We start from the raw sequence: 72089 nt of genomic DNA on the forward strand, positions 1-72089 counted from the left end.
GAGCAAGAAAAGAGAATCAACTTTACACTTATCATTCTTATAGCCCATCGAAGTATATGGGCCATGAAGTTCGTCGCCGGTAACCGGAAGTTGCCCTGCAAGAAGAAGTTCTCAAAGAGGGTAATATATCCCGTCAGTGCATCGGCGGCCGTCTGATTCTGGTCGGGATAACAAGCATCCCACTCCGGTGGAAACTGGAATCCCCTCGTGATCTGCTCAAACAAGCCTAGATCCCACTTCAGGACACGAAGGGGACCTTCTTCACCTGGGTTTTCTTCTTGAGGATTCTCTTCAGCCATGGATATTCAAATAGGAATTTGAAGTATTTCCTGAAAAACTTGAAGATCTTCGAAGATCTGCTAGTGTGCTCTTCAAAAGTTGAAGATTCAAAGAAAATTTGAGAGCAAATAGAAGGAAAAGATAGCAACAGAAGAAGAAAGGTTATCTTCTCTCACCCCTCATCGGATATATATACCCATCGCATTTAATGCGATAGGTAAACGTGCCGAGATCACCGCGCACGTGACCAATCAGAAGACGCCACGTAAGGCGGGATTCTCGGAGTGACAGTTACCACGCGCGCGTGGGCCTCACTCGCCTGACGGAAAGCCGAACCGTCAGGAACAACATCATCATAACCGTGTCAGCAGTCAACTCAACCGTCGCCTTCAACGACATTTTCACCAACCTGTCAGAGTTCGAAATTCGAAGGTTTTCCCGCCCAAAATTACTACAAACTTCATGCAGAAGTTACTCAGGCTGCGCAATATACGTAGTTATCCAATGAACCTGCGTGTCTACACCCAAAAAGCAGTGAATCATCATCAACCAAGTCCGGTAGTCTCGCCGTAGTAACTGATAAACAGTTACACGCGCGCCGTCTACCAAAACCAAGCAAGCATTTTTACATAACTAGTAACTTTCTTTTCTCTAAGTCCAGAGCTCCAACCACTTACTTCGCGCATGGTGCAGCACTGGACTGGGGGACTTGAAGGGGTATGGTCCCAAAAAGCCGCGTGAACCTTCCTACAGGTCGCCCGCGAGACCATACTCATTACTCATCAAGACGTTCAATCCCAGGCTCGCGCGGATTACTTAAAGAAGGATTAACCTCGCACGAGGTCTGAGCAAGAAAAGAGCATCAACTTTACACTTATCATTCTGAATAAGAGCCTTCAACCACCCATACCCTGCGCGGGCTAGTTACGTGTTCAGCAAGGGTCGCGCAGGGCTGTGGCGCAGGGCCACTTCAGAAAGTACACAAGGTACAAGTGGTAGGAGAAAACGGCCAATCCGCGTCCTCCAGGCTCTGCTCAATCGTGCTCCACGATCGTCTGACGTGCAGGAGACAGAAAGTACTTAAGGACGCATACGTGGCACCAATCAGGGGGCGGCGACACCTGCCTCACGATCTCCACTTACCTGCTGATGGCTGAGGGACAACAAGGCCGACAACAGTGAAACGTGGCTCCAATCATGGTGCGCCAGCACCAGAGAACTTCTAGAAGCCACTAACGGTCGACACCAGTGAGACAAAGAGCATATCCTCTAAATTGTCGCCTTCCGGCCAAGGCCCATCAGCCCATCTCCTCTTACACCTCTCCGGCTATAAATAGGACCCTTCATTCACAGGTTAAACCATTCTATTCTCTCTACTCTCACTCTTAACCCACTATTATCTCCTCAAAACAGTTATTTATTCTCATACCGGAGTCTGGTTAAGAGGGAAACCCCCATATTCCCCTCTTAACGAGCTAACGGTGTTCTGTTTTGCAGGATTATTGGACCATTAAGGAGCTCAGAAAGTTATAAGAAGATTAACCCTTATGGTAGAAACATAAATCAAACCAATTAACTCCAAAATTAGTTCCGTGCTTCTTTAAAAACCAAACTTTGTATTAATATATTATTTATTTTTATTTTCATTATTAAAAAAATATTATATCGATTTTATTACATAATATTTAACAAATTGTATATAACTTTCAATATTACTTTATATATAAAATTGGATTTATTACGGGTAAATATCCATGTTTTACTTGTAATTTTTAGATCGGGTAAATACCCATGTTTTACTTGTAATTTTTTAGTGCTTGGGGTTTATGTTTACATCTTCATGACGTAATGGAGATTTGATTCTTGATGATGATGATGAGTGTTTTGATATAATATACATTTTAGTGATTTCTTTTTGTTTTCACGGCGATCAAAACTTATATAGCATCTATCTTAATGCTCTTTCATTTATTCTCTTTATTTGCGACTTATTTTATAACTTTCTTTAATAATACAATTTGAGACGCAACAAATGATAAAAGGCATGTTAGTGATTTATGACTTATTTTAAAACTTTTCTGGTAATTCATTTTGAGACGCATCCAGTGATAAAAGGCAACTTGGGGTTAGTTACTTGTTAGCCCTCATTTTAATTCCCACCTTTGTTGCATTTATCTTTATGTTCCTAAATACCAATAGATCAAACCTTGATGCATGAAGGGTTAATTGCTATGAAGTATGTTATATCCTTCGTTTGGACTAAAATACTTATTATGGTTTATTCTAGTATAAATTAGGGATGAGCAAATGGTACCGGGTACCTGGTACCGGTACCGAATTTACTGAACCGGGTACATTTTCGGTACCGATTCGGTACCGACTTTTGACATTTTCAGTACCGGTTTGGTACCAGTTTTTACACTAAAATAACGGTACCGTACCGTACCAAACCGTACCGTACCATACCGGGTGTATTCGGTACCGGTACTCACTTTTGGGGATTTTCGATACCTATACTTTTGGTACCTGTACCAGTTCGGTACCAAACGGGTACCATACTCACCCCTAGTATAAATACTTATGTTTGATAATGTGACTCAATTAGCCTCAATCATTAATGCTTGTATATCTCCATTTCCATGAGTGAGTGATCGCGGTTTATTTAATGTACACACACACACACATATTAGATGTGTGAGGTTTATTAGGGAACACTAAAAAAGTGAGGAACAATGGGAAACCGACTTAAACGAACTCCGATTGGACTCATTCCAGCAGCGTTGGAACTAGCTCGTTGAACCCTAACTAAGATCTCTTAACCCTAAACCCTAAATCATAACCCCTAAACCTTAAATATATCAGGGTTTGACTTTTAGGGTTTAACTTTAGGGTTTAGCCTTAGGGGTTAGCTTTAGGGTTTAGGGTTTAGCTTTAGGGTTTAGCTTTAGGTTTAGCCTTTAGGGTTTAGCTTTTAGGGTTTATAGTTTAGATTTTACGGTTTAGCTCAGGTTTTAGCCTTATTTTTTAGCTTTAGGGTTTAGAGTTTAGGAGTTAGGATATAAGGTTTAGGGTTAAGATATCTTAGTTAGGGTTCGACGAGCTGGTTCCAACGCCGCTGGAATGAGTCCAATCGGAGCTCATTTGAGTCGATTCCTCGCTGTTACCCACTTTTTTAGTGTTTCCCAATGAACATTCCCCTATATAAGATAATCACAAACACATATGACATATCTTGTTCCTACTTTTTATATATATCGAGAAACTGAATAAAAACCGTAAATATTGTCTTATGAGCCCGGAGTGATCAATATTAGTAGTTGTTCATTTGCTTCATGACGAATGCTCAAGTAAGTATACGTGTTTAACTTGCTCAAGTAAGTATGCATGGGAGTAGGGTTGTAAACGAGTCGAACGTTCAGTGACAAGTGCTCAAGTAAGTATATGTGTTTAGCTTGTAATGTCTTAATGCCTGGGGGTAGGGCTGCAAGCCTGCAAAAGAACTGAACGTTCGGCGAACAGTTCATGAACCGTTCGGTGGAAAGTTCGTTTACGTTCGTTCGTTTAATTAATGAACAAACATGAACAAGAAATTTCGTTTGATTAGTTATATGAACAAACATGAAAAGAGGTTAAGAAAAGGCTAAGAAAGTGGTTTTGTTTTAGACTTGTTAGTGGTTTGGTCATGATGATAACTAAGCATCTTATCCGAAAACAACCCTAAATAAGTCGAGTCATGACCATGACTTGCCAAATTCCAAATTCATGTTGTAAATAAGCCAAATTCATGTAGTTACCTATGGAATTTCTGGTTGTATTTACATATTGGTCCTTGTAGTTAGGAATAATTTAGAGAACAAAACAATAAATTCACAATTGCAATAATGGAAATCAATTTACTAATGGTTAATATTAACATTAATTAATAGTCCCAAGCTTTTATATATAGGAAAGTCAATGGAGGCAAGAGTAGGCCATTGTTTTCTCCTCAATGAGCTCTCTTTCTACAGCATCCATCTTCTCTCTTGAAAACTCATCAATCTTTAGCCCTACACACAATTATAAAATTTCCAAAATAATTCTTCAATTTACTCTATAACGGGTTGAATAGGTTGGGTGGGTCAAGCGGGTCAAAAGTCATCCTATGTGTATCCAACTATCCGTATTGCATAAAACCTCCTAAATTGTTTTATTTCAAAAATCAGACTGTCGTTATATTAAAAAAGATGTTTGACGGAACCATACCTTGAACTATTGACCATTCGCCTTTCTTGCAAGTGACAGGAAAAGAATAAATCAAGCCCGGTTGAATACCATATGACCCGTCAGAATAAACTCCCATAGACACCCATGTTCCCTGTCTCTCAAAAATGGGAAAATGAGATTAAGGAAATGACAAAAAAAATAAAAAAAAAAATAAAAAATAAAAAGATAAAAAACATAAATAAGAAGATGAAACCAGACCTTTGGTATACCAAGAATCCAGTCGCGCATATGATCACATGCAGCGCTTGCAGTAGAAAATGCACTAGACAACCTTCTAGCGTTAATTATAGCTTGACCTCTTTGTTCCACATTTGTGATGAACTCAGTTTTCAACCTGAAAGATAATCAATATCATCAACAACACTTCAAATATTGGAGTTATATTAGAAGAGCTACCATTGATCATCAGCAATAAGTTCTTTCACAGGTTTATGTCCAGCCCCAATGTCAACAGTAGCGTGATTAGCATCTGGATATAGATTCGACGAGTGATTTCCCCATATTATAGCATTTCTTACATCACCAACATGGACTTTAAGATTCTCCGATATCTGGCTTAATGCACGGTTATGATCTAGTCTTGTGAGGGATGTGATGTTCTCTTCCGGGATCGAAGGTGCATATTCTTTCAAGATAAGTGCATTTGTATTTGCGGGATTAGCAACCACAAGTACCTGTGTAATTCATTTGATTTTGCAATTTTTAGCTTATATAAATTATCACATACTTTTTTCCTCTCAAATGGAAGAGGTGGCAAATACAACCAATTTACGTATGAATGGCTCAATTCGGCTTTTATCTCTAACAGGTCACACGGGTAAAACAAAAATTACCTAAAAAGTTTCCCAGGTTGTAATTTTTTTTATACATATTACATTTGATATAAAAACACTTATTATTAAATCATATATTTTTTATATTGAGTAAAATGTCATTTTCGTCCTCTAAGGTTTGGCTACTTTCGTCCAAAGGTTTGTTTTTCCATATCTGGATCCAAAAGGTTTGAAATCTTGCCATTTTCATCCGGCTCCATCCATTTTCTCCGTTAAGTTGGGGGTATTTTTGTCTTTTTTGTTAACTTAAAGGCCAATTCGTTCTAAAAACTACCACACATTATACTATATGCTTGTACATAAAGTGAAAAAGACCGAATTGCCCTTTAAGTTAACAAAAAAGACGAAAACACTCCTGACTTAACAGAGATAAATAGATGGAGTTAACGAGCTAGATGAAAATGGAAAGATTTCAAACCTTTTGGATCCAGATGCGGAAAAACAAACCTTTGGACGAAAGTCGCAAAACTGGCCAAACCTCGGGGGACGAAAATGGCATTTTACAATCTAATTGTTTACAGAAAACCTTGAAAATTTGGGCAAAAAGTGCTATTTAGATGACTTGACCCATACAAAACCTTACCCGTCTAGCCAGTGGTGGATCCATAAATTTTTTTCAGTGGGTTCGTTTTGATATATTCTCACTAAGTTTTTCTAAATCATACAAGGTTTTCACTAATTTTTTCCAGTTTTTCCAAACCGAGTGGGTTCATATGAACCCACAAAATAGGGCTGGATCCGCCACTGCGTCTAGCCGTTTTGCACAAACTCATTGTGACCCACTTTCCAACCTACCCAATATTACCACCAATAGCTTTAGCTTGACTGAACAATAGCCACAAACCTTGCAATTTGGATCAGCATACTGGTCCAAAGCCGAGGCTTGAGCCTTGTATATACCTACGTTCTTAAATATAAGATCTTTGCCATCCCCTTTCCTACGAGGGAATCCACCGAGCATGATTGCGATATCAACGCCTCGACAGGCTTCAGTAACATCGGTTGTGGCAATAACATCTACAAGATACAGAAAAAAAATCCCAAAAAGCATAACAAATTTAAGACTTTATATAAACAATGGCGCATGAATATTAATGTGTTTTGAAAAATAACCTTTAAGAAGAGGAAATGCTCCATCCATAAGTTCCATTTTTACCCCTTTCAAGATTTCGGAAGCAGGCTCAATATCAAGCAAATGTAGAATTACCGGTTGATTTGGACCCAACATTGCCCCTTCTGCGATCATTGGAACTAGAGCGTAGCCGATTTGGCCTGAGAAAGATGTTGATCATAAAATGTTCAAAAAACGAATCAAGAAACGAGAACGCATGATGACTTACAAGGTAGACACTACTAGTTAATATTATACTAATTTTGTCAGAAGGCTATGAACTTTGTTGCAAAAGATTTCGTAAGCGGAACAAACTGGAAACAAAGTAAGATTCATGTCCAAAAGATACCGAATTTATCTTGCTTATAACAAGATTACATTGAAAGAAATTCCAAATGTGATGGCTTAAGACCAAAGTGATCAACTTCAGACATTTAAAATACAATTATACGATTGTAGTTTACTCATCTGGAATCTAATGGTGAGCAGAATACCGATGAACCGAAAACGAATTAACCGACAAACTCGCATCGAAATAACCAACCCAAACTAATAACCAATGGTTCGATTTTATTCTTTTTTTAACTTTTTTTTATTCAAACCAAAAATTACGATTGGATTTTGGTTATACCTCACCCCAAAACCGAACCTGAGAACCAACCACCCAAACTTGTTATTGAATTTTAGACCAAAAGTTTTTGTTTTTTTGCCTCAATTCATTATTTTGGCTGCTTTTTCAAGCCCAAACGTAAAACCGAAACGACCCATAACTGAACCAAACCCATACGTAAAACTGAAAAACCAAAACCGATCGGTTCCTTAAACCCGAAATCTAGGTTTTGGTTCAGTATGAGGCAAAAACTGACCCACGAACATAATTGACCATTTTATATAATGAAAAATGAATCATTTTCTCTCTTCATATACGATGAAAAGTTGATCAAGGACATGCCTGCAGCCCCAGTAACAAGCACAATAAGCGGGTCTTTTTCAACATCCGCAAAGCTCCATATATATCTAATGATCCTCCATGACAAAGACAAACAAATCAAAAGAACCACAACTTTCTGAACTAACTCCAAAGTCTCCATATTTTCCAACTAAAACAATCAAGACACACGATGCAAATATGCAATCTCCTTAACAAAACCAACATTTATTTATAGAAAATAAGCAAAACTCTTCACTGGGGCAATTTATCGAACACCTGGTGTGCAAGGTAAAGAAAGTGAAAACCACAATTGTGGAATACCAATACAAAACCCATAAGCCATGCAACACAGTTAATGGAGTGTAACTTCATGATAAAGAAAAGCATAAGATCATGATGAGCATTTGGTATGTGTTGGATGGGGATAAAGAAAAGTTACCGTGACAGAACCCGGATTGGATTCATGAGCATGATTATGATTATATAAGTGGAAATCTTGATCAAATTTAGAACTGATTGATGGTTTTAGTTACGCCTGTGGCTGTGGGGGTGGGGGTATGAAGTGGAAAGTGGGTTGGTCACACGGACACGGGTTTCAATTTTCAAGTACGAAGATGCAGCGGCGGATCTAGAAAATCCGCCAAGCCGTAACGTTTTATAAATAAGCCGTAACGAAATCGAAAAAATCTCAATTTTTTCCAAAATTTACACTAATTTTTCCAAATTTTTCGGCGCCAAGCCGTAGCGGGCGTTGCCCCCCGGCCTAAGGTATATCCGCCACTGCGAAGATGGACTCCATTGATCTGTCTGCATCATCGTCTTCGATGTTGGTTTATTTCAGCTGTTTGAGAGGGGATCGAAGGCACGTCGATATACTTGTTGGGCATTAGACTGTAGTGTAGGGGAGTGGGGCTTGGGTTGGGGCCGGCCATATGGCATGGGTTCCACGACTCAAGCCCCCAAAAAAGGCAGAGTAGCTTGAGTTTGGGACTTAATCGACAAGGTGCGGGTTTCACCCCTAACTTGAAGATTTCGTACCCTAATGTGGTTGGTACTCGTTGGGTCAAAATATAATTTCGACACTATGACGAGGGTCCACTAGAGTTTGAATTGGAAATTTACCATTTAGATGTGGATTTCACTCCTAGCTAAATGATGAAATTTCGTGCAAAAATAAGAATAAGCGGAATGAGAGTCGTTCACCAAATTGTGGGTTTCACGCCTATTTTGGTAAACTCATCTCTTTTGTATAAAGAGTGTCTTCAAGTCTTCAAGTGTATTGTGTAAAATGTCTTAGGAAAGACATCATGTAAGTATTAAGAACAAAAGAAGAGAAAGGAGCAAGGAAGGAAGCATGTCATTTTAAGCATGAAACAAGAATGGTCAAAAATATGGTTCCTACTATAGATTAGGTTGAACATGGCAATTCTACCTAATTTCCTATAGTTATGGCTCTGATACCAATCTGTCACACCCCAACCAATGGCAGAATTATCGGAGTGGGACTAGTTCGAGATTGTAAGAGACTTCATAACACTATTTGTGACAATATTTAATTCAACCGATTTCATTTCGTAATCAAATTGTCAAACATTACAAGGAAATTCAAATAACAACATTGTTCATAACATAAACATAACAAAATTGATACAACACTTTAAACCTAAACGTCTAAGTGAGTATCTAGGCATCATTGCTAATCCAGTTCATAGCATCATCAATCATCAACCTGTAACATGTTTAAAATACAATTCAATGCAAAAGCAAATGCGAGTATATAAGTTTAAGAATAAGTATAAGTATAAGTTTAAAAGTTAAAAACGAATCCACATGGCAACTTAATTTATACAAGATCAACATAACATGGCTTGCAATATTTCTAGTCAACCCCCTGTTTACGCAAAATGATATAATTTAACATGACCACTAGTCTACGGGCGGTGCGTTACTCCTATAGCGCTATACATGTCAAATGGAGGCTCGTATAAAGCTAATGACTATAGTACATCACATAAGTATGGTCCACGTATAAGCATCAAGGATCACAACATAGCATTCATGTATAAGGGTTGTTTTCGTGCGTTGCATAAATAATAAGTTTAAGTGTGGTTTTATAAATTAACATGTTACACCCCAAAAGTGGTAAACATAAAAAGGGGGTTGTGAGTATACTCACGATTTTGCAAGTCTTCACTTGTGAATCCGCGAGTTAGTTGTTGTTGGAGGTAGGAGCATCAAGTCCTTCTACGCGAAGAAACAAAGTGTATGAGTAACGAAGATTAACGGTAGATTAAGGATTTAGGAAATTAAAACACAAGAACATACGTATACGAAAGTAATCATCCTTTAGCACAGGTACTTGTATTTGACACTATGAAACCTCAAGGGTTAATGTTTTCATGAGTAGTATACTCATTAGAATCGTAGCAAGTTTTATGCCATAGATGATGTTATTTTAATATTTTGACGAATGAACACAAGTTCACCATCAAGGGTTCGAATATTGGATAGTATATATATATATATATATATATATATATATATATATATAAGTATTATATGTATTGTTATGTCCAATAGTCAAGCATGAGGTAGAAGATTAAATCTTCATTTAGGTACCTCTAGTATCATGGAAATCATGTAGGAGGTAGGAAGAACAAGATTCCATTTAGGTACCTCTTATGGTTCACCACTACACTTGATGTAAAAACATACAAGGAGGGTCATGAACTATGAATAATACAAGAATACAAACAACTACACTATGAGAAATCATCAAGTAATGTGGGGATTTTATGTTGGACAACCCAAGTTAGTCCATAATCACACCTACATTAAGTCTTGGACTTAAACATTACTTGTGGGTTAAAAACCCTAAACAAAACAGAATGTATATGAGGTTTAACCTCTGATTTTGAATGTCTCAACCTTGTTTTTAAGCCTAACTAACCATAGAAGTGGTTATAAGCATAAGGACATAGGTTTGAGATGAGTTAGACTCAAGTTGAACAAGTTTAGATGAAATCAGAAATGAATAGTGAATTTTGGAGCCTTTTTGCCGGATTTCCAGGGACTTATTTGTGACAACTTGAACTTTAGACCTATCATTGTGTAACACATGTGAACTTGATTGACTAAGTGAACGATTATTAAATGTTATGTGATATGTGTTTTAATGATTGTGTACATGATACGTTATGTGTTGTATGTATATAAGTTACACGAAACCCGAACCGCACAACACTAGCTCAACCGCACAAGCCAATTGGGCTTTACACTTGCATGCGGACCATTAGAGGCAGCCGAGTTGGGCTCGGCCCACTCCACTTTCACGTAAACAAACACCCGTAAGGTGGGGTTGTTCTCTCATTTGTTACAAATTACCTTATACACACAAAACCCTAGCTCTTCTCACTCTCTCTCTCTCTCTACTCGACGGCAACAATCCAAGGCAATCGAAGATCTCTCTCTCTCTCTTTGATTCTAACCGGTTAGTGTGTTGTTAATTATTTATGTGTTTGATGATTGATGTTATGATGCTTTAACCTTGTGCGATAGTCTAAGGTTTTTGATGGCATGTTGATCATGATGCTAATTGATGTTGCTTTGTTAATCGGCTATGATATGAATTGGTTAGATTTAGATATCGATCCACTGTTTGTTTGAAGGATTGGTATTGTTAAGTTGTTATCGTGCTAGTGATTCGGGTTATAATGGGGTAATCGGTTGCATGTTCACATGAATTGATAGATATTGTTCATAAGCATGGTACTAGGGTTCATATGGATTAGGTGTTGATTTCTTTGTTTGATCGATAATAGTTTTGGTTTAGAAACTGTTACTGTTGATTGATTCAAATATGGGAACTTTGGAATTGATTTGCAAATGATAATTGTAACCGATTGGCAAGAAATCAGGAACAATTAACTAACCGCACAAGGTCTGATCGCATAAGGATCAGATCGCACAAGTACAAATCACACAAGATCTTCTGATCGTACATGAGGTCCGAACGCACAAGCAGGTCAGTCGCACAAGCTGACCTGGTCGCACAAGAGGATCAGACCGCACAAGAGGTCCTCAGCCGCACAAAGACCTCTGAATCGCACAAGATGTTTGTTCGGTTGTGATTCGGGCCGTATATTGATTATTGGGCTGTAGACATGGGCTGGGTAATAGAGCTGATCGCACAAGTCTTATGCTTTGTTTAACTGTTTGGGCCGGATGGTAATTTTGGGTTGGGCTCGTCCGATCGTACAAGACAAGTTGGATCGCACAAGGCTTTTATATGGGCCGAGTATGTTATGTTTTGGACTTCTCTTCTGTTGGGCTTATGTATAGTTGGGCCGGGGGTTTGTTGAATCGCACAACATGATGTCCTTCGCACAGCATGTTGGGCCAAATTTCATATGGGCTTATATTGAGAACGCACAAGTATGAATGTAATGTTTTGACTGTTTACGTGCTACGTGTTTGCTATGATTCATACGTGCATTGCTTGAACCAAACCTGACTTGTGTGGTAACCCTGTTAGGACGTGGTTGACCACTTTAGTTCAAGAACCCTCTCCTTTGTGTATCTGCCGAGCAACCCAAGGTGAGTTCACACAGCCAAGGCATGGGGTTCCCAGGGTGGGAATGGGATTGGATGATTTATTTGCACATACTCAGTTGATAGATGTTTATGGTCCTCAGGGTGAGGATGGTAAATGATAAGATACAGCTAGACTAGTATACCTACTTGAACTGATCTTCGCACACACGCCAAGGGTTGGCTGCGATATTATGACTAATCTTCGCACACATGCCTTAGGGAGGCTGCGAACTATACATACTAAACTTCGCACACATGCCAGGGTGGCCAGCGATACAAATATACATAGTCTAGAATACTTGAGAACTTTCCCTAATCTTCGCATACATGCCTAGAGGGCTGCGATACGAACCAATACGATACATGATTAAATGAACGAACGCAATGCTTACTATACCATTACTATTACTGAACTTACTTTCTGTGAACTCGCTCAACTAGTTGTTGACTCTCTGCTGCATGCCTTGCAGGACCTTAGGTGCATTATGGAGCTTGCACAGAGAGGAGCAGGTCGTTGTGGGATACGGATCGTGAACGATATTAGAACTTATAACTTATTTTGGGTTTTCATTATTATGCTTCCGCTACTTAAACAAAGTTTGGTTTTGAACATCAATCATGTCGTGATGATTTACTTTATCTACTTTTATTATTAAATGCTATGTTTGATATGATTGATGGCTTGATCCTGGTCAGTCACGCTCCCAAGCGGTGATACTCCGCAGGTGGATTTTGGGGGTGTGACAGATTGGTATAAGAGCCATTGGTTATAGAGAACTAGGTTTTAATATGGGAAAACGTTTTATTAAAACCAGACTATAACCAGAACAGTGCTCTCAACGATCCACAACGACGCTTCGCTCCACGTGCAAGACTCGACATCCTAGGTAATAAGGTTATGTTTATTGCCTGTTAGCTACAACTGCTTAGAACTTTGCTCGCATTACGCTTAGATACACATGACTTTATTACATGAGAACACCTACGTGCTTACGCTTTTCTGTCATCGCCCTATTCGCGAACCACTCTCACTTACGTTACTTTTACTATGAAGATCATGTCTGGACGAATTAACATGACTCAAGCCCAGCTAGAGGCTCTCGTTCAAGCTCAAGTTGCTGCGGCACTTGCAGCTGCTCAAGCAGGTAGTATATCCTGTAGTCATAACTTACACTAGGATCTTTAGATCCTACACTCCTAAACTAGCCCTTGTATTTAAACTTTGCCCTATTCGTACACAATAGGTCAACACGCGCAGCAACCTGTCTGCACTTTCAAGAACTTCATGGACTGTCGTCCAAGTACTTTCAGCGGCACAGAGGGGGCAGTGGGACTCCTCCACTGGTTTGAAAAGCTCGAGTCAGTGTTCAAAATGTGTGAATGCCCTGAGGCTCGCAGGGTGAAATACGCCACTGGCACGCTAGAAGGAATAGCACTAACTTGGTGGAACGCCCAAGTTCAGATCTTAGGGTTGGCAGCTGCTAACGCCACCCCATGGAACGAATTCAAGGAACTTATCAAACGTGAGTACTGCACAAGGGATGATATCCACAAGTTGGAGAATGAGTTTTATCACTTGAAAATGACGGGGTCAGAGATTGAAGCCTATACGAAACGGTCAAACGAACTGGCCATTCTGTGTCCAACTATGGTGGACCCTCCAGTGAAGCGCATTGAGTTGTATCTCAAGGGACTTGCGCCAGAGATCCAGAGCCATGTTACATCGGCGAACCTCGACAACATCCAAGACATCCAGCGTCTTGCCCATCGACTCACAGATCAGGCAGTAGAACAGAACAAGCTGCTCAAACGCGTCAGTGCAACCACTACTCCAGCTGCTACTTCTGCTACACCCAACGACCACAAACGGAAATGGGATGGGGATTCCAGCAGGGGATCAGTTTCCGTTCAGTCTCAAGCACAGCAGCGCAGGACGAATGACTACCAGAATTCGAGTCAGCAATCATCTGGCAGTCAGGGGCAGGGTGGATACCGGGGAGTTCACCCACTATGCAACAAGTGTAACAGGCACCACAGTGGAAGGTGTCGCAAAGAACGTTGTCAGAGATGTCTCAAGCTAGGGCATGAAGCCAAAGATTGCAGGAGCTCACGACCTGCGAACCAGAATCAGCAACTTCCGCCACCGGTTCCTCAAAACCCACAACAGCAGCAACCACAGCGTGGAAACCGGGGATGTTTCCAGTGTGGGGCAGAAGGTCATTACAAACGCGATTGTCCTCAGTTGAACCAGAACCAAAACCGCAACAACAACAATCAGGGCAATGGGAACAACAACAACGGGGGAAACAACAACAATGGCAACGAAGCTAGGGGACGCGCTTTTGTGCTAGGTCGAGGTGACGCAGTGAACGATCCCAACGTAGTTATGGGTAAGTTTCTCCTCGACAATATTTATGTTACTGTTTTATTTGATTCGGGCGCGGATACAAGTTATATTTCTGTGAAAGCCAGTAAATTGTTAAAACGTACATCAACTCCCCTAAACACCAAACACGTCGTAGAACTAGCTAATGGTAAGAGTTTAGAAGCCACGCAAATAGTCAGGGGTTGTAGTATTGTCTTAGCCGGTCGAGCTTTCTCCATCGACCTCATTCCCATAGTCTTAGGAAGCTTCGATATCGTTATTGGGATGGATTGGTTATCCCAACATCAGGCAGAGATCTTGTGCAGCGAGAAGATTATTCGCATTCCACGTTCTGGTCAAGAACCTCTCGAAGTTCAAGGTGAAAAGAGTGGTGCAGTGGTAGGCATCATCTCTTTCTTGAAGGCTCAGAAGTGTCTGCGAAAGGGTCACACCACAATCTTGGCACTCGTTTCAGACGCATCAGCAAAGGAAAAGAAACTGGAGGATATTCCAGTTGTACGCGACTACCCTCAGGTGTTTCCTGAAGACTTACCTGGCTTACCGCCTCATCGTCAGGTCGAATTCCAGATCGAGCTCGCTCCAGGAGCAGCACCCATAGCTCGCGCACCGTATCGTCTAGCTCCATCAGAATTGGAGGAACTGTCAAAGCAGCTACAAGAGCTCTTGGAAAAGGGCTTCATTCGTCCAAGCTCTTCGCCATGGGGAGCTCCAGTACTATTTGTGAAAAAGAAAGACGGTACGTTCAGAATGTGCATCGACTACCGTGAATTGAACAAGGTAACGGTGAAGAACCGTTATCCTCTTCCACGCATTGACGACTTATTCGACCAGTTGCAAGGGTCGTGTTACTACTCCAAGATAGACCTACGGTCAGGGTATCATCAGCTGAGAGTCCGGGATGAGGATGTCTCCAAAACAGCATTCAGAACTCGTTATGGCCACTACGAGTTTCTTGTCATGCCGTTCGGGTTAACGAACGCGCCTGCCGTATTTATGGACCTTATGAACAGGGTGTGCAAAGCCTATCTTGACAAGTTCGTCATTGTCTTCATCGACGACATTCTGATCTACTCCAAGAGTCAGGAGGAACACGAGCAGCACCTACGCCTTATTTTGGAACTTCTTCGAAAGGAACAGCTGTACGCTAAGTTTTCGAAATGTGACTTCTGGCTTCGTGAAGTCCACTTCTTAGGCCACGTAGTGAACAGGGATGGGATCCATGTCGATCCATCCAAGGTAGACTCGATCAGAAACTGGCCTGCACCACGTACGCCAACGGAAATACGCCAATTCTTGGGTTTGGCGGGTTACTACAGACGATTTATCAAGGATTTCTCAAAGATAGCTCAGCCACTTACGCTACTGACACAGAAGGGTGTCACCTATCGCTGGGGAGAGCCCCAGGAGACTGCTTTTCAGCACCTAAAGGATAGACTTTGCAGTGCACCTATCCTCTCCTTGCCAGAGGGCACAGATGACTTCGTGGTTTATTGTGATGCATCCATTCAGGGTCTTGGATGTGTGTTGATGCAGCGCGACAAGGTCATTGCTTACGCCTCGCGCCAACTTAAGATTCACGAACGGAACTACACGATGCACGACTTAGAGCTGGGAGCTGTTGTTTTCGCGCTTAAGATATGGCGACACTACCTGTACGGTACCAGGTGCACGATTTACACCGATCACAGGAGTCTCGAGCATATTCTTAAGCAAAAGGATTTGAACATGCGTCAACGAAGATGGGTTGAACTACTTAACGACTACGAATGCGCCATCAAGTACCATCCAGGCAAAGCCAATGTGGTGGCTGATGCCCTCAGTCGGAAAGACACTTTACCTCGGCGCGTGCGAGCGCTACAGCTTACGATTCAGTCTAGCCTTCCTGCACAGATACGAGATGCTCAGGTAGAAGCATTGAAACCAGAAAACGTCAGGGCTGAAGCCCTACGCGGCTCACGACAGCGGTTAGAACAGAAGGCAGACGGTGCCTACTATGTAACGGGGCGTATTTGGGTCCCACTTTACGGCGGTCTACGCGAACTTGTAATGGATGAAGCTCACAAGTCTCGCTATTCGGTACATCCAGGATCGGATAAGATGTACCATGACATCAGAACTACATACTGGTGGCCTAGCATGAAGGCCCACATCGCTACTTATGTCGGCAAGTGCTTAACCTGTGCGAGAGTCAAGGTTGAATACCAGAAACCAGCGGGTCTACTTCAGCAACCCAAGATACCGCAATGGAAATGGGAAGAAATTTCCATGGATTTCGTTACAGGCCTACCTAGATCCCAGCGTGGGAATGATACCATATGGGTGATCGTGGATCGACTCACCAAGTCTGCACACTTTCTAGCTATAAAGGAAACGGATAAGTTCTCCACTCTCGCAGACATCTACCTCAAAGAAGTTGTTTCGAGGCACGGGGTGCCCACCTCCATCATTTCGGATCGGGATGCACGATTCACGTCAGAACTATGGCAAGCGATGCATAAATCTTTCGGCTCACGGTTAGACATGAGCACAGCATATCATCCTCAGACGGATGGACAGTCTGAGCGAACGATTCAAACTCTTGAAGACATGCTTCGGGTATGCGTTATTGATTTCGGCAACGGCTGGGAAAAACATCTCCCTTTGGTGGAGTTCTCATACAATAATAGTTATCACACCAGCATTCAAGCCGCTCCATTCGAGGCATTGTACGGACGTAAATGCCGGTCACCTCTCTGTTGGGCAGAGGTGGGGGATAGCCAGATCACGGGTCCAGAGATTGTAGTGGACGCCACAGAAAAGATAGCACAGATACGACAACGCATGGCGGCAGCACGCGACCGTCAGAAAGCCTACGCGGATAAGCGTAGAAAGCCATTGGAATTTCAGGTCGGGGACCGGGTTTTACTAAAAGTCTCACCCTGGAAGGGTGTGGTTCGTTTTGGCAAACGGGGCAAACTAAATCCGCGGTATGTCGGACCATTCGAGATCGTTGAGAAAATCAGCAAGGTAGCCTACAGATTGAATCTACCAGCTGAACTCGGGGCAGTTCACAATGTCTTTCACGTGTCGAATCTGAAGAAGTGCTTATCATTCCTTTCAAGGAACTCACTATCGACGAGCGGTTGCAGTTCGTCGAGGAACCAGTTGAAATCACGGACCGGGATGTGAAGGTCCTCAAAAACAAGAGAATCCCTCTTGTTCGAGTACGTTGGAACTCCAAACGTGGCCCAGAGTACACCTGGGAACGCGAAGACAGGATGACAGAAAAGTAACCCCAGTTATTCGGAACCAATGCGACCACTACTGAGGCTGAAGCTACTACTGCGGAATTTCGGGACGAAATTCCAGATCAACGGGGGGAGGATGTGACACCCCGGGAAAAACCAGTGAACGATTGAACTTACCTAGCTTCCTCAGTGAGTGCGTACCAAATTTCGGGACGAAATTTCTTTTTAGTTGGGGATAATGTGACAACTTGAACTTTAGACCTATCATTGTGTAACACATGTGAACTTGATTGACTAAGTGAACGATTATTAAATGTTATGTGATATGTGTTTTAATGATTGTGTACATGATACGTTATGTGTTGTATGTATATAAGTTACACGAAACCCGAACCGCACAACACTAGCTCAACCGCACAAGCCAATTGGGCTTTACACTTGCATGCGGACCATTAGAGGCAGCCGAGTTGGGCTCGGCCCACTCCACTTTCACGCAAACAAACACCCGTAAGGTGGGGTTGTTCTCTCATTTGTTACAAATTACCTTATACACACAAAACCCTAGCTCTTCTCACTCTCTCTCTCTCTACTCGACGGCAACAATCCAAGGCAATCGAAGATCTCTCTCTCTCTCTCTTTGATTCTAACCGGTTAGTGTGTTGTTAATTATTTATGTGTTTGATGATTGATGTTATGATGCTTTAACCTTGTGCGATAGTCTAAGGTTTTTGATGGCATGTTGATCATGATGCTAATTGATGTTGCTTTGTTAATCGGCTATGATATGAATTGGTTAGATTTAGATATCGATCCACTGTTTGTTTGAAGGATTGGTATTGTTAAGTTGTTATCGTGCTAGTGATTCGGGTTATAATGGGGTAATCGGTTGCATGTTCACATGAATTGATAGATATTGTTCATAAGCATGGTACTAGGGTTCATATGGATTAGGTGTTGATTTCTTTGTTTGATCGATAATAGTTTTGGTTTAGAAACTGTTACTGTTGATTGATTCAAATATGGGAACTTTGGAATTGATTTGCAAATGATAATTGTAACCGATTGGCAAGAAATCAGGAACATTTAACTAACCGCACAAGGTTTGATCGCATAAGGATCAGATCGCACAAGTACTAATCACACAAGATCTTCTGATCGTACATGAGGTCCGAACGCACAAGCAGGTCATCGCACAAGCTGACCTGGTCGCACAAGAGGATCAGACCGCACAAGAGGTCCTCAGCCGCACAAAGATCTCTGAATCGCACAAGATGTTTGTTCGGTTGTGATTCGGGCCGTATGTTGATTATTGGGCTGTAGACATGGGCTGGGTAATAGAGCTGATCGCACAAGTCTTATGCTTTGTTTAACTGTTTGGGCCGGATGGTAATTTTGGGTTGGGCTCGTCCGATCGTACAAGACAAGTTGGATCGCACAAGGCTTTTATATGGGCCGAGTATGTTATGTTTTGGACTTCTCTTCTGTTGGGCTTATGTATAGTTGGGCCGAGGGTTTGTTGAATCGCACAACATGATGTCCTTCGCACAACATGTTGGGCCAAATTTCATATGGGCTTATATTGAGAACGCACAAGTATGAATGTAATGTTTTGACTGTTTACGTGCTACGTGTTTGCTATGATTCATACGTGCATTGCTTGAACCAAACCTGACTTGTGTGGTAACCCTGTTAGGACGTGGTTGACCACTTTAGTTCAAGAACCCTCTCCTTTGCGTATCTGCCGAGCAACCCAAGGTGAGTTCACACAGCCAAGGCATGGGGTTCCCAGGGTGGGAATGGGATTGGATGATTTATTTGCACATACTCAGTTGATAGATGTTTATGGTCCTCAGGGTGAGGATGGTAAATGATAAGATACAGCTAGACTAGTATACCTACTTGAACTGATCTTCGCACACACGCCAAGGGTTGGCTGCGATATTATGACTAATCTTCGCACACATGCCTTAGGGAGGCTGCGAACTATACATACTAAACTTCGCACACATGCCAGGGTGGCCAGCGATACAAATATACATAGTCTAGAATACTTGAGAACTTTCCCTAATCTTCGCATACATGCCTAGAGGGCTGCGATACGAACCAATACGATACATGATTAAATGAACGAACGCAATGCTTACTATACCATTACTATTACTGAACTTACTTTCTGTGAACTCGCTCAACTAGTTGTTGACTCTCTGCTGCATGCCTTGCAGGACCTTAGGTGCATTATGGAGCTTGCACAGAGAGGAGCAGGTCGTTGTGGGATACGGATTGTGAACGATATTAGAACATATAACTTATTTTGGGTTTTCATTATTATGCTTCCGCTACTTAAACAAAGTTTGGTTTTGAACATCAATCATGTCGTGATGATTTACTTTATCTACTTTTATTATTAAATGCTATGTTTGATATGATTGATGGCTTGATCCTGGTCAGTCACGCTCCCAAGCGGTGATACTCCGCAGGTGGATTTTGGGGGTGTGATATTATTTACTGTGAAATATCCATGGAATCTAAGTTAAGGTCAATCCAAGCACATAGGAAAAAGAATGGGGTAAATCGGACAAGAATTGAGTGAGTTATGCTCATTTTAGTGAAGCTTGCTGAATCTGTCCGAATTTCTGATGTTGCTGCGAATTTAGAGTGATTAGAGAGAGTTGAGAGTGTTTAAAAAAGTGAAAAATGCTTGGGTAGTGCTTGGTATTTATAGGGAAACAGATTAGGGTTTAAGTGGTTGGCATTTAATACGATTAGTTGGGTGTTACACTAATAAAAAAAAATGTGTTGCTATCGTTTGAAGTTCACGGCTGGAAGGCTGTTTTGGCAGCCATTTCATTTATTTTTTTGTTACAACTTAATTAGTAGTTTATAATAGACCTCTACTAACTATTAATATATCATTTTTTTTTCTTTTTCTCTTTAGGTGATCAAACAATAAACAAAGACAATTTAGGGGGTGTTTGGGATTGCGTTTTCAACCTGATTATTTGATTATTGTGTTTTGAAATCGCAAAAAAATCTATTTTGAGTGTTTGGTAAAAAATTAATAAAAAGTGATTTTTTACGTTTTGTAAAGTTCAAAACGTGATAATCCATAAGTAGGTCACCCCTTGCTGCAGGAAAACGTGATAATCCAAAAACTGATTTTTTACGTTTTCACTTATTTATTTTTTTTAAATATATATACTTGCCAAACACTCAAATAGTTGATTATCTGATTATTGTGATATCAAACAACATAATCAAATCCAAACAATGTTGATTATCTGATTATTGTGATATCAAACAATATAATCAAATCCAAACACTATCTTTCTGCAGCACGTTTTGTTACAGCTAATTATCTGATTCTGATTATTCAAAACGTATAATCTATTTTCAAAACTCAACCCCAAACACCCTCTTAGACATGAATGGTGGTCACTGTTTTTTTTTATATATTTTTTTTGGACAGCTTCTTCTTTTTTTTTCCTCTAAAGTAATATTTGAAAGGACACATCAACGAAAGTTGATGTCTTGGTTTATTATTATTACATTATACTTTTATTATTATTATTATTATTATTATTATTGTTATTATTATTGTTATTATTATTATTATTATTATTATTATTATTATTATTATTATTATTATTATTATTATTATGCTACTAGTATTTTGCCCGCCGCGCGTTGCGGCGGCGCGTGACGGGTGGAAACATATAGTAAGACAAAACACGATTCGTAAAACGCAGTGCGTAAAAAACAATTACAAAAAGTGTAAAACACAAAGGTAGATACAAAGTGTAAAACACAATGCCTAAAACATTTCGTAAAACATAATGCATTGGCATTTGGAAAAGTAGGAGTTGTAGTCTAGGGATTACAATAGCAATTTTTTAAAAATTGGGCGGGTGTAAAAATAGAGTAATAGTGCAAGGGGTAAAAAAACAAAGTCTAAAAAAGAAAGTGTAAAAGTATAGGGGTGGTGGCGAAAATGTGTAAAAAATGAGGGGGTGTTGGTGGAAATATAAAAGAAGAGGGTTGGTGGTGTAACTGTGTAAAAGCTAAGGGGGTGATGGTGGAAAAACAAAGTAGAGGGTTGGTGATGACAAAGTTTGAAAGATGAGGTTGTCGTTTTGGAAATTCAAAGTAGAAGGTTTAAGGAATAAATTTGTCATTTTATGAAACTTTAAAGATACAAAAATCAAAGGGCTAAAATTGCAATATCGTTAAAATACAAAGGCTGGAAGGCAAAGCCGGTGGAAAATCCACCGACTTTGTCTTTTAAGATTGTATACAATTACACCATGAAATGTGTTTTTATTATTTGAAATATAAGCTTTATCGTTGTTTCTTGTTATAAACAGATATGCTAAAAAATGATCTTAAGTTTCATGTTAATCAAATAAAACAATTTTAGGATGCAATCTGGTGTAGAACTGCTACTCATTGTAAACCACAATCGTCAACCATTTATCTTTTCTTTCATTGCTGAAACAAAGTTCAATACCAAGGCTTTAAACCATAATGACCCAACATTTTTGTTTGATTACTGAGATGGAGTTCAATACCTTGCTCTTCACTTATACACAGAATGAAAGAACAAAAAGGTTCAATACAATGGTGTTAAGATTTAGGACAATCAAAGTTAAAAAGGGAACATTAAACCCGACAACCGACATGGGCAAATCAAGACATGGGCAAATTGATGTACGATGGCAAAAAAGAAACCCGAACGTGTGAATCAAAATCAAATCTGACCACGTAAGTCGAAGGAAATAAACGCTAAAATAAAGTGTAAAGGTAAGCATAGGCAAGCTAAAAAAATAAAAAGAAACAAAAAAAAAAGTCTCAAAATAATAAAAAAAATAAAAAGAAACAAAAAAAAAGTCTCAAAATAAAGCCAGATGTCTAGACACTTCTGGTTTAGAAAAAAAAATAAGGGAATTGCTCAAAATGGGTTTCGAACTTGAGTCTAGTGAGTAAAATAGCATTATATTTCCCACCAGAACACTTCCTTTATTTGTGTTGTAATTTGTTTTCATATGTATATAAATGCAACTTACGGTCGAATGATAAAAAAAAAAAGACTTTTGTGGGTGCCATATGGCACCCAACGTTTGGCGGCCGTCCCATTCAACAAATCACATCAAAACACTATTTCGAGACACAGTTTTTGTCACTATTCATTAGCGTTTTTTTAATATATATATATATATATATATATGTATAATTAGTATTATTATTATATTTTTAGAATTAACCACATATCTAATAGTTAACAAGCATGTATAAGCTATGAGTACCAGTATGTCGGGTATTGGTTGCGCGTATGCATTTGAGATTGGTAACGTATAACCCAAGTATTACGACACGTATAAGCATGTAAAAAAATATAATTTCATTACGATCGAAGTCTCGGGTTTACAACGGTTTGAAACGAAATACGAAACACAAAAGGAACAAGCTTCAAAAAATAGAAATACAAAGCACGTTTTCTAATTAAGGAAAGTACGAAAGGGCAGGGCGTTACAATATATATAGTGGGTTATTTAATTTTTAAACTGTATTTCTAAATGAACGGCACAATCCCCCAATAGTCAAATTTTTTAACCCACCAATCCCCACCTGCCACGTCCCCTTTGAAAAATGCCCCACGCCGGTGACTTCCCCCATGCCAAACCCAAGCCCACCTCGGGGCGGTGTTCCGATTGGGAGTTCCCAACCCACACCCATTCCCTGCAGTCTTAGACCATACGGTGTGGAGGGCCTTGAAGATGGGGCATTATGCGACATGTGGACAACGCGCCAGAACGAGCCGTGGTGTTAAAACGGACGGCGTGGCCGAGGGCGTGAAATTGTGGCTTTTTTCGACACGTGTCACACACCTTTTGTATTATTTTATAATTAAAATTATGTAAAATGTATTAAAAACTTATAAATATATTACTAGTAATTAAACAAATGCATAACACTAAAATAAAAAAAAACATTACATAAAATACAAAAATACGAAATTAAAAAAACACATAATTTAAATAAAAAAATCTAATGATTTCTCGTGCCGAGCAGCGCTTGAATTCACGGTGGTGCACGTGCCTAAAGTTGATGAGAGCCACTTGAATGATGTTGTCCTCCCCGAGATCACTCTCCACGGCGGTGTGGATCGTCTCGAATCTTTCGCAATCAAGACAGATCGTCCTAAAACGAGACGAGAGGGAGTCGACGGTTTTGTTGTTATGACCCGTATAGGGTTGGAAGTGTTGTCGGATTGTCCTCCAAAAAGGACCACTCGAGCGCCTACTTAGTGTGTGGTTGCTTAAAGCTTCGACCCACGACTTGCAAAGTGCAATATCCCCTTCTTCGGTCCACGCCACGGCTGCCATCCTCGGTTTTTTTGGGTGAAGTGGAACGACGTTGAAATGGAAAAGTTTGTATAAAAATGTAGAAGTGGTGGAGTTTGTATAAATTTGGGTGAAGATGTGGGTTGTATTTATAGTGTGAAATTATATTTTTTTTTAAAAGGTAATTTTTTTAAATTAAAAAGTTAATCGTTGGGGTTAAACGGATAACATTCACGTCCATTAACCACTGCCACGTCGACTGCAAAATGTCTTCCACACAGGTGGAGATTCCCCGCCCTTTGAATAACGCTGTTGACAGTATGGTGTGAATGACGTTGAACAACAACGCCATTTTTGAACGCCCACACCGTATGTTCTTAGGATGTGGAGTGTGCTCATTTCACTAACCTTTACTTTGGTTTTATGCTCCTTTCACTCCATGTCACCCCATCTCAAATATGTTTTAATCATTACTCATTTATTTAATTCTTACTTTTTATAATAAATAATTATCCTTATATTAATTTTCCAAGCTTTTTAACAGTAACTTTGTTTTTAATATTATAGTAATATATAGTTTTTTAATACTTTTATTATTTTGATATTATAATAATAATAATTATTATCCTTATATTAAATTTTCAAGCTTTTTAACAGTAACTTTTCCTTACTTTTTAAGTTGAACAAGCTTTGTGTCAATCGGTATTTGTATCGAAAATACAAGTATGGTCCGGTTCATTATCAGTACATGAAGGTAAAAACCGGCACCAGCCCGGTACAATTATCGATACACGAAGGTAAAAATCAGCACCAGCCTTGTACAGAAAACCACAAAAGCCAGTACTGAAATGATTTTGAAAATCTTTTAGTTCGGGAAATTCGGTACTTCTACCTGGTACCATTTGCTCATCTCTGATCATGGGTACCGTACGAACAACAACGGTATCGTGCACCTTTTTTTGTTGATTTTATTCAACTTTTAATAATTTATTTTTTTCAGTTTCAGGGGTAGGGATGAGCTCGATGCCAATCGATATCAATACCAAAAATACCGGTTATGGTACCGGTATATAAAGGTAAAAACCAAAATACATTAAAAACATAAATCCTAAATTAAAAAATACATTAAACATAAAAAGTCCTACGTTAAAAAAATAAAAGTGCTAAAATAAGAATACATTAAACATAAAAGTTCGAGATTAAAAAATGTGCGGAAATAAAAATACATTAAAAATAAAATTAAATCATTTGTGAGCGAAATCGTTGGCGAATCATTTTTTTTTTTGTGGTTGAGCATTATTTTATCATCTTTGTCCATATCGTTGGGTGTCATCGAAAGCACCATAAGATCAATGACATCGGTTTTATGTTGTTTGAGAGATAACACCCCTTTATTTTTATTGCCTTAGCACGATTTCTCCATGTAGGACGAGTTTCATGTGCCGACTCTTCTGGTATTTCAAATTCGTCGTCCGAATCATTTAAATTAAAATTGGAACGTACTTCAGAACCCACGTCGGTGGACGATACGCTCTTTGATCGTTTGGAGCGTGACTCCCGAACATCCGCAGGCGGGACAAGATGCCATTTTGTTCTTTTCCTTAAAACTTGCCACACTTCATCCATTTGTAAATGTGTGGCCTTTATCTTGTTTGTACTCTTTTTGCACATGGATATGCAAGTCAACGTCACTTGCACCACTTGGTCGACCGCACGCATTGATTGACCAAGTTGTTGACGATAACGTTATTGGCAATAACTTTTCTACGCATTTCTCTCCATTTCCTAGAAATTTGATCCCCATTTCGGTAAAACTCATGCTCCATAATGGTGTGGAAGGTGTCACGAACACGCTTCCAAAAGTCCGATACCCTTTAAGCGTCACCTATATAAAAACATTTGTAACATATAAAAATATAATATGTAACAAATAAACAAAATGTAAAATTTATAAAACATAATATAAAAACTATGTAACATATAAAGAATTATAAGATTTATAAAACTTAATAAAAAACTAAATACTGGTAGTCGGGTCCTCCGAGAAGTCAACCCAAACATGAGCCAAAGCGGTCTCCTTTGCCACCGTCCACCTCTCGGCCACTCTTTCAACGGGTGGGACGTCGTCCGCCTTCTTTCTGTGTTTTCGTTTTTGTTTTTTTTTTTGTTGATGGAGTTGCTTGCGTTGGTTGAACTACGTCAGGTTGAGTTTCGGGTATGGCTGTTTGTGAACTTTGGGTGCTTAGTCGGTATTGGTAATAAAAGTTCGAAGCTACGGCTTGTGAGGACTCCGTAACTTGTTCTGAGTCGGTCGATAACATTCGTGGAAGAGGTAGGGGTAAGATTGAGCGTTTGGTGTGTTCGGGATATTTGGTGTGTTGGGAGTATTTAGTATGCTTCCATAAGTATTGTTCGGGTCTATGTTGCCCCAAGGAAACATGATTTTTTTTTTTTTTATAAAAGTATTGAAGTTTATAAAATGTAGAGAGAATTAGAGATAAAATATGGTAGAAATGAGGTGTATAATGTAAAAAATGTGAAAAAGGGGAATGATATAAATTATTTTTTACTTTTGAACCGTCAAGCGACCGTTGGCATGGGGCCCAATGTTTTCAAAATCTTCCTCGTCAGTTACATACCCACGCCACCCCCAACCCCGCCCCTTTTCCGTGGTGTTCCATGCCTTGTCATGCCGGCCACCATGTCACATGGCATGAGGCGTCGATCCGTAGTATATGGCCTTATGTTACCAATTTAAGTTCTTAATTCTATTTATTCACGTGCGAGGGTGAAAACTTGTGTAATACAAAATTGAAGAAACAAACATTATCGATAGTAAGATGCCATATATGAGGTTTGGTCATTATAACAAAAGGGTATGAATTAAAGTTTGATTTTATAAATTTAAGATTTAAGTTTGATTTTATAATTTTAGAGTGTAATTTATTTTAAAACAAACAAGAGGATATAATTTGTATTTTATCCATTAATATAAGAGCATTCACATCTCATTTTTTATCTTTATCCAAATAATTGAACTAAAAATAATTTATAAATTTATATCTTATTTTTAAAACTCTCCCACATCCCATTTTTTATTTATAAAATATAAGGCTTTGTTTTTGTTTCTCTTAAATGTAAGAACTCACTTTAATTTTCCTTAAAATATACGGATAAGGTATAAGGTTAAGGAATGGGATGAAGTAAATTTGATTTTAACAAAATATAAAGATACACAAAGTTTGTGTTACGTTTAACAAAATAAGAACACGCTTTGTACATAACGCGCGTGTTAAGTTTTCATTGAGAAGTGTTTTCTCCTATCTATGTTTTTATTTTAATTTTACAGAAAATCGTTAAATCAACCATTATAAAACGCGAGTTCTCCTGCTAGTGTTACTAAAAAGATGACCTTAACTACAAAGTTGTAATATAAATATGATTTATGTCCATTTCATAAAAAAACCAATTTAATTTATTTGGTTGTTAGCATGTTACACCATTAGCTAACTTCAAATTAGCATCTTCCTAAGGAGATGATAGAGATATGTTAAATTTTATAGCGAGTTTAATGTGTTTGAATATTAAGTGACAATAAAAAATATGATCTTTGATTGCATGAGACTTAAACCAAAGACATACACCAATCACAATTACTTAAAAAAATATGATCTTTGATTGCATGAGACTTAAACCAAAGACACAAATCAATCACAATTATGGTAATTACGCACTTTCTCATTCTTGTATACTATAGCAACACAGAAACATTGTAAATCCAAAAAAGTAATTATTGTGATAGATATTATTAAAACTAGTATTTCTCTAATTTTCTTAAGTATCGTGACTGAGGTTAGCAACCCTAGGTTCTTGTCTTCTCAACGCAATTATAACCACACCTTGTGGTGGTTCTCCTAATTTTGTCATGTTATTCCAAAACATAACCGAAGTCTCTAAAGTCTAACCTCGGGTTCTTAGTTGTGTTAATAGGTTTGCTAAGTAAGTGTGACCTATAACGTTGCAAGATATCACACTATTCTCTCTCCTGAACTCCCAAAGGTCGCCGGATTCTTTCAACCGCCGGTTGTGCTCGACGATGGGGAGCTACTCGGTCTAGCGTGCGAGGTTTACTCGATCTTTCTGGGCACTGATTCTAGAGTTTACCTTTCCCTCTATTCTGTGTCGCCCTTCCATCCACTCGCCACTCGGGTTTGCTGTTTCCGGCTGGGAGTCTCATGGAGTCGGAGGAAGGAGGAGGCCCGTGGCTGGATCCGCACCACCGTCGCAAGAAGGAAGTTCCCGTGGGCAAAGAAAGTAATGCAATCGTCACCAAATTCTTTGTTACGAACCTGCCTCAGGGTTGTACCCCTTGGGAGGTTTCGGAGTTTGTCAAGGTATTCGGGGAAGTCTATGGCGTTTACATAGCTAGGAAGAAAGATAAGTTTGGTAATAGATTCGGTTTCATCAGTTTTAAGAACGTCCGGGATGTGAAAGACATGGAAAGGGCTTTAAACGGTACCAAAATGGGAGATTCGAAACTTAGAGTGAATGTCGCTAAGTTCGCGGTGGAAAATTCAGGTAGGTCCGATATTCTGCCCCAGGATAAAGGAAAAGGTACTGCTAAAGAGCTACCGGGAGTCGCTCACCAGTCTTTTGGGAGAAGTCATGCCTTTGTTAATCAAGGTGGTGGCCGGCTCTTCAGTGATCTGTTCAAAAAGGAACCTGCTCGCAATGCTTCTTCTTCAGGCGTGGTTCAGGAAGATAATGTATGCAGTAGCAAGGTAATAGTGGTGCCTGATAGGACGTCGGCATTCAAAAACTGTTATGGGGTCTCGGTGGTTGGTAGAACGGTAGACCTAGAGACATTGGTCGACTTCGATAAGCTCCTCCGGATTGCTAAAGTTAAGGTTGCCAAGATTCAATATCTAGGTGGGCTCTCAATCCTCATTTCGTTCTTGGATGAGGCGTCGGCTAATCGCTTCCTAGAGTCTCGTGAAGTCTGGGGCCCGTGGTTCTCTAAATTAGAATCCTGGAAGGGTCAGTCTCTCCCTTTGGAAAGATTGGCGTGGTTGAACCTGGTTGGTATCCCGCTCCAGTTATTGGAAGAGGATGTTTTTGTTATGATTGGTGAAAGGTTCGGGAAAGTGTTACACTATCCTAAAAGTCTGGATGTTGATCAGGATCTTTCGGTGGTCAGGGTTGGAATTCTTGCGGGAGAAGCGAATAGGATCAACGAAGTCTTGTCGCTGGTATGGAAGAACAAAAATTTCAGAATTTGGGTGGAGGAGGAGCAGGACGCGTGGGTTCCTGATTGCCTGGGAAAATCTTCTTATCTGTCACAGAACTCTGGTTCCGAATCGCCGATGAACTCCTCGCCGGTGGTAAGCAGGCCGGAGCCTGTGATCATGGGAGAAGATGAACCGGTTCAGCTTGGTAAAGTGGGGGGAGGTGGTAAGTCGCCTATTGATGATGGTTATGGGAGTTCCCATGCAAATTTGGACTCTTTGTATGAGGAAAGAGAAAGTTCTGGAGTGGGTTCTCGTCCCAAGGAGTTGGGTGGCGGTTCGTATCCCCACATGCAACATGCGCCGCAAAATAAAGAAGGTGGGGGCCAGCAAGTTTCTAATACTCCGACCCCCCTAGTTAATAATGTTTTATTTTTTAAATCCACGGGGAGGCCCAAAGGCCCAAAAAAAACTCTGTTATCCTCAGGCCCAGAAATAGGAAGCAAACCCGATCTATAAACATAAGCCCAAACTCGGATCAGAGACCAAGGAAAAGGACAAGAGACGATGGGGTTTTCACTTTCGACCTCAACATTAGGGCTTCAGATGACGTCAACAAGGAAGATTCTGGCAATACCTCGCATACAGTTGAGTTCTCATCTCCGGTGGAGGTTTTTTCGGACCCTGTTCTGACTTCGAGGCTCCATGACGGTAATTCCCCTAACAACAATTCCCACCTGGAAGAGGGTGAAATAGGTGAAAATGGGACGGCGGACACGCCGGAAATTGTTAGAGATTCAGCGGAAGTGCTAATCAACGAGGAAATGGAGGCTACCATTCAAATTGGTAACATTGTGGGAGCTAATTGTCACACCCCCAAAATCCACCCGCGGAGTACTACCGCTTGGAGGCGTGACTGACCAGGATCCAGCCACCAATCATATTGAACAAGCATATAAGTAGTTATAAAAGTCTAACCATTACGATTGGTGTTCAAACAAAACAAAGTTTAAGTTGCAAGCGGAAGCATAAGTCTCAAAAGTTAAAACATAAGTTTAGTTGTATCAAGTTTAACATGGCACACAGCTATCCATGTCCCACAACGACTCTCCTCCATGCAAGCTCCAGCTGAGTACCTATGGTCCTGCAAAGCATGTAGTAACGAGTCAACAACTAGTTGAGTGAGTTCACAGTTGGGTGTTCGTTTTAGTTGTTTCGAAAACAGTTTCCTTTATCTGGCATCCTGCCGTGGGGGTTACCCCATAGTTTAAAACGTGACTTAATCAATCCCAGTTACTCTGGCATTCTAGCCGTGGGGGCTACCCCATGATAGTTATCAGGCTTTTCGGCCGTGGGGGCTACCCCATGCGTACACTAGACTCGTTACCATATCGACTGCTGACTGTAGTCATGTTTATGTGCCCTGAAAACATCAATGTCTATCATCATTGACGTGCCCCAGATCCATTAGTTCACGCCCGTCCTCTGCGGCACGGTGTGAGGTTTGTCAGACCTAAATAGCGCTATCTAACTAATGACCCGCTCGCCATTGGCCCGGCGATTAAGTCGATATAAAAAGGAGGGACTTCGTGATAGAGTTTTAGTCTAGTACGAGTTATCCGTCCATCCGGACGAGGAATCACATTCCTGAACCATAGCTGTCCTACCCAAGGAGGACGAGGAATCCACGTTCCTTAACCCCATTCCCAACCCAGGGAATCCCATGCTTTGTAGAGGGTGTGAACTCACCTTGGTTTGCTCGGCAGTAACACAGAAAAGTCAATCAAGTCGCAAGTAGTCAATTACGTCCTAACATAGATACCACTTATAATCAGATTCAAACCAAGCAGTGCACGTACAAGTAGTAGTCATGGCATACACGTCCTAGTATGGCAGTTTATCGATAGTTCACAACAAGTTTCACAGTTAACATCAAATACAACCCAAAGTCTAAGTATAAAGCCCGAACAGTTGGGCTCGTGATAACAGGCTCAAAACAACGCATCAACAGTAACTCAGAAGCCCATAAGACCGGCCCATTGATCAAGGCCCGTAACTAAGCAAGCCCACTAAGCGTAGTCTCGAGTCGCAACCGGACTCGCAAGCATGGTTTCGAGTCATGCTGTTTGTGCTGATCATAGGTGGTTGCGAGTCGCAACCTATGTCGCAACCATGGTTTCGGCTGATCATGCTAAGGTTTCGAGTCGTAACGGGACTCGTAACCTGTGTCGCAACCTGTGGTCTCGGCTTGTCATGGTATGGTTGCGAGTCGTAACCATGTGTTCTCGACTCGCAACTGGTGTCGCAACGCGGAGGTTTCGAGTCGCAACCAGGGGTCTCGACTCCCCAACAGTTGCTGATTCTGCACAGTTTGTACTATCCAATAGAATTCATGCAGAATTATGTACTATCCACTAAACATGTTTTGTTGTCTAATATTTACTCAAAATGGATCAAACAATGCAGGTTTCAAATATTCAAACCACATTCAAAGCATATTCAAGTAGTTCTTCATGTTCTTCAAACATTCAAAACATATTCATAACACATTCAACCCTTGTTCAAGCAAAATTATGAACTATAACTCACTAACATGCATCCTATTATGACAAGCATATTCATTAGTCAATTCATTTAGTATGAACACCCAAACCCCTCGGATTCAACCCAAGTAAACCGATAACACCATTCTTATTCAAGCATACTACACATTTTATCATAACAATACATCAACTTATCATGAACCCAAGTAAAAACCGAAAACACTTATGAACCGATTTCTTGAATATCAATCTCATCATGCATCACTCAACAACAACATATTGTCAACCACTTCAACATTCATCAATTCAAGCACAAACACAACATAAATATATTAACACTAAGCATTCAACAATAAACATCAAGAAACACTAACCGGTTGATGGGTTTCGAGGATGTGTGTGAGCTTCCAACCGATTGTGTGTGAGAGCCGATTCCAAGAATCCAAATCCGAGAGTTCTTGTGCCAACCGATTGGATCCGAGAACTTGGAGGTGTGTTTGTGTTTCTAGAGTTTTAGTGAGAGTGTGTGTGTAGGAGTGTGAGTGTGGTTGCCCAAAGAGTGACAAGGTTGGCAAGGAGTATGCCATATATACTAGTTCCACAAGGTGCACCCTAAAGGGCTTACTAGCCGGTTGAGGAGGTCACGGCCCAAAGGTCCAAATCGGTTATGTTCACTCGAGACCACATGGTCTCGAGTCGGGTCCTTGTTGTTTCGGTTCATACACATACATATAACACATAATTCAACGATTCAATTAGCCATATATGTTCAAACACGTTACATCAAGACACAACGAAAGGTTCTAGATTTCGGGTTGTCACACTAATCTTGGAGATTACTGTCATATGCTTAGGGATTCAATCGCGTGCCCAGGTAACAATGCGGTTCCCCGATGAATCTTATGTCTTTCAACGTTAGAGGAGTCTACGGGGGTGCTAAAGCCTCGTGGATTAAAGAGATAAGGAATTCGAACAAGATTAGTGTGATTGCTTTACAGGAAACCAAAGTTGAGGTTGTTCCCAGTTCTTGTGTGGCTAGTTTCTGGGGGAAAGGTAAGTTTGAGTATGCTTGTTCGGCCTCGGTCGGGCTCCCAGGGGGTCTAGCTTGGATTTGGGATCCTAACGTTCTGAAGATTGAGTCCGTCGTCCAGAACAGGTGTTATCTGGTGATTAAAGGCTTTGTTATTGGCAGTGGAGATCCTATTAACCTGGTCAATATTTACGCTCCTCAAAACTCGGCCGCGAAACTGCAGTTATGGAACGAAATTTCGTCTTTTATTGACCCGGATGTTGGGAAATGGGTTCTCGCAGGAGATTTTAATGTGGTTCGGTCCTCGGATGAAAGAAAACATTCTAAATTCAAGCCGGTTTGCGCTGAGAATTTCAATAACTTTATTTTCAATAATGGCTTGTTAGAATACCCAATGCAGGGCCGAAAGTTTACGTGTGTTAGGGACAACGGGAAGAAGTTAAGTAAGTTGGAGCGCTTTTTGGTTTGTCCGGAGTTTTTTAACAAATGGCCTTCGGCCTGTGTGAGAGTGCTCCCGAACAAGTATTCTGATCATTGTCCTATCATTTTGATCTTGGTTGATTTGAATTTTGGTCCCCGCCCCTTTCGGGTCTATAACTCGTGGATTGGTAAACCGGGATTTGAGGAGACAGTTAAGGGTGCCTTGGAAGGATTTGAGTTTTTTGACCCCCCTGATACGTGTCTCACTGCCAAATTTGCTCGGATTCGGTCGGCCCTAAAGATATGGAGGGATGAGTTCCTTGCCAAGGAGAAGGAAACGGAAAGTAGTGCCCCTAAAGATATGGAGGGATGAGTTCCTTGCCAAGGAGAAGGAAACGGAAAGTAGTGCCTTGGCGGAATTGGAAAATATTGAGCTTCTAATGGAAAACAGGGATCTTACGGAATAGGAGGAATGGGTAATGGCGGAAAATAGGAAAATCATTGAAGAAGTGGACAATAGGAAAAATTCGGATCTTAAACAGAGGGCTAGAATAAGATGGGCTTTAGATGGTGACGAGAACTCGAAATTCTTCCATGCTTCGGTTAACAATAGAAAAGCGGTTAATGCTATCCACGGTTTGTCTATTAATGGGGAATGGTGTTCTAAACCAACTACTATTAAAAAACATGTCCTTGCGTTTTTTCGGGAGAAGTTTAAAGAGCTCCATCCGGTTAGACCTCAGTTACACTGTTCTAACATCAAAAAGATCTCGGATTCGGATTGTAGTATGTTGGAAGAAGTATTTACTCCTCAAGAAATCAAGGAAGCGGTCTTTGAATGTGGAGATGATCGGCCCCTGGCCCAGATGGGTTTAACTTCAGATTCATCAAGTACTTTTGGGATCTGTTTAGAGAAGATTTCTCTAGGATTTTTGCTTCTTTTCATGACAGCGGGGAGATTAGTAAAGGTAGCGGGGCATCTTTTATCACCCTTGTCCCAAAAATTTCTGATCCGGTGGCCCTCAATAACTTTAGACCGATTAATTTAGTCGGAGTTATTAGTAAGGTGATTTCCAAAGTTTTAGCTAACCGTATGAGGAAAGTGTTGGATAGTGTGATCTCGGTTTCTCAATCGGCGTTTTTGAAAGGGAGGTATATTCTTGATGGGCCATTAATCGTCAATGAACTTATCTCGTGGATCAGGAAGAGAAAGTCGAAGGCATTTTTTCTCAAAATTGACTTCGAGAAGGCGTACGACAACGTAAGCTGGAATTTTGTGATTGATGTCCTTTGTCAAATGGGTTTCGGAAACAAGTGGTGTGAATGGATTATGGGTATCCTTAGGTCGGCTAGTTCCTCTATTCTGGTGAACGGTGCTCCTACTTTCCCATTCAAGTGCGAGAAAGGAATGAGACAGGGAGATCCTCTGTCTCCGTTCCTCTTTTTGGTGGTTATGGAAGCGTTTTCGTGTATGGTTGAACGTGCTAGAGAAGCGGGGTCGCTGAAGGGTATTCATACTCCAAACAACGGGCCGATTATGACGCATCTTTTGTATGCGGACGATGCTATAATGGTTGGGGAATGGTCTAAGTTTGAGGTGTCTAATGTTGTTAGAATCCTTCGGGTTTTCCATGTTTGTCCGGGACTGAAAATTAACTTAGATAAATCTAATTTATTCGGAATCGGAGTGGGTTGGGACGAGATTGGAGAGATGGCCAAGGAGGTTGGGTGTAATCCGGACTCTACTCCTTTCAAGTATCTTGGTTTGAAAGTTGGTGCTAATATGAACCGTATTAGCAATTGGCACCCGGTGTATGAATTCTTCCGTGCTCGGCTCGCCAATTGGAAATCGAATCTTTTATCTATAGGGGGGAGGGTGGTGATTATAAAGTCCGTTTTGGAAAGTTTACCTATCTACTATTTTTCTCTCTACAAAGCCCCTAAAAGGGTCATCTCGGATTTAGAATCTATGATCAAAAAATTCCTTTGGGGAGGATCCATTGAAGAGAAAAGGATGCATTGGGTGGCGTGGGATCGGGTCTCGTGCGGGAAGAAGGAAGGCGGTCTTGGGTTAAAAAAGCTCTCGGATGTCAACACCTCTCTCCTTGTCAAGTGGGGATGACGATACAAAACGGAAGCTAATAATCTTTGGAGAAAAATCATTGATGCGTTGCATTTTTCTAGAGTGGGCTGGGAGTGTATCCCATTCAAAAAATGGCTAAATGGCGTCTGGAGTAGTATAGCCAAATTATTCATTAATTTCAAGGTTGGGGATTCGCCTCTTCGGAATTTTCTAAAAGGAGAAATTGGCAATGGTCAAAGGGTCTCGTTCTGGCTCGACCCTTGGGTGTGCAACGATCCTTTAAAATGTAGGTTCCCTGATTTGTTTAAGTTGGAGGCGAACAAAAAATGTGTGGTTGCAGAGCGGATCGTGAACTCGGACGATGGAATCATGTTTCAGTGGAACTGGAAGGAATTTTTGATAAATCCGGATCTGGTTGCTGATGTCCAGCAACTTCAGGCGATGCTGGAGAATACTCAAGTTTCGGAAGCTGAAGACCGTTGGGTATGGTTACCCGACTCGTCAAGGGAATTCTCGGTTAAGGCTGCTAGGCTCTTGATTCGTGCGAATGTCGACATAAGTGATCGCTACATCATGGATTGGTGTAATTGGATCCCTGCCAAGGTGAATATTCATTTATGGCGAACGGAGTTGGGGAAAATTCCAACTAAAGTCACTCTTAAAAACAGAAACGTTCTTCTTGACGATCCCGTTTGCCCGTTGTGTGGATCGGAGGAAGAGACTGTTGATCATTTATTCATTGGGTGTCACGTGGCTTCGGTCGTTTGGAACGGTATAAGCGTTTGGTGTAAGATTCCAAATATTTTTGCCTTTACGGTTCGGGATCTCCTTGGCATATTTAAGGAGCTAACAGTGTCGGATAGGAAGAAAGAAGCAGTCCAAGGTATCATAATGATAGCGTGCTGGAACATTTGGCGGGCTAGGAACAATTTTGTTTTTGCTAACAAGCCGGTCAAGATTGATAAAATTATCAGCGAGGTTAAAGCTTTGGGTCATTTTTGGTTCTCCAATAGGTCTAAGTATAAAGACATAGAGTGGGGAGATTGGTGCTCTTTTGTAAATATGTAATTCTTTTCTTGGTGTAGTTTGGGTCGGCCCAGCTTGGGTCGGCTTTGGTGTTAATGAAATATCACCTTTCAAAAAAAAAAAGTAAGTGTGACCTATAACTGTAAGTGCAGTTCCTGCCTGTTAACTGTCGCTTATCAGTTCTGGTCAACCAAAGCAGAAGTCCAAGTTAAAGTCAACGATAATGAAAAATTCTAGACTACATGAAGACCATGCACTGATCAAGGGGGAGTTTGTTAATGCACTTTGGGTGAAAAGTGCATGCCTTCCAATTGTTAGGGTCTTTATTGTACATATCTTGGAACTTAGTCCAAGGTTTATCCTTGGACAATTTGTCCAAGTTTTGGTCTAGAACTTTGGTCAAGGGTTTGGTTTTTGTCTGAGTTTTGTCCCTAGTCTATATATATGTGTTGTATAGGATTAGGGCACGATGAGAGAACACAAAGAACTCTTGAAGCTTTGTGCACCTTTCCCAACTTGTTCATTCTCCTGGTGTGAATTCTAGAGAGAGAGAGACTATGTGTTAGTGAGAGAAAGCTAGGGTTTAGATCTTTGTGATCTAACCCAGCTTGTAGAAGATGATGTATACTCGTTTGGTATGTAATCTGTGATGATTGTGTTGAAATGAATGAGTTTGTCTTGTATCTTCTTCTTCATCCACCCTGTTCTTGTTGTTTCATGTCTTAAATCAAGTGCAATGTTTGATGTTCGTCATCGATCTCCTGCTTTTACAATAACCCAACCATGTCATAGCTATCGGTTTAGTCTACGTATCTGATTAAAAAGAATTAATTACATGGTTAATATACGTGGTTGACCTATTTTGTTATTTTCATACCTATTTTTTGAAAATTACATTATCGGTACCAACTTTTACAAATTGTTTCACTATTAGTATACATAGTTGTAGAATTAATTACATGGTTAATACCTATGATGTACCAATAGTGAAATCATTACCATATTATAAATTAGGAAGATGTTTGTGCCTTATGGCTTGTACTTCAAGCATGGGGAGTCTTTAAAAATTTTTTTGATTTTTCATTTCTAACCTAAAGGGTTTTATTTTTTGCATTTTAACCTTTTTGTTTTTTTTACTTTTAACCCAAAACTTTTCATCTTTTGCAATTTAACCCCAACACATTTTTATTTTCAACTTTAATCCATGTATTTCCCATCTTTTTCAAATTTTTCGTTTTACGTTTTGTTCTACTTTTGCGAGTGAACATGCCGTAACGTACGTGTGGGTTTCAAAATTTTTTCGACTATTTCTTCCCGTTTGACAGGACCGTCACAACGCGTCTATTTTTCAATGTTTGAAAGGTTCGTCGCAACGTGCGTGGTATTAGATCGACTTAGTTATTCTTTTCTATATTTACATTTCAGTCTTATTTCTTCGCATTAACATGTCGCAACTGGCATACGTGGTTCAACGATTTTACGTATGCTTTTCGTTCGGTGTTATTTTTTCCTTTTTATTTTTACGAGTTTTTCCAATGTTGTTGGTCGCTGGTAGTTATGTAGCATTAGTGCTACTCGGCACGGTCTATCCCCCGCGCGCAATGCGGGGGCCCTTAATACTAGTTTTATAAAATTAGTAAACCGCCAAAATGGCCCCTGAGATTTGGTCACTTTTGTCACATTAGTTCACAACTCAAATCTTTTGAATCTGGGTCCTTGTGGTTTCAATTTTGTTGCCATTTTCATCCAAAATCAAAATCTGGTCAAAATTTTCAATTAACATCCAACTTTTCTGTCTTTTCCCTCCTTTTCAATGAATGACAAAATGATATTTTAACGTTTTATTATAACAAATTAAAAAAATATGACGACAAAAAAACTAGATGTTAACTGAAAAATTTGACACTAAAGTAATAAAACTAACCAAACCTCAGGGACCATTTTAGCAGTTTACTCTTATAAAAATTGATACCAATGGTGTAATTTAAAAAAAAATAGAGTTAAATGCCATTTTAATCCCTGTGGTCTGGACTGTTTTGCCAGTTTAGTCCAAAGGTTTGAAACGTTGCCATTTTAGTCCAAATAGTTTCAAGTGTTGCCATTTTACTCCACTGGGTTAACTCCGTCCATTTTTTATGTTAGCTAGAAGGGTAATTCAATCATTTAAAATGACCGAATTGCCCTTCTAGTTAACAGAATTACATTTAAAATGACCGAAAGGCCATTCTAGTTAACAAAATAAAGGGATGGAGTTAACCTAGTGGACTAAAATGACAATGTTTAATTGGACTATAATGGCAACCCAGTGAACTAAAATGGCAATGTTTAAAACTATTTGGACTATAATGGCAACGTTTCAAACCATTAGACTAAACTGATAAAATGACGCAAACCATAGGGACTAAAATGACATTTAAGTCAAAAAAAAAAAAAAAAAAGTATAAAAATGGTAAAATAGGTAAACCAGCTTGCCTATTGTGCTTAGCGGCAATGAAAGAAACTGAAAAAACTAAACCCTAAACTCCAATGATCCAATCAACAGCCTCTTGAAAGATTTCGATTTCAGGTGTCGTAAGCTTAATCTGAGTATTATTATTGTGTTGCCTGATTAAATTTGTGATTCCGATTTTTTTTTCTTTTATTTGTGGCAAAAATATATTGTATAATTGTATTTAGATATTAATCTAGTATTCATTTGGATCAGTTGAGGCTTAATCTGTTAGATTTAGTTTTATGTTTGCTAGTCTTCGTTTAGATGGAAAGAGTGATGATGCCTAAGTAGCCAGGGATGTTATCAGACGTTTGGTTATCATGTTCAGTTAGGGTTTGTCTGTTCAATATTCTGATAATGAAACAATTATCCATATTTTCTTTTCTGATTCCTTGTTTGTTGAACTTTTTATAAGATTGGCCTGGCCGGGTAGGGTCGGGTCGGGACATGTCATATTACACTGAATAGGTGAGTGGTGTTCAGGTTCTTGTAATGTTTTTGGGTTCGTGTTGGGTTCAACTCGCTAACATGATGTGTTTAACTCCTGTCTCTTTGCTTTTCAATCATCTATGCTTCAGGTTTGTTTCGTATCTAGTTCTTTTGGTTGCACATTAAAATGCTATCATTCTTATTTGATTTGTTTTGGTAGGAATGGAATCTAGGTTAGAGCACAGGTAAAATGTTATAAGGTTAATCTCAGGCTTTTTATTTGACAAAATGTAGATAGAATTCCTCGCAAAAGTTAGGTTAGTTTATGACATCCATTTTGGTGAACACATGGTCATGGAAGACTATTGCTTGAGTGGTTGTAGCCTTGTAGATTAGCCACTATAATTTGTAAGTTTACTTGGGTTGGGTTGGGTCGGGTCATGGGTATAGGGCACAAAGCGCTATTTGCAAGCTTAGATCATAATCATTTAAGGTTGTTTGGATCTTTTTGTGGCTCAATATGCAAGAATTTGATTCTTGCATAACTATACAATAATAGTTATGGCTTTGTTAAATTTACAAATGTTGATGTTTCATATTTTTTTACTAATTATGTGATTTTATAATTGCATTTTGTATCCTAGTTGTTTATGAAGTTAAAAAAATGAAGAACTTCAATAGGTCAACCTCATCTGACTGACCCAACCACTGTCCTAGTGTTTTGTTTTGGTTAGTTTGACCCGTTTTCAATATGACTAGTTCCAGTCTGAACCTATTTTCATTTGTTACCCAACTCGCTCTGCTCAGCCCATTTTGCCACTCTATTTGCATATCAAAAGTATATGTATGTGTGTTTGACTTTAAATCTTTAATGGTGCTAATTAGTGGTTTACTAATAGCTATTAGGCTATTGATGCATTTATTGGAGAGGGGTGTGTGTGAATTATTATTATTTTAGAGAAGTAGTGACATTAAACATACAACGCCAACGAAAACGGTAAATATCTAGTAAACTAGACAACAAGTGATCAAAATGGTGGTTTGACGACCTTGGTTTAAAAAAGCGCGTCTCATGCACACAATAGGCGTGAGGCGCTAAAGAAACACTTTTTTTTTTGGGATGAGGCGATGATCTACAAAAAGCGTTATGAAGCGGCGCTGTTGGTTTAAAAAAGCCTGAGGTGCTTTGAAGCGTTTTGGTTCCAAATGCCGAGGCGCGATGCGTATGTGAGGCACTCAAAATTAAAAAGAATTACAAAAATATTTATACACATCAATATGACACATTCTACTTGTTATTCAACAATAAAAACAAAAATCTGATTATAAAACACACTTAAACACTTAAAAAACATAATCAAAGCGTACATTGAAGTCGAAACACACCTAAACCACTTAAAAAACAGTCTCTAATCAATAATCATCATAATCAAGTACGTATTCCTCTCCATCAACATCGCTCAAGCCAATATCTTCTTCATACTCATCTCCATCATATTGAGCTTGTTTTCCCTTGTCCCTTGATATTCTAGCACCGTTTCCCCTTTCTTTAGTTGATGATCTCATTAAATGAACACGCTCATGCACCCCCGAAGCTCTACCCACTTCATCAATGTCTTCCAAAGAAATTGGGTTGGTGGTTCACTCCATTTCCATTTTTGTCGGCGTTCCATAACACGATTGAATTTTACATACACTACGCATTCTATCGATCTTGTGCCTATCAATTTCTCTTTTTCGCCCCAGTTTCTTTCGCAACTTGTAGCACTACAAGTGAGGCTAAGAACATGTATAACAAACTCTTGCAACTCGGGGGTCGAAGATCCATATGATTCCCACTACTCTGCTAAAAATAACGAAATGTAAGAAATAAGTATGTAACAAACATAATATATATTAAAATTTGGGAAAAATATATGTTTCTAATTACCTGAAGACTTTTTCTTAGCTGAATTTCACCCCCAACACCGAAAACCCCTTCGGCGTTTTGATATGCATTTATTTGCTCATTGATCAAGTCGTCAACTTTATCACTTGGAGCCAACCTAGTAAGTAATGCAAGCATATAAAGCCGACATAACTTCTTGATCCTTTGTAATACAGCGTGGATCATCATAAAAGATGGATGGGTTTAGGTAATGTCCCGCGACATGCAATGGTCGATTAAGTTGACATTTCCATCTACAATTTATAATATCAAAAACATCTGTATAGAACTCCCCTCTCTTTTTAAAACTATCTTTAATAGTCTCTTTAGCCCTCTTCATGGCCTCGTAGATGTAACCCATGGCCGGCGATCTTTCACCATCAACTAGTCGAAGAACCCTAACATAAGGACTAGTTAACTTTAAAGTATAGGTTATGATCCTTCAAATGAATCGAGTCTAAGATGGATGTAACTTTTCTTTCATTTGGATCCTTGGCACACTTGCTATCTAACCATTCTTGAGAAGTAACTATTTTCCTCAAATTAACTAAAGAACTGTGATGAACGATGTAATAGATCTTGTAGCTGCGGGTCTATGCAAGCTCTTCTGATTTGTGAACTTTCTAATCAAGTTCACTTTTGTTATTATAGTTTAGATGGCTATATTATCAACTAAAGTTGTGTCATAAGCTTGGGAGTTTGATTTTTTTTTCTATGATAATCTTATATTTTACTCCATCGCATAGTTGTCAATAGCGGTTATAGCGACCGCTATAGCGCGTTATGTAGCGAAGCGACCATGTGTCGCTATTTGGGTCATAGCGACCAATAGCGTGAATAGCGACAGTTAGTTCTTTTTCTAGTGTATCACTATATATAAACAGCATAAAACATAAAACAACCAAAAAAAAACCAAAAAAACAACTTAAAAAAAAAGAACAGAAAACAACAACAAAACAACAAAAAAAACACAAAAACACAAAAAACACAAAACATAACATGAAAGTAGGAAAATCTTACTTGCGTTAACATAACATTATGCATAACAACTTGGGTTACTTTCTTCTCTCCGACCTCTACCATTGCATCAAAAAGCTTGAACAAGAAATCGACATTCTTAGAGACGTTGGAAACACCACGAGATTTTATAAAGATGGAATCCTTTGGAGAGTTGACTACAAAGTTGTTGATGTCTTTTGAACCATCGAATCACGCTATCCATTCAATAAAATTGAACAACCCTTGATTGTCCATTCTTTCTTCTGCCCGTTAACTAGAATGTCAACTTCTTTTACTTCATCCTTGAGTAAAGGAACCCTCAACTCATACATGCTTGGTGGTTTCATTCCGAGACCAAATTGTCCAATGGTCTCAATCGCTTTGTGAAAACTATCATAGTTAGTTTGATATCGTTTATGTTAATTTTGACCGTTTTGGGCACTTTGACTGACCATAACTTGTTACAAAAACCTTCATTTTCGTTTTTGATTGATTTGTAACCATTGTCTAATGTGGACTTGCAAAACCCCTCTAACAATTTTGGAGAATAACAATTACCTTATGTGGAGAAGTTATATACATTTATTGTTAAAATAACTACAAAATTTTGATTTAGATCAACTGGCCACTTGCTTTTTCTTCTTAAATCTGAAACTTCTTAGGTCATAAGTTCTAAATGACGTCGTCGGTTCGCCACAAAACTTTACATGGTGGTTCACAGACATTGGGTGGTCTCGGGTCACGCCTTCATGTTTCGGGTCAAAGTGTTGACCGGGCCTTGTTTCAGTTCAAAGTGTTAACCGTGTCGAACCCACGGGCCCGAAAACAGGCATGAAATAGATAATGATGGAGTTTCTTGGAATTTATAGTCATGTGAAATAAACAGATTAATTGAGGTTGCCAGGGTAAAAAAAAGGAATGTCAATGAGAGGATTAGAACTCATGACCTATGAAGTTTCAGTTTTAAGAGGAAAGGCAAGTGACCAGTTGATCTAAATCAGATTTTTGTAGTTATCTTAACAATACATATATATAATTTCTCCACATAAGGTAACTATTATTTTCCAAAATTGTTAGATGGGTTTTGCAAGTCCACGTTAGACAATGATTACAAATCAATCAAAAACGGAAATGGAGGTTTTTGTAACAAGTTATGGTCGGTCAAAGTGCCCAAAACGGTCAAAATTAACATAAACAATATAAACTATCATGGTTTTATGATGCGGGCTTGCCTTTCAATACGGCTACCTATGATAGTTTTCACAAGCGATTGAGGCTTTAAGACGATTTGGGCTGGGATTGAAACCACCAAGCATGTACGAGTTAAGGGTTCCTCTGCTTAAAAATGAAGTAAAATAAATTGACATTCTAATTAATGATCACAAGAAAGTATGGGCAATTAAGGATTGTTCAATTGTATCTGATAGATGACATGATTTGATGGTTCAACAGGACATCATTAATTACCCGTAATCAACTCTCCAAAAGGTTCCGTCTTTATAAAATCCCTTGTTGCTTCTAATGTCTCCAAGAATGCCAATTTCTTGTTCAAGCTTCTTGATATGCAATGGTAGAGGAGGTTTGAGAGAAGAACGTAATCACAGTTGTTACGGATAATGCATTGGCTTATGTCAAGGCGGGTATGACTTATCTACCTTCATGTTATGTTTTCTATTTTTTTATTTGTTTGGTGTATTCTGTACTTGTTTGCCATTTTGATAATCTTTTATTGGACTCCATGTGTGGCACACTGCATAGATCTCATGTTGAAGGATATTGGAAAATAATACCACTAAGTGAAAAGTTGTATAAAGCAAGCAATGTTCACACGCGGGTATATCTACTACTTTGATGGTCTAGTGAACTTGATAGAGGAAGTTCACAAATCAAAAGAACATGCATAAGCCCACGGTAACTAGATTTGCTACATCATTCATCACATTTCTTCCATTTTCACTAACAAAAGAATGATTTGAGAAAAATGACTACTTCTCAAGAATGGTTGTTAGATAACAAATGGTCCAAGGATCTAAAGGGATGAAGAATGGCATTTATCTTATTCCTAGATTCATTTTGGAGGAACATAGCCTATATTTTAAAGTTAACGAGTCCTCTTGTTAGGGTGAGAGATCGCCGACCATGGGTTACATCTACACGAGGCCATGGAAAGGGCTAAAGAGACTATTAAAAATAGTTTTAAAGAGAAAGAGGAGTTCTATAGTTATACTTTTGATATTATAAATTGTAGATGAGATTCATCGACCATTGCTTGCCGTGGGACATTATCTTTTATGAAGAAGATTCAAACCATATTACAAAGGATCAAAAAGCTATGTCGGGCTTATATGCTTGCATTATTAGGTTGGCTCCAAGTGAAGAAATTGACGACTTGATCAATGAGCAACTAGCTACATATCAAAATGACGAAGGGGTTTTCGGTGCTTTAAGCTTCGACACTTTTAGAGTCTAGGTGGTTCCCAAGGAAGTTTTCAATTCAACGTCTCCTATTCCCATGATATCTAGGATCTCATCATTAGCTAGTTGTACCTTTTCGAAGTCTATTTTTAAGATTCTTCATCAACTCCATGCTGTGCGTGGCATGGAATGATGCTCCTGAATCCGTAACCCATGAATCCACAACATCCTCCACGCAACAAATCAACGTGTCATCTAAGTCTTCTGCTGCAATATTCATCTCTTTCTTTCTTAGCTGTTGGGCACTGATTTCTTGAATGCCCTACCTGTTTGCAATCCCAACACGTGATGTCTCTCCTGCCCGATTGCCCCCCGTTCCTACCTTCTACCACTGCCTTCTGTATCTAATAATGAACTTGAAGACTCCGCAGTTAATATAGGTGATATATCAGTTATCGGTCCCATGTAAAATATTGGTGTCAAATATTGGTCAGAATATCGGTACCGATATTGATCGATATATGACCGATGTTCCCGATATCAGTACCCTTCTTCTTAGTTCTACCATTCATCTTTCTTCTTGTTGCTGCTATTAGTGTTTTAAGTCTTAATTGTTAGTAAGTCGTAATCAGTTCCTACAATTGCTGCTACAATTGTTAGTGTTTTGCAAGTTGCAAAAGGTTAATTTGTTAATGGTAAGAGAGTATAATAAATTGTTAGTGTTAAATTGCTAGATATATAAATTCTGCATATTATAATTACCGATATCCCACCTCAATAACCTATATCTCAAATATCGGTCCTTGACCGATATCCGATTTTCTACTGCATTAAGTGCAAAGCTTGAAGATCGCCCGAACTTCTGCGTCGTATGTCTTCTCCCAGAACCAGGTCATGGATTCCTTCAAACGTAAACTTAGTAGTTCTAGATGAACCACTGACCGTTGTCACCGTCCCAAACAAAGAAGATAAAAGGAGCAGCGCCTGAATCTTATCATCAAATTTATTCAGTTGAGCCTAACCGAGTTATGATCGAATCAAAGTTATCGATGTGAATAGCAACAAAGGCACCCTCTCTCATTCTGGTGTTGACCAACTGTCGAATCAAGAACACCTTATTTAAAGCTGAAGGCTTTTCATACATATTGGATACAGCCTTCATCAAACCGGACGTGGTCGTTTCGTTCACAATGTTGTACGCAAAATTCTTTGCTTACAAAAGCCTGACTACTCTTAAGCCATGATAACCGAAACCTGAACCTAGGAAACGGACCGAGAACCAGGAACAAACTGAGCCTAAGCTCTGATACCACTTGTTAGGGTATCACGATTGTAATATGATCAGACACAAATTACAAGGACAACCTCTGCTGTTGTTGACTGAGTTGACCAGAAAGCAGTTCTGGCTAGAGCTGAAACTGCGGTGACTCAACAATATCGACAACGACTACAGAAAACAAAAACACCAGCTACGGCTGCTGTTTAATTAGTCATGATGTTCATATCACAAGATCGCTGCACGTAGTGAATGCCAAATTGATTGCTGTGCTATCTTTGTTTTTATAAATTTAAATTGAACATTTATTGTTGTTCAATGAAATAATAAAAAAGGTAGAAAATTTCTGAAAGTACCTACAGGGTTAGTGTTACCCTTGTACATAGGCACATGTAAACATATTTATTATCACGCGGCGAGTAGATTATGATTAAAGTTATCTCACCAAAGTTGGGTTTATTATTGATAAGAAATTAATTTTAAACAGATTGAAAATGGACGATACGATGAAGCAATTTCAAGAAACGCTGATCGAGATTGAGACCGAAGCAGAGAATCTTCTACTTGCAAGGCATCAGGTAACTGGAAATATGTTTCCGTCACTTTGAGTGGAACATAATAACATATTCACATGCTTACAATCTTAATGAATTTGTGACGACAGTTAGTTGAGGATGATAGAATGAGAAATGGGAACAGGGAGGCATTGACTGCATTAAGGAAGCAGGCCCGAACGACAAAAACAAGTGTTCCTTCTCCTTTTAATTTGATGATGAATGAAATTGGTGTATCGAGGCCTCTAGTGAAGGAGATTTGTGAAACTTGCGGGAATCATGACTCCAAGGAAAAAACATGGTTGATGTTTTCTGGAACTGATATGTATGCTCGGGTTCCGTTTCATGCAGCTCATACGTTTTTGGAGACAGGTATGTTGGTTTCAACCATGTAACCAATTATCATAAAGTTACTACTTACTACGACCGTTAAACTTCATCACCAAAAAAAACAATAAGTTATCTAAAAGATGGAACACAACCAGACGTTCAGAAACCAAATGATCATAGAACAAATTCTAAGCCCAAAATCAAGCTCAGCATAAAAGCTAGAAATAACAAATTGTATGTTAAGCGTAACTTTTTTTTTATAGTAACGGTATCAATAAAGCAACGAAATCGATCACATAGAAAGTCATCATTATATATATTCTTAAAGTTATGCTTATATATTCTTGGAACACCATTGTGTTTTATGTATGAAATCAACCAACTTAACGTGTCTCTTAACTGGAGCTATGTTTTTCGTTCATTAATTACATTACACTTATATATATTTATGATTATGAATATGCAGACTATCTGTTGGTCCATGCAACAATTTTAACCTGAAAGTGAACGCGAGTTTCATAAAGTACATGCTTTGATCGATTAGTTGATTGCTGTAACTTTCTGTATTATAAAGATCATCTCATCGTATAGTATTCAACTTTTGCATGCGGGATTCATTTGGAAAGTGGTGCATGTTCTTGTAGAAAATATGCTTCCTTTAGTACACACACACCTTCATGAATGTCATGGCCCACAAATTTAACCTGTATTTTTTACATCAGGCAAAGTTGATTTAAGATGTTTCACTATCTTTTTCCATGTATAGAAACCGGCCCACTACCAACATACATGCTAAATAACCTGAATCATCAATAATACATGTTTGGACTCACTGACGAGAGAGTTGTCTTATCAATGCTTCAAAATAGTACCATTTGATAACGTCCAATATGTTTTATGCATTCATCTGTTCTTAATCAACTAGTGAAACGGTTATTTATTTGTAATATTTGTATTTAAATGTAGATCACATGAGGCTTGACTTTGATGTTAAGAAACTACAAAGTTACGTAAAGGAGAAGTCTTTTTTGATATCGGAACAAGGTGTTCTTGCTGACAAGATTGGTCCCGGCGTTTTAAAGTCATTGGTGACATTACAAGACAGACCAAAGTAAGTTTTGTTGACTTAATGTGATGGTCAAACCCCTTGCTCTAGTGATCAACGAGTATTGTTTTGTAGAGGTGACAAGATGGGCGGGATGGGTGACGGTTGAACACAAGTTTGAATTGCGACAACTCATTTTAGCTGATAAATTTAATTGACCCGTCTTGTAAGACCAAACACAACTCAAGTCAACCCATCAACAAGTAAGTAAATGGGTCGAAATTGACACTCTTTGAAGATCCCTGTTGTCACTTTTTAACAATCACATTATTATAGTTACTATTATTTACTTTTAAACCCGGAAACTGAAGACGCATGTACCCACACACGAGTCACTGCTTAGCGGTTGTTATCAAATTTACATAGTTATCAATTTCTGTTTCTAATATTTAAATATGTATATTTTCTGGTTTTTATATCCAAATAGTTTTCTCTGTTTAAATTTAAATTCTTATCTTGACCCCAAGCACAATTAATCTTCGCAATCCCGAGTTTACAGTCTACGGATGACATGGGACCGTTGGTAATCCAGTCCCATACCCGATTGTAAAACCGTGTTCATACCAACCGGGTAATTATCCGTCATGTATCAGTTATACCCGTCAGTTTGTAATTGAGTAAATTGCCATTTTAGTCCCTGAGGTTTGACTAAAATTGCCACTTTAGTCCAAATAGTTTTTTTCTTGTCATTTTAGTCCAAATAGTTTTTTTTCCTGCCACTTTAGTCCCTTATTTTCGTCATTTTTTGCCACCCCATCACAACCTTCTATCATCGCCACCACCTGCCTGCACCGTCACCACCCACCCACCCCACCACCATCACCACCCATCATTTCCACCACCACCGGCCACTTTTCCGCCACCCACGTCATCAACCAACATCACCGCCATCATCGAAACCAGCAACCACCGCCATCATCTTCACTATAAGCTGGCACACCACCATCCCGATACCGTCGCACCTGCAAAAAGAGAAAGAAAAATGTGATTTGACCAAAATTCACGTAAGTTAACTAAATGTTTTGAATGGAGTTAGTGGGTTGATGAAAATGGCAAAAAACGACAAAAGTCAGGGACTAAAATGGCAGGAAAAAAATTATTTGGACTAAAATGGCAAGAAAAAAACTATTTGGACTAAAGTGGCAATTTTGGTCAAACCTCAGGGACTAAAATGGCAATTTACTCTTTGTAATTTGTTAAAACACACCCATTGGGAATTCCAAATACTTTCTTACTATTTGTTATTTTTTTTAATCTCCAGTCCCACGCCCAAATACCCTGTTCGAAATGTTTCGGGTTTACTCGTTGGGTTTGGTTTCGGATTCATTTGCCATCTCTAGTTTACATGCATGACTGAGCTTATTTGCCTTATAAAATGTTGATTATCGTGTGTTCTGTTGTTCTAATCCCAACCTTTATCTGCCATTCATTCAGAAGAGACACCAATTAAAACACACTCTACAGAAGAAACCAATTGTAACAAAGCAAATACAGAAGCTTTTGTGTGAGTGTACCGATGAAATCACTTGAAGATACTACGTCGTGAACCAATGAATTTCTGGTTCATCTAGGTTAGCTAACGGGTCAAAACGAGCAACACTTAAACGGGTCAACTTTGTTTGTCGATTATGTAAAAGAATTATAATTAAGAAATGTTATGACAATAAAAGTGTTTGTTTTGGTTTTGTAACACATGGTATCTTGGGGATTTCTAGGTATTCTGTCAACATCTGCAGTTAATAATGTCAAATGGATGAAACAAGTACTGAATTATAAACATGTCATCGTGATGATGTTTTTGGGTGTGAAGATGTATCAACCGTTCATATATTTTGTTTGACATATGATATGTCACTTGTCGTTTATCTGTGTGGTTCTATAATTATTAAAGTGTCATATGTTGACAAAGTATCTAGTTTTTTTGTGGTCCCATGTTTGTTTATGATTTTACCATAACGACATAGCATAGTAAGAACGTGTTTTTATTTTTATTTTTTGTATCCTGCAACCGAGTTACAAAGACACAGAAAATTGTAGAATCTCACAAGGGTAACTCAAATCGGTCGAGTTTATGTATTAAAAAAAACATTTTTTTTTGAACGGCTAACTGCTTTCCACGTGTAAACCCACCCTTTCGGAGCTATGTCCAAAGGCCGACAACTCGACCACCGCTAGAAAGCATAGCACACCCCTGATGCACGGGAACCCCGTGGAATGGGTAAATCCTCGCCCCCCGTTGGACTCGAATCCGGGTTGAATCCCGAGCCGAGCCTTCACCCGGATGTCACAACCACTGCGCTGCAGATGGAAGCACATAAAAAAACATTTATTTGTTAATTTTACCCTACCGCAGAGTCACAATGAGTAAGTAAACCATAGAAGAGTCGGCATGGCCGTCTCCGAGAACTTTAAAAAAATTCAGGCTCTGAACAACATATAAAAGTGGCCCAAAATTGTGATCGTGGGAAAGTGAATTAAAAAAAAAGATATAGGTGCTGTAGTCAAACCTTGAACTTGACACCTGCAAATTATCTTGAAATGGTTTTCTTCAATTCACCACCAACATTTTTATGTATGATAGATGGATACATATACTAAATATATAATTTAATATGTATATAAAAGCTTATAAAAACCTTTCGGACCCTTTGAAAATTTGGGCCTCGTGCGACGACATGGTTTGGACGGCCCAATAGCCGGCCCTGAGAGTCTGGTAACCCTATTAGTTCATGTATGAAGATGTTTTCTGTCAGTTTTACTCTACGTCCGAGTTAATATGGCCAAGAAAACTGTAGATTATCATAGGGGTAACTTAATCGGATGAGTAAGTTTTAGACTGAGAGTAAAGTATTAACATATACACACACCACACTAAGTTGGGTTTTATATGAGGTGATATTGGTCTTCAATTTTTTTCCATTAGTCCTTTTTTTTAAATGATTTGGTTTATAAACATGTTTGTGATTTAAGGAAATCTTGGACATGTTTGATGCTTAGTAAGTAAGCTACATTAATGCTCATCATATTGTTGGTTATATTGTTGTGAGTTTTTAAAGGTGTCATAGTACATGGAACCATCAAAGTAAAACTTTCTGTCAATCTTTTTCAATCCATGGAGATGGGGGATGTTGACAAAGTGAAAAAGAAATACTAGCATGTGATGCGTAGCTACTTTATGTGTTTGTTCTACTTGTATTCATGGAGGTTCACCATCAACAGTAAACTGATCAAGACATTGCATATGCGTTGCCTCTCCCCCATTCATTACAGATATTGCCAACGCAAATGTCACGGGCATGGGGCGTGATCTACACGCTTGTTCATTCACGTGTGGTGGTCAACTAATTTACTCGTATTATTTGTTTGATATAATGCTACGCATTATATGAAACGACATTCTATTGTATTCATCCTCGAGTGTCTAAACCACATGATTGTTAGCTCGTACGAGCTCCTATTTCAACCATGGGCATGGATATGAAACAACATTCTAATTTATGCCTAATTGAACTAGAGGAGTTCAAGAATGGTGTTGCTAAATCTACCACATTTTCTTAATTTTACTAAACTTACTCCCAAAGGTCAAGTCTATAAAATCAATGCTTTGGTTTATTTTTGGGAACAAACCAATACATATACTCATGGCATTCGCACGTGTTCGCTAACATATGTTCATGAGTGTTCGGTAACATAATGTCTGGATGGGTTCGTGTTTGTTCATCCATGTTTGCTAAGACAATATTTCTTCTAGTTTTGGTAATAATTTTAAGAAAGACAACATTCTTTCACATGAAGTATGGTGTAAAGAAAAAAAAAATTAAGTTATTATTCCTTTTTTTTTTTTGTAAAAATATGAATGATTGATCAAAAGTCGTTTATAAAAGGCTAAAACAAAAAAGGAACTAATTGAATAATATATTTAGACATGCACGATAAAAATAAGAAAGCAATACGAGAAAGTAGATTCTTTATCTAATTAATATTTAATTTAATAGTAAATTTGGAATGGTCACAAACATGTATGTTTAACTTTACTTCATGTATGTATAAGTTTGGCTTAATTTTATTGATAATTATCGCCGTTAAAAAAGAAAGAAAGATCTAATTGATATACATGTTTCTCGAAGTTTACAAAACTAACTCTTTTTAAATTAACTTTGGTAAAAGTTCTTACGGTGTATTGCAATATTGGGGCGTTTATCGTATTGGGGTGTTTAGCGGTATCCGATTGCCGTTTGGAGGGCCATGTATGTCTCACTTGTTTTATGTTAATGATGCTATCATTACGGGGAATTAGTCTTGGTTTAATGTCAGGAACATATTTAGATTGTTGAGAAATTTTCATCTATGCTCAGGCCTCAAAATAAATTTAAGGAAATCTTCTTTGTTCGGGGTAGGGTGGAGATGGAGGAGGTGACAGAAATGGCATCGATTTTAAGATGTAAGGTGGATTCGGTGCCTTTTAACTATCTTGGGCTTATGGTGGGGTCTAATATGAACATAATTGCCATTGAAAGCCGGTATATGATGTTGTAGAGGCTCGGCTATCCCGCTGGAAAGCTTCTATGCTGTGTATAGGTGGCCAGGTTACTCTTATTAAGTCGGTCCTAGAAACTCTTCCTAATTATTATTGCTCTTTGTATAAAGCGCCCCCAAAAATGATTGAGGATTTAGAGACTCTAATTAGAATATTCTTGTGGGGTGGGTCAGCTAAGTTTAGGAAAATGCATTGGGTAGTTTGGGAACGGGTCACTACTCCTATTGAATCGGGTGGGCTTGGTTTAAGGAGATTGAAAGATATAAATTTTGGTTTTTTGTCAAAGTGAATATGGAGATATAAGAACGAACCATCATCTTTATGAAGGAAGACCATTGATGCAATTCATGGGCGCTAAGGGGTGGTTAGGATTGCTAGTTAGTGGAAATATTTCAGGGGTTTGGATTAATATTGTTGGGTGGGAGTTGAGAATGTTGATTTATGGAGTTCGGATTCACCGGTTGATAAAAGGTGAAGTGGGTAATGGCGCTCAAATTCGCTTCTGGAACGATCCTTGGGTGTGCTCGAAACCATTACTTTTATTGTTTCTCAATCTGTATCGGTTAGAGGTGGATAAAAGGGTGTTTGGTTAATCAACGGTTTGATTATGTTGAGCATAAATTTTTGGGATTGTGGTAGTGGTCTAGGCCACCGGGGTCTAGCGTAGAAATTAGTGAGTGGAATGCTCCCATGTCTCTGATAGATGCAGTTACTTTGATTATAGAGATGAATGGAGGTGGATGGGTGATGCTAGTGGAACCCTTTCAGTCAAGACGGTTAAAGGAGCTTTGCTTTCGAGTAGGGAAGCCAATTTTATTTTTTGTTATGAATTGGGGTAAATGGATAGGGCTGGCAATTTTACACGAATACATGAATACACGACACGAACCTACACAAAGTTAACAGGTATCGTGTATGACCTTAACAGGTATCGTGTACCAAACAGGTAGACACGAGATTACCTGTTAATTTTCGTGTATAAACAGGTTAAATACATGTTTATCTGTTAATACCCGTCAGTACATGATAAGAAATTAAATTAAATAAAACTCATCAGCCATGTGCGTGTGGGTTCCTTAATTCCTTTCTATTTTCATTCCTCAATCAATTCAAAAAAAAAAAAAACCCTAAACTCCTTCTGTAACTCTCAGATAGCATGCCGTGTTCGTGTTTTTGTTCGTGTTAACAGGTAAGTTTCGTGTATAACAGTCGAACAATCGTGTTAACAGGTAATTTCGTGTATATCGTGTCGTGTTCGTGTTTGAAAAAAGGACACGATAAGTTATCGTGTCGTGTTCGTATATGGGATTTCGTGTATCGTGTCTTATCGTGTACGGATATACACGATATGCCAGCCCTATAAATGGATGCCAAAAAATGCAACATATTTGTTTGGAGCTGAGATGGACCGTATCCTAACTATCGATTCACTACTTAAAATAAATATCCATGTGACGGATCAGAGGGGTCTTTTCTATGACATCGAAGTCGAATCAGTGCTTCATCTTCACACTGGATGTTTATTCGCGGCTGTGGTTTGGCAAAGTATTGGTTCGTGGTGCAAGGTTGGCTTTATGCCTTCTCGTTAAGGATATCCCGAGTTTTTATAAAGATTTAGGCAGCCGCGATGTTGGTGTATATGGGTTGCTAGGAACGATAAAAGGTTCACTAATAAAGATGTGAAGGTTGAAGACATCATTATAAACATTAAAGCGCTTAGTTTTCATAGGTTCAAGAATAGATGAAAATATAGAGGTGTTAGTTGGGAGGATTGGTGTAATTTTAAATTGACGGAACTTGGCTTGTGTAGTGTCTTTGGCGGCCCGGTTTCGGAGGGAAAACACAAGGATTGAATCACAACATAAAGTTTAAAGTTTATTCATTGAATCTTGAATATATATATTTAAATCTTTTCTTAACTGTGAACTAAAATTTGATGTTAAAAAACGTAATATTATCATTAACATTAAATAAAAAAATATTAACTAATATTTTCTGTAATTATCAATTAAATTGAATTCAAAAATTTTGAAATAGTAAATGGTTTCAACTCTAATTCAAATTCAAATTCCGTAATTAATCATTTCCTTATCACAAATTTTGAATTAAAAATACATAAGTTTGTCATTTAGATTAAAAAATATAATATTTATACCTTGGGAAAAGATCAAATAGGAAGTTTACTTTGGGTAAGAAGTGTAAGAAGCAAGTATTCTTGCGATGGAACTTGAGAAACCGATTGAAACGAGTACTTTTCTTATCAAATTTCTATGATTCTAAACTTCTCTTGATGTATTCTTGCGTTTGGACAACATTTTTGTTCCAATTTTATTAAGAAATCAGTGGTAAAAAGTTGTACAGTAGGTGTTTGACAAAATGTCTCAAAGAAAATTACAAAACAATTTTCAGTTTAAACTTTCGTTTAGAATTGTGCTTTACAAAATTATGAAAAAACTTATTTTTGTGTGTTTTTTTGTTCATTGCGTTTAAAAAAATGAAAAAGCAACGTTTTTTTCCATTGCGTTTTTCAAAAGAATGAAAAAACACTTTTTTGTGTGTTTTTTGTCTATTGTGTTTTACAAAATAATGAAAAACACAGTTTTTTTTGTCCATCGCATTTTACAAAAGAATGAAAAAAAAATTCATTTTTTGTGAGTTTTTGTCCATTGCTTTTTAGAAAACACAATTTCTTTTGTGTTTTTAGTCAATTGCGTTTTAGAATAAACAATTTCATTTGTGTTTTTAGTTAATTGCGTTTTAGAAAGAACACTTTCTTTTATATTTTTAGTCAATTGCGTTTTAAAGAAGACACTTTCTTTTATATTTTTAGTTTATTGCGTTTTAGAAAAAAACACTTTGTTTTGTGTTTTTGATCCATTGCGTTTTAGAAAAGATATTTATTTGTGTTTTTGTCCATTGCGTTTTAGAATAACATTTTCTTTTGTGTTTTTAGTCCATTGCGTTTTAGAAAGAACACTTTGTTTTGTGTTTTTGATCCATTGCGTTTTAGAAAAAAATACTTTCTTTTATGTTTTTTGTCCATTACGTTTTAGAAATAACACTTTCTTTTGTGTTTTTAGTCCATTGCGTTTTAGAAAGAAAAGCATTTTTTATGTTTTTTGTCCATTGCGTTTTACGCATCTAGGTTATCGAAAACTTGTTTTAAAAAATATAGCAACAGTGTACTCGTTTTAAAAATAATAAAACGCTCGTTTTTATGGTGCAATTTTTATAAGAAAATAATGTCGTATGAAAAAGTTATTATTAACGTTTTAAAAACGAAGGAGAATTGAAGGAGAGAGGAACTATTAACTTGGATGGACTAGAATACCCTTTAGATCTCACGCGCCTCCTAGTTTTTGTTAAATTTTATTCATTTAATACAAGCCCTTGATTACTCGATTGATAGTCAAGATTACTTTCTATCATTTCTACACAAATAAACTTTCTATTATATCCTAACCCATTATATCTTTCCTAACTTATTAAAAGTATCTTTCATAACTTATCAAATAATTTTAATTTTATTATTAAATTGTATATAGTAGAAAATCATTTTTGAGTTCAATTTGTAGGATCGGTTTCGGACCCAATTGAGTCTATCAGAAGAACTTTTCCTGATTTAGAAGAACTTTTCCTGATTTGAACGGCGGAAATAGACAAATCAGGTTCAATTCACCGAGTATTCACTTTTAACTGTTGATTCTATTGATTTTGATGACGTTTACAATCGAGTCAACACTTCGGCAGCACTTTGTGGCTCACCGGAAGACAATCACCCAAAACTATGTTCTAATTTCGCTCTAAATGACAATCTATATATAGTTGTCCTGATTTCGCTCCAACATGCATGAACAACAGGAGCGAAATCAACATTTTTTATCATGAGCGAAATCAGGCTCTAATGGGTTTTGGGCGGAATCAGGCTAATGAGGTTTCGCTCCAAATGACAAGAACCTATATACAATTTCTTGATTCTCGTGCCCTGTTCTATCCTACATAACTCAAGACTCGATACAAGACAAAGTCGACAGATGTATGCACCAACAGACTCCCCCTCAGATGTTGACGAGTCTTCGCATCTTCAGTCTTTATCAGTCTTCTGAGCTTCTCTTCGAAGTATTTGACGTTGAAAGCATCCTCAATCTCTATCTCTTCTCTTTCATCTTCAACAAACTCTTTCCCTTGGATGTTGATCTCTGGATCAGAACCTGACTCTTTGCAACTCAGACTCCCCCTCTCAATCAGCTGGGATCGCGGTCTGGCTTTCACAAAATCAGAATCTTTTCCTAGCTCTTATCCTACAAAACTCTACCACAAACATAAGTTTTATGACAAACATTTAAGCATTCAACTACTACTTGAAGATCCTATCACAACCTGATCTATCAATTAGTTTCTGATGAACCACTTGTAGAAAAAATATATTTAAGACTTTTGATGACCACTTGTATGATATAAACTATCAAGACACACTCTCCCAAACCAAATGTCATCATGTTTAGCACTTGAATTTTGAAAATCAGCTTTTTAACATCAGTTGTTGAAAATCTTTTTGTATTTTTTTTTCAAAATTTAAGCTAAAACACACCGAAAATCTTTTTGGTTTTTTTTTTCGAAAGAACAAGATGCATAAATGAAATATTTACAGAAAATATTTTTGTGAGTTTGTGCAAGAGGATCATATCAGTTTTTGAGACACATCACCGACACCGTTAAGCTTGATTTCATTTTAAGCTCTAAACAATTCACCTAGATTGTCAGTATTTGTCCTCTTAAATTTTCACACAAAATTCAACTGTTTCGAGATATGCTATTAGTGTCTTAATTACTTAAACATATTCGAGTGTCCCACCACTTGAATATACTCCCATATCCAGATCCCAATATTCAGTCTTACAGGTGAGTATACCACAGATGATATCTGTAAAGGGGTTAAATTGCGAGGGCCGTGAGAGCTCAGGTCGATACTTCCGTATACGCAAAGAGATGATGGCTTCGACTTTCGGTGTGTCCCCTTTAGAGGATCTTTTTGTTACAACAGCAGTGACTATCAATTTTATTGTTTAATCAACTTGCTGAGGGCGAGCTTATATTTCAAAGCTTTTGCATAAAGTATTATCCGGGGACTAGGTCAGTACTTCCATACAGCAGAAGTCCCGAGATAATACCCCAGATATCACTGAGCATAAAGACCTAGTATCTCAGAATAAGGGACCTTTCAAACAAGATTTCAGGGGTTACCTATATATCCAAGAAGTTGTTACCCACAAAATAAGCAAGTTTGAATTTTTAGATTTATATCTCGTCACAATTTACTAAGTGTGTAAAAACCTACCGACACATCCGCAGTGAGATTGTTTATCACATTTTTAACTTTACATTTCTTTAGCGTGTTGTGATAATCCACTGATGTACTATCATTTCCTCTTCTATGCAACAAAAACTCATTTTGCATTTTATCATGTTTTTGACTTTTTCAAATTTTCTAATGTTTTTGGATTTTCTGAAATTTTCTACTTCCCCTAAAATGCAAACATATTAAAGAAAATTTGAAAACAAACTGTACAGAAAATTTGACAACCGATATCAAATTGCTTCAGTTCGCCATCCACTTGGCATAAACAATCAGAACTCCCCCTATCAGCAAACTATTTTCCCATTTAGATTTTAAAACACTTAAGTTTGTTTTAATCAAAATGGTTTTTTCCGGAAAATAAGTTTTGTTGATTATACCACTTGTAGGTATACTATTTGTAAGTTTGGGGATGTGCTTCACCATATTGTCTTTCAATCAATTTTAGGAAAATGCAAGTACAAATTAATGTCCTTGATTTACCATATGCAATAATGCATAATCAAACTTCTTACCACTTGTAAATAAACACTTTTACCGTTTTTATGATGACATTACCGTATTAAATTTCTCAAGAAAGATGCCAATTCATGCTCCACTCTTACCAACCTGTGAGCTCCGGCAAGTCAGGTTTTTAGTCGAAGAAAATATCCACCCAAGCCTGACCAGCCTTGGGTGTCACCGAGTCATCAACACTCGGTTTCTTACCTCCTCTCTTCTTCTCATAGAACTCTTTAACCCCTTTGACTTTTCGGTCAATCATCTTACCAAAGATATGTTTTACCTTGGGGTTAAAGACTTTCTCAGCATCAAAATCCTGTTTGTCAGAATAAAATTGGTTAGAAATTTCAACTTTACCAATTTTCTTCTTATAATTTTCAGCCCGAAGTGATGGAAAATTCTCCTCATTCACAGTCGGAACTGATTTATCATCTTTCAAAATAGCTTCACATTTTGAAACAACCTGTGGCTCATCTGACTTTGTGGAGTCAGATTCATTGCCAGAAGATAGCTCCTCTGATTTTGAACTATCAGAATCATCGCTAGAACTTTCAACAGACTTCTTAACAATCCATTTCTGGTTGTCAGATTTAGCTTTCTTCTGATAAAACTTGTTTGAACATTCACCAATTTCAAAAGTAGAATTTTTAAACAGTTTAGTTCTATCAAACGGTGGTTCAAACTCAACCATTTTCTCTTTGAGTTTACGAGATACTCCCTGTTTTGATTGTATTGCCTTAGTACACTCCCTGGCAATATGTCCAACTTTGTTGCATTGGAAACAGGTTCTCGTATCTTTCTTCTGCTCAACCATCTTCTTCATTTCATCTTGCTGCTTTGCAAGGAACTCATTGTTTGACTGCCTCCAGAAATCTTTCTTTTCTTCTTCAGATGATGTTCCTGAAACAAATGTCATCTCGGATTTAAAATCACGAATATATTTTTCATTTTTCTGTTTTTCTATTGGAGTAAAACCAAGACCTTTCTTTTTGAAATTACCGTTATGGTTTGATTTCTTTTGGAAACGAGAACCAGAACTGTAACCTTTTTTCTTGTTTAATCTCTGTTGAACTCTTGAGGTGTAAGGTTTAGGTTTACCATTAAGATTTAAATCTTTTATTTCAGAAATGTTAATTTCTATAAGTTTGAAAACCTTTTTTATCAGTTCAGTTTTGACACCTCTTATTGGAAATTCCTCATCAGAATATAATTTGTCAGAATCATTCAAAGTATAAGCCACTTTAAATGTTTCATCACTCAAATTAGATTTTGATAACATGAATTCTTTGTCATAAACTATTTTGTCCTTTTTTTCTGTTTGACCCGGAGTGCTTGACTCAGACTTTGACTCTGAACTAGACTCCAACTTTGACTCCTCTGTTTCATCGTTTTCTAACACATGATCCACCACTATCTTCATCAATTGAGACTGTTGATCAGTGTCAGATGATGTAAACGTGACATCAATACTTTCTGGTAGATTGACTGACGACTCCGACTCCCACTGTAAGTTTATAGCCTTTTTTGACTCTTTCATCATTTGGATTTCTAGCCAAATATCCATTTTCCAGCGGGGGTGGGCACTTGTTGTAACTGACACCTTGTTTCTTACCAGATGCCGTCTCTTCAGTGTCTTTCTTCTTTTTAGTCTTTTTCACTGGAGTCTTTTCTTCAATCTTTTCTTCTGAAACTTTCTTTTCTTAGGTTACATCATTGTCCTCAAATGCCTTTAAGCTTTCAGCTGTCGGATAAATCCTGTCAATGACATAAGACGAACATGAGTAACTTTTCAATAAACGATTTACACGTTCAGTTTCAATTCTCTGTAGCTCAAGTTTCTGTTCAAGAGCAGCACACTTCTCAATATAATTGTTCACAACTTTTTGCTTGACCATGAACGCTCCCTGAAGTGTCTTCATTGCAGTTGCTTGCTCTTCACTTGTATCATTGTACATGTTCATCGCTTTGTTGAGCACATCATATGACTCCTTCAACCTGTTCATATTGTGAATCAGCGAACTGTTTTGTTTCTTTACAGCTTCACAATTTTCACAAGTTACTGGACTCTTTTTCGCAACAGCTTCTTCATTAATCTCAAACTTTGGAACTTCTTTCACTTTCCTTCTAATCACCGGAACCTCTTCATCATCACTACTAATCGGTGTCTTTACCCTTTTCTTTTTCTTCTTTGCCTTCTCATCCTCGCTGTCACTTTCTGCCACCATCTTCAAATGTTGTGCCATTCTTTTTGCATAGTACTCAGTTCCATCATCATCACTATCTTCTTCAATTCTTGCAACGAAAGCTTTGTGAGCTGTATGGCCTGTGGCTTGATCAGGAATATAATCATCCCAAGTAAAATTCTCCCAGCTAAAACCCTCTAGTAATTTCTCATCATCTTGATCAATCAAACAAGCTTTTCCATCAGCTGAAACATATTTATCCCAGTTGAATGGTTTCTTTTCATCTTGATTAACCACACAAGCTCTCTTTCCAGAATCTTCAATCACACTTCTTCCATGTGCAGTTTGTGCCTGATGTTGTTGTTGTTGAGGTGATTGTTGTGCAACTTGATGATAGATGGCCTTTCGATAGTAATCATTGTTGTTGTTGAAAGGATTCTGAGCTCCACTTGCTTCGCGGTTGGTGCACTCCCTCTTGAAGTGACCTTTCTCCCTGCAACGAAAACAAGTGACTTTAGATTTGTCAAAACCTACAGTAGAAACATTCGCCTCACGAAGATCATCTCTCCCCGTGATCTGCTTGAATTTCTCAGCTCTCCTTAACACGCTGGCCAAACACCATTTTATGTCCATCAGCTCCATCTCTTCAGCATCTATTTGGTCGTAATCCTCCTTTGTTAGCATTGGATTCCCGATACGACCTGCAACAAAACAACTGTAAGATTCTAAAACCATTCCCAATAAAGACATTTGATTTTTAGCAACTTCATCTGAATAATCTTGATCATTATCAAGATTTAAAACAATATTGCATTGAATTTTTCTTCCATTCTTTGTTGCTGAAATGTTCGGATCTAATGATGGAAATGATGAGAAACTGGTATTGCTGCTTGATCCTTTTGATGAACTTCCGGTTGAATTCTTGGCGTTGTAAGCAGTTTCCACTTTTGGAGATAGATTTGTAGATTTCTCATTTACCCCTGCTTTGTAGTACAACCCAATGTCCTGTTCACCGTCGAAATCTTTCATTTGAACAATTTTTCTTTGCTCCATCTCTTGAGCTTCTAACTTTTCAATGAAATTTGCTCAAGGTTAACGTGCTAAATCCTTTCTTGTTCCTGAGCATCATCAAATATGTCCCCCATGTTTCGTGTGGCAATGCATCTGCTAGTTTCTCAATCAGTTCTTCATTGTCTTTGTTGATGCTTATCCTCTTCATATTCACCAACAAATTGCAATATCTTTCGATGATTTGCTTTGTGCTTTCATTTTTCAATCCACGAAACAAGTCAAATTCTTTCTTTAACAAAGATTTCTTGTTCTTGATCATTTCCTGACTACCAACAAACTTTGATCTTAAAGCTTTCCAAATTGAATATGAGCTTCCATTGTGTTGCAATAAGACCATGATATCTTCTTTTACAGCTTGTTGTAGTAAATTCAGCATCATTTTCTCATTTTTGTATTTCTTTTTGTCATCTGCACTCATATCCTTGATCGCAACTTCCTCTTCATCGTCATTTAACGGTCTCACATACTTCATCTCAACACACTCCCAAGCGTCTAGGTAATTAGCTTGTACCCAGTTTTCGAAACGGCCTTCCCAACCTTTATATTCTTCTATGTTCATGAGTTTGGGCGGTTTTTGCATTGTTCCCGTTTCGTTTTCTAGCATTGTGTTCTGTGCAATAGTGATCGGGGTAACTGGAGTAGCGAATGCGTTGTAGAATTCTTCATCCATTTTTCAGATTTCAAAAATTTCACAAAACAGCCTTGGTTTGAGCGAAATCACCAATTTAAGTGAGATTCCTGTTTTGGAGCGAAATCAACAATTTCAACCTGGAGCGAAATCACTAAGTATTCAGGAGCGAAATCACCAAGTACCCTGGAGCGGAATTAAAATGTAATCAGGAGCGAAATCACCAAGTATCCAGGAGCGAAATCACCAAGTACCCTGGAGCGAAATCACTAAGTATTTAGGAGCGAAATCACACTGCCAACAGGAGCGAAATCAGAAACTTTCCTGGAGCGAAATAGTGATTTGGAGCGGAATTAAAGGCAAACTTCGAGCGAAATCAGAAGTGATGTCATCATTTCTCGAACTTGTTTCAAGCGAAAGTACAATTATGTCCAGTTTTAATTCGAATTTGCTGATGAAATTTTCAAGGCTTTGTTAGATACTAATTCCGAGCAACATGTCCAAAAATCAGATCAATTCGATAACTTTTTCCTGGTTAATTAGCAAAAGACAATGTAGAAGGTGTAGAAAAACAGAAATTTCGGCTGAATTGACAAGAGCTCTTCCTCCTTAGCTCTGATACCACTTGTAGGATCGGTTTCGGACCCAATTGAGTCTATCAGAAGAACTTTTCCTGATTTGAATGACGGAAACAGACAAATCGGGTTCAATTCACCGAGTATTCACTTTTAACTGTTGATTCTATTTATTTTGATGACGTTTACAATCGAGTCAACACTTCGGCAGCACTTCGTGGCTCACCGGAAGACAATCACCTAAAACTATGTTCTAATTTCGCTCTAAATGACAATCTATATATAGTTGTCCTGATTTCGCTCCAACATGCTTGAACAACAGGAGCGAAATCAACATTTTTCATCATGAGCGAAATCAGGCTCTAATGGGTTTCGGGCGGAATCAGGCTAATGAGGTTTCGCTCCAAATGACAAGATGTCATTTGGAGCGGAATCACACCTATATACAATTTCTTGATTCTCGTGACCTATTCTATCCTACACAACTCAAGACTCGATACAAGACAAAGTCGACAGATGTATGCACCAACATAATTTAAATTTAACTTCAGTAACTAAGAATAAGTTTAAGCCAATTTTGATATAATAAACATAATTATCTCATTAATTAACATTAAAAACATAATTAGTAATGGAACATTTATTTCATTTAAAAGTTTATGTTATCACTGTTAAATAGTATAATGAGTAAACTGCAATTTTACACCCTGAGGTTAGGGGTCATTGGCATGTCTACCCCCCCTAAGAAAATAATTGCAATTTTACCCCCCACTGTTTGCTCTTATGTCGCATGTTTACCCCTCGGCGTCAAAGTGGCTAACAGATCTGTTAACTCTAAGTTGAAATGACTATATTACCCTTACATTTTACCCCCCAACATTCCTGTTAAGTCGCACAATTACCCCCCACTGGTAAATTACTAATTTGTCCTTTGTTATTACCCCCTGTACTTTGTGTTAAGACACAACATTACCCCCTGAAATTTACAAAACCCTTCCCGCCAAAATCAAATACCTGTTCTATGATTCTATAATAAAAAATCTGAACCTGTTCTTTGATCTAAAACCTAATTCTGATTTTTGAACACGTAATCTGAAATGTAACAATCATACTTGTTCAAAAATCTGAAACCTAACAAGCAAAGACTCCAAAACTGGTAAATTACTAATTCTGAACCTGTTCTATGCATATGTTATAAGAACTGCAGGACGAACGAAAGACTCCAAAACTGTTCCATTTAAATGCTTGAAGAAAAAAACAGCAATTAAGAACATTATGCATCGGGAAGTGTTCAAAAATCAGCAATTAAGAAAAAAATCAGCAATATCATGCAATGTGAACAAATCAAGCATACCTGCACTAACAATTTCACATTTATATCAAATCAGTTATTTCTATAAGGTGTTCAAACCAAGCATACCTGTTCAACCAGTGTGAACAAATCAAGCATACCTGCAATGTGAACAAATCAAGCATACCTGTTCAACCAGTGTGATCAACCAAGCAAACTGTCATTTTAGAACTTATGCACATGCAAACTGTCATTTTAGAACTTATGCACATACAACAACTGTGATCAACCAGTGTCATTTTAGAACTTATGCACATGCAAACTGTCATTTAGACTGATCTGATTAAGCACACTTATGCCCAACCTACCAGAATCTGATTAAGCCACTTGTGCCCAACTGTGTGTTATTTACAACCTACAAATGCCCAAACTGTCAGAATTTGATTAAGCCACTTATGCCCAAACTCATATTCAGACATTGTAACACATTCAGACAATGTGTTCAGGACTTATGCAAACTGTCAACAAGCTTAGTACTAGGTAAACAAGCTGCAAATGCACATGAGTGTGCTGCTAATTTTGATCAAACATAATGTCAACAAGCTTAGTACTAGGTAAACAAGCTGCAAAAGCTTTTTTGATCAAACATAATGTCAACAAGCTAATTTTGATCAAACAATATACCCAAAAGCTTTTAGACAAAAGCTAAATAAGTTAAGTTAGGTTAACCTACATATTACATAAAAGCTTCGATTAAGTTAAGTTAACCTACATATTACACAAAAGCTAAATAACTACTAGACTAAACATCCGCTCAACTCTCCCGGTGGTAGATGGAAGTTGAGGACAGGCCTCCCAAACACAGAGACCACCAGGTGGACCACCAAAGATGAGCTTGATAAGCTTATCGTCAGGTCAACTGTAAAAAAACCAACAGTGAACCAAATCAGACCCTAAACCCTGTTTATAACATGATAATGACTAAATCTAACCCTGATTAACTAACATTGGCCGATTATACCTTTGGTGTGGCGGATGATATAGCAAAGTAGCCAACAAAAGACCGGCATTTCCACTGATCTGAAGATAGCGGCTGTGGTTGTTGTGATCGAACGAGGAGAAGAATGATCGGACGAGGAGATGTCGCCGGAGAGACACTGATCGCCGCCGGTGTGTTATGTTGCCGGAGAAGAAGGTTGAAGGTCGATGGTGGGAAGGTAGGGGGTAATTATGCTTTGGTCTGTTACTTATAGGGGGTGTTGTATCAAAGAAGCTTGACATAAAAGCAAAATGACAATTTTACCCTTTGACCATCAGGTTATAATGTTGACTATTAACCCACATTGACTCCGGGGGGTAAACATGCGACATAAGAGCAAACAGTGGGGGGTAAAATTGCAATTATTTCCTTAGGGGGGGTAGACATGCCAATGACCCCTAACCTCAGGGTGTAAAATTACAGTTTACTCTAATATAATTTATTGTGAGACCATCCGTGTACCACAAGTAAACTAAACTAGTAAGTGGTCCGTCAGTAATCCAAGTTTGCCGTTAAAAAAAGTATAAACTAGTAGTATATGAAATGAGTTTTGCACTTTTGTTATAGTCATTTCCTTTATTTGGTCTTGTACTCATCGAGTACCTTTTATTTATTTGGTTCAGAGACCAAAGTCATACTCAAAGAATCAAATTTATCTGTTTATGGTCTCATGTATCTGATAATTACCCGTTTAGATGTATACAATATATTAAAAAAATTTAATTACCCTATTAACATTTCTATAATTGTAATAAAATTTAAGTTTCTAGCAATTTCCTCGTATTTTTTATTATAGATTTTAAAATGATATACTATATTAATATAGCTAATTGTGGGAGTGATATACTATATTAAAGCGGCGGTGGCCGATTGTGGGAGTGATAAGTCTCCCGGCCCGGACGGTCTTAATATGAGGTTCATCAAAAAATTTTGGCATTTATTTGAACAAGACTTCAAAGAGGTGATGGACACTTTTTTTTAGTAATGGGGAAATTAGTGTGGGCAGCGGATCATCCTTCATAACGTTAGTTCCTAAATGTAAAGACTCGGTGGAGCTAAACAACTACATGCCTATAAATCTCATCGGTATAATTAGCATGGTTGTTTCTAAGGTTCTCGCGAATTGGCTAAAGAAGGTTATTGGCTCGGTTGTGTCGGACTCGCAGTCAGCGTTTCTGGAAGGTAATTTCATTCTTGACGGGCCCTTGATGGTTAACGAAATCTTCAGGTGGGGAAAAAAGTTCAAGAAAAAAGGTTTCTTCTTCAAGATTGACTTTGAGAAAGCGTATGATAACGTGAACTGGAATTTTCTCATCGACATCATGCCTAAGAAGGGATTCCCGGAGCGTTGGTGTCTCTGGAATAAGGGTATTTTGAAATCTGCCCGTTCGTCAGTTCTTGTCAATGGTTCGCCAACGTTTGAGTTTCAATGTTATAAGGGTCTAAGGCAAGGTGATCCTATTTCGCCGTTCCTTTTCATTATGGTTATGGATGTCCTGTCTTATTTGCTTGATAAGGAAAAGTCGGATGGTCTTATAAATGGGTTGCAGTTGCCAAACAATGGTCCTTGGATCTCCCATCTTTTTTATGCGGACGACGTGATCATTCTAGGGGAATGGTCGGAAGAGAGTATTCTCAATGTGGTTCGTCTCTTAAGGATTTTTCACTTATGTTCCGGTCTTAAAATAAACTTAGATAAATCGAATATTTATGGTTTGGGTGTGGAGGAAGAGACTCTTAGTGAAATGGCGTCGTTGGTCAGATGCAAAGTAGGGTCTTTCCCTTTTTGCTACTTAGGGATCAAAGTCGGTGCGAACATGAATCGGATTGAGAATTGGAGACCTGTATATTAGGTGTTTGATGCTCGGTTATCTAGATGGAGGGCTTCTCTGTTATCGATTGGAGGTAGAGTGGTGCTCATTAAATTTGTTCTTGAGAGCCTCTCCAACTATTACTTTTCTATTTTTAAGGCCCCGGGCAAAGTTATTGCTGATTTAGAGGCGAAAATAAGAAGGTTCTTGTGGGGAGGTTTTGAAGGTAGCAAGAAGCTCCATTTGGTGGCATGGAGTAGGGTTACTCTCCCGAAGAATTAGGGTGGTCTTGGCCTAAGCAAGCTCAAAAATATCAATGTTTCGCTTCTCTCTAAGTGGGGGTGGAGGTTAAAGGTGGAGCCAAACAAATTGTGGGTTAGGGTGGTGAATGCTATTCATAACACTCGGCTTAACTGGGACTTTATCCTTTATAGAAGATCGATGGGTGGTGTGTGGTGCAATATAGCGAAAGTTCTTTCGAAGACATCGGTAGAAGGTCGGCCGTTAAGACTTTTCTTTCGAAGCAAGGTTGGGAACGGGAAGGATACGTCATTTTGGTTGGACCCGTGGTTATGTAATGAGCCTCTTAAAATCGTTTTTCCTAATCTGTTTAAGATAGAAAAGGAGAAGAGGTGTAAGGTGGCGGACCGGTTCAATTATCGGACTGATGGTAGCGGCCTTGTCCTTAATTTTGTGTGGGCCTGGGCCAGATCGCTTTCGGATGGCATGGAGGTTAATGAACTGGCTGATTTGTGCGGGAGGTTGCTTAATGTCAATCTTGTGGATTGCGCTGATTCGTGGGAGTGGATCGGTGCTGATGACAAGGTGTACAGTGTGAAAGCTGTAAAAAGGTTACTAAACAAAGCGGAGGTGCAAAACGTTAGTCCGGTGGAGCCGATTGAAGATTGTAAATGGATCCCAGATAAGTTTAACATATTTATGTGGAGATCGGCGATGAATCGAATAGCGACGGTGGAAGCTCTAAAAAAAAGAAACTTTGTCGTTCAGGAGGAGTCATGTGTTTTTTACAGGGATGGTGAGGATTCGGTGGTGTATTTATTCTCTTCCTGTTACATTGCGGCAGTGGTTTTGAACAATATCAGCCAGTGGTGCAACATTCAAAATCTGTATTTTTTCGGTTTCAAGGACATCCTAGAGATTCATGGTCATGTGGGTTTGTAGGGAGATAAAAAGGAAGCATTCAAAGGCATTGTGCGGATCACGGTTTGGAATATTTGGAAAGCTAGAAATAAGGCAAGATTCGAAAATAAGGAAATAAAGGCGGGCGATATTATAAGCGAGGTGAAAGCGTCGGGTTATTTGTGGTTTAAAAATAGATCTAGGTTTAAAAATTTGTCTTGGAATGATTGGTGTAAATTTGTAATTACGTAGTTGGTTGTGTTTTTGGGCCCCTCGGTTTGAGGGCGTCGGTGTTTTTTTTAATGAAGTATACCTTTCAAAAAAAATATTAATATAGCTAATTCAAAGAGGTTTCAACTTTCAACTAATACCCCAAACCCATAAAAAATGTAAACTAATTTATTTTTCAACTCCATACCCGAATACCAAACCCGTAACCCATTATGAATAGGGCTATAAAAGAACCGGACATTCAGTGAACCGTCCGTCAACCATTCGGCTGAAAGTTTCTTCGTTTAATAAATGAACGAACATGAACAAAGGTTGTGTTCATTCGTTTATGTTTGTGAACATTCTGTAATGTGTTCATTTATGTTCATTCATTTAAAGGTTTTATATGCTATATTTTTGTTTTATTGTTTTTCGTTTTAAAAATTGAAACCCTACAATATATGTCCCCTAACATCACTCATTTGACCATTACATTTTCAGTTTGTGTTAAAACTCGACAAATTAGTTTCTTAATTTTGGATTTAATCATGTTTTTGATAATTATGTGAACTGTGCTCAGATAATTACGTTAAGTGTTTTTGTTTAGATTCTTCTTAACCTTTGTGATGAAAAATGCAAATTTTATTCTAAAATGAATATATGTTCGTGTGTATTCATTTGTGTTAATAAATGTTGTTTGTGTTCATTTATGTTCATAAACATTTGTTTGAGTTCATTTGCGTTTGGTAAGTGTTATGAACACGTTCATTTCCTTAACGAACGAACACGAACAAGAAATCTCGTTCAGAAACCGTTCATGAACAAGCTCCTTCCTTAATGAACGAACACGAACACGAACAAAGCATCATTCTTGTTCGTTCGATTTGTTTACAACCCTAAGTAAGAATGTTTTGTGTTTTACAGCCCTAAATATTTTTTATGATGACTTATTGAAAGAAAACGATGAAATATCTTTAGAGCATCCCAAATTAGAGGATTCTTAGCCATCCATGGTTGACGCGGTCCTTAGGCGGCGACAAATGTGAAAAAAGCCAATTAGTCTATGAGGACGATCACCCAAATGATAATGTGTTAGGAATTTGACATGGGAGAGAAAGAGGACGACATCCGTAAAGAATGTGTTTATGAAGGTAACCCACGTTACACCATCTATGTACATAGATTGATCTGGTCAAAAATTTATTTTTGACAATATAAACAAAGTTAGTTACAATCATTGGTACTCAGTCTTATAGTCCTAAATAGGTTTATTTTTTTTAAATTTAATCACTTTTTTAGTGATAACTTTAATGAATTACTAGGTTAGAACCCCATGTATTACACGAGTTAAATAAATGTAATTTTATATATTAAATAATAAAAAGTTATATCTTTATGAAACTCGCATATTGTACGGGTTAAATAAATGTAATTTTATATATCAAATAATAAAAAAAGTTATATCTTTAAAACCATGTGTATTACAGAGATTAAATAAATGTAATTTAGTATACTAAATACTAAAAACGTCGTATCTTTAAAAACCCGTGTATAATCGAGTTGAATAAATCTACCAAATGATAAAAAAATACATCCTTAAAAACCCCGTATGTTACACGTGTTGAATAGATCTAAAAAAAAGTTATATCTTTAAAACCATGTGTATTACACAGATTAAATAAATGTAATTTTGTATATTAAATACTAAAAACGTCGTATCTTTAAAAAACTCGTGTATGGTCGGGTTGAAAAATCTATCAAATAATAAAAAAATTATATCCTTAAAAACCCCGTGTATTACACGTGTTGAATAAATCTAATTTTACATAGCAAATGATAAAAAAGTTATATCTTTAAAAACTTCGTGTATTACACGGGTTATATAAATGTAACTTTGTATAGTAAATAATAAAAGTTAAATTTTTAAAAATCCCGTGTTTTACACGAGTTGAATAAATATAATTTTGTATATCAAATAATAAAAAAGTTATATTTTTAATAAATTAGGATAACATTTAATATTAATTTATTATTAAATTAACAATTTAGATTTAAGGATAATATTTTATTAAATTAACAATTATTTATTTATTTAGTTAATATAAGATAAATATATATTTAAGGATGCCTTTAATGAATGACAGGTGTTCAAAAGTTGGTTTCTTTTATTATATAGTAAGTATAGATAGATTAGAAACTTAAATCACTTTTTTAGTGATAACTTTAATGAATTATTAGAAACTTAAAAAATCAGTTAGGAATTAGTTACGAATAAACCTTAATCTATACATATAATAAAAGAAACCACTTTGAGGACACTTGTCATCATATTAGGCCATGTCTTATGGATAATTATAATTTTAATCTCTTCTAATTAATTATAGATAATCCTCTTACTAAATATTATTTAGTTTAATTATTAACTTTATATTTATCTATTTACTTCAAATTCAAACTTAGTTATCTAATTTGATACAGTAAATTATGATTTTGGCCCATGTGGTTATATCACTTTTACCATTTTAGCCCAAAAATGAATTTTTTAACATCTGAGCCCCCAACGTCTTTTTTTCTAACCCTTTTGGACCTCAACCTCTTTTTTTCTAACCCTTTTGGTAGGGGCCAAAAGGATTAGAAAAAAAGACGTTAAGGGTTAGAAAAAAAGACGTTGTGCGCTCAGATGTTAAAAGATCCTTTTTTTGGTTAAAAGGGTAAAAGTGATATCACCACAGGGGCCAAAATCATAATTTACTCTTGATATTAACTATATATTTGAACGTTTTGTTTAGTTTGGTATCAAATAGATTTTATGAAACTTAAAATAAAATTAACTAATATTATTTATCGTTTCTATATTTATAAGTTTTAAATAAATGGTTAAATTTATTGAGACTTTGTTACATTTAAAAGTTTTAAATATTTTATTATTTAGTAAACAATATTACATTTATTCAACTCGTGTAAAACAAGCGGTTTTAAAGATATAACTTTTTTATTTGGTATATAAAATTATATTTATTCAACCCGTACAATATGGTTTTTATAGATATAACTTTCTATTATTTAATATATAAAATTATATTTATTCAACCCGTACAATAAAAATAGTTTTTAAAGATATATTGTTTTATTATTTAGTATATAAAATTTATTTATTCGACCCGTGTAATACATGGGTTACAACCTAATTAACAATATATAATAATATGAACATAGCCTTTCAAAACCTAATAATATGTTATCATGGTATATACATAGAGAGAGAAAGAGAGATATCTCTTGGGAACATATCTCTCTGACTAGAATACATTCCGTACAATAAGAGTCAACGTCGGTGTCAGCCTTTTCTTACACTATCTTCTGATTCCATATTCACCCCTCCTACATTTCCATTTATACCCTTACTCCCATCTTCTATTTCACCTTATGCCACTTTAACATATGTGAAATAATAAAATAAACCGGTTATTCAAGATATAATAAAAATGTGTTATGTATTCCTGTTATATTAAACCGGTCGAAAATGACACGATATGCTTAACATGAATTTTGAACTTGAACACGGACAATAAATTGGTTACACGACACGGCATATGTAACAGGTAACCACTCCAATAACACAATCACGTCACTTGTAACACAATTAAATATAAAAAATTTGATAACGTGAATGACACGACACGTTTAACTTGATTAATGATAGGAAAAATATAAAACAAAATTAACATGATAAAATAAAAGTTAAAACAAAATTACAAGCCATATTTAGGCTAACACGTTTAATCATTTATATAACTATAAAATAAGTCATTCAGATAAAACATATTATATATGTGTCGTGTTGACCTATTTAATACGATAAGTTAATAGATTATGTGTGTGATAAAAAGGTTGAACATGTTTAGACATGTTTTTAATTGTATCATTGACGTG

The 72089-nt window shown here is 37.9% G+C and overlaps 4 protein-coding genes across 16 annotated transcripts; 3 read left to right on the forward strand and 1 right to left on the reverse strand.

The window, feature by feature from the left end:
- Positions 1-4124: 4124 nt before the first annotated feature.
- Positions 4125-8055, reverse strand: LOC110940320 (malate dehydrogenase). Of its 2 annotated transcripts, XM_035986540.1 has the most exons (8): positions 7857-8055; positions 7439-7693; positions 6489-6647; positions 6220-6392; positions 4939-5216; positions 4741-4876; positions 4522-4633; positions 4125-4325 (listed from the first exon to the last, which is right to left on the reverse strand). In XM_035986540.1, exons 2-8 carry the CDS (start codon positions 7575-7577, stop codon positions 4231-4233), a joined length of 1092 nt encoding a protein of 363 aa, XP_035842433.1. In that variant the 5' UTR covers positions 7578-7693; positions 7857-8055; the 3' UTR covers positions 4125-4230. The 2 variants fall into 2 exon arrangements, with proteins under 2 accessions (XP_035842433.1, XP_022037568.1); XM_022181876.2 differs by lacking the exon at positions 7439-7693 and having other exon boundaries at positions 7857-8052.
- Positions 8056-32622: 24567 nt separating this feature from the next.
- On the forward strand, positions 32623-33552 carry LOC110942919. The gene has a single exon (XM_022184682.1). The coding sequence runs from the start codon at positions 32623-32625 to the stop codon at positions 33550-33552; it is 930 nt and encodes a 309-aa protein (XP_022040374.1).
- A 2079-nt stretch (positions 33553-35631) lies between these two features.
- Positions 35632-36330, forward strand: LOC110942918. The gene has a single exon (XM_022184681.1). The coding sequence runs from the start codon at positions 35632-35634 to the stop codon at positions 36328-36330; it is 699 nt and encodes a 232-aa protein (XP_022040373.1).
- Positions 36331-38723: 2393 nt separating this feature from the next.
- On the forward strand, positions 38724-49744 carry LOC110940319. Of its 12 annotated transcripts, none has more exons than XR_004885837.1 (6): positions 38724-38854; positions 46313-46403; positions 46490-46751; positions 47676-47820; positions 47890-48017; positions 49249-49506. XR_004885837.1 is itself a non-coding variant. In XM_022181873.2 (5 exons), exons 2-5 carry the CDS (start codon positions 46320-46322, stop codon positions 49262-49264), a joined length of 507 nt encoding a protein of 168 aa, XP_022037565.1. In that variant the 5' UTR covers positions 38724-38854; positions 46313-46319; the 3' UTR covers positions 49265-49744. The 12 variants fall into 12 exon arrangements, 10 of the variants coding, with proteins under 10 accessions (XP_022037565.1, XP_035842439.1, XP_022037562.1 ...); XR_004885836.1 differs by lacking the exon at positions 38724-38854 and adding an exon at positions 39220-39357; XM_022181873.2 differs by lacking the exon at positions 47890-48017 and having other exon boundaries at positions 49249-49744.
- The last annotated feature ends 22345 nt before the right edge of the window (positions 49745-72089 follow it).

Source organism: Helianthus annuus, chromosome 17, assembly GCF_002127325.2.
Source record: "Helianthus annuus cultivar XRQ/B chromosome 17, HanXRQr2.0-SUNRISE, whole genome shotgun sequence".
NCBI classification, from domain to species: domain Eukaryota; kingdom Viridiplantae; phylum Streptophyta; class Magnoliopsida; order Asterales; family Asteraceae; genus Helianthus; species Helianthus annuus.

Coding starts and splice junctions, on each gene's coding strand:
- LOC110940319 (XM_035986541.1), top strand. CDS start 39,272: ATGTTTTTGGGTTCGTGTTGGGTTCAACTCGCTAACATGATGTGTTTA. Junction 46,404..46,489: donor TTCTACTTGCAAGGCATCAG/GTAACTGGAAAT, acceptor TTGTGACGACAG/TTAGTTGAGGATGATAGAAT. Junction 47,821..49,075: donor ACATTACAAGACAGACCAAA/GTAAGTTTTGTT, acceptor TTTAATCTCCAG/TCCCACGCCCAAATACCCTG.
- LOC110940320 (XM_035986540.1), bottom strand. CDS start 7,577: ATGGAGACTTTGGAGTTAGTTCAGAAAGTTGTGGTTCTTTTGATTTGT. Junction 4,877..4,938: donor CTTATTGCTGATGATCAATG/GTAGCTCTTCTA, acceptor ATTATCTTTCAG/GTTGAAAACTGAGTTCATCA. Junction 4,634..4,740: donor GGATTCTTGGTATACCAAAG/GTCTGGTTTCAT, acceptor TTTGAGAGACAG/GGAACATGGGTGTCTATGGG.
- LOC110942919 (XM_022184682.1), top strand. CDS start 32,623: ATGAATCTTATGTCTTTCAACGTTAGAGGAGTCTACGGGGGTGCTAAA.
- LOC110942918 (XM_022184681.1), top strand. CDS start 35,632: ATGTTTCAGTGGAACTGGAAGGAATTTTTGATAAATCCGGATCTGGTT.